At 38.5% G+C, this 72089-nt stretch overlaps 1 long non-coding RNA gene across 1 annotated transcript; it reads left to right on the forward strand.

The window, feature by feature from the left end:
- Window positions 1-404: 404 nt before the first annotated feature.
- Window positions 405-32807, forward strand: LOC140709487 (uncharacterized). Its single transcript, XR_012090011.1, has 3 exons — window positions 405-683; window positions 12517-12604; window positions 27560-32807. It is a non-coding gene; the product is annotated as an uncharacterized lncRNA (long non-coding RNA).
- The last annotated feature ends 39282 nt before the right edge of the window (window positions 32808-72089 follow it).

Genomic DNA, 72089 nt, shown 5'->3' on the forward strand with positions numbered 1-72089 from the left:
CTGGTGCTGGCATAAGAGCGCGTCTGAGCAGCTCACTCGCCACATCTCCCGAGGCAGTGACTTCCGGCAGGCACTGAGTCTGCATCGCGAGAATCTCACACCCGCGAGTGCCCTTTCGAGCCTGCTGGGGAATGCGCTCCCTTTCCCCAAACGGACCTCGGCTCCCCTGTCGACCACCCGTCCAAGAGTCCTGGGTACCCAACGCGACCACGTCTGGCTACTCAACTCACGTTTGGCACCTCACCTCACACCTGGCGCCTCAGGTGTCGCGTGGCGCCTCGGCCAGAGGTCCCACAAGGTGGCGCCGCCTCTCCTTCCCGCTCGAGAGCCCGCAGGCGCCTGTGGCTGGGCCCGCGTGGGCTCCGAACTGCAGACAGTTGCTGAAGCTGGCTGACGGCCGGGACCCCCTGCTTTGCGCAGCCAGGCGTCGAGGAGGCGGCGGCTAGTGCCGCGGTGCGAGCGGGGTGGCCTAGTGGTCCCCGCAGCCTCTGGACCCAGCCATGCTGCTCTGGATGCAGGGCTTCGTGCTGGAGGCGGTGGCCTGCCAGGATGACGATGACTACTTACGCTACGGGATCCTCTTCGAAGACCTGGACAGCAATGGGGACGGCGTGGTGGACATCATTGAGCTTCAGGAGGGGCTGAGAAACTGGAGCTCCGCGTTTGACCCGAACTCCGAGGAGGTGAGACCGGAAGGTGGCATGGGCAGCCTGGGGAGACGTTGGGCAGAGGGTGAAGCAAACCCTGCCCTTTCCAGAGCTGCTTTCAAAGGCCTTTGGAGTAAGGGTGGGGTTCTCCTCTGTGAGCTTCGTCATGCAGAATAATGCGACTCAGGGAAACATGTTCTGGGTCTTCTTAAAATAGCCACTTTCCGGCCACGCGCGGTGTCTCACGCCTGTAATCCCAGCATTTTGGGAGGCCCAGGCGGGTGTATCGCCTGAGGTCAGGAGTTGGAGACCAGCCTGGCCAACATGTTGAAACCCCGTCTCTACTAAACAAATACAAAAATTAGCTGGGCGTGGTGGCGCGCACCTGTAATCCCAGCTACTCCGGAGGCTGAGGCAGGGGAATCGCTTGAACCCGGAAGGCGGAAGTCGCAGTGAGCCGAGATCGCGCCATTGCGCGGTGGCTCAAGCCTGTAATCCCAGCACTTTGGGAGGCCGAGACGGGTGGATCACGAGGTCCGGAGATCGAGACCATCCTGGCTAACCCGGTGAAACCCCGTCTCTACTAAAAAAATACAAAAAACTAGCCGGGCGAGATGGCGGGCGCCTGTAGTCCCAGCTACTCGGGAGGCTGAGGCAGGAGAATGGCGTAAACCCGGGAGGCGGAGCTTGCAGTGAGCTGAGATCCGGCCACTGCACTCCAGCCTGGGTGACAGAGCGAGACTCCGTCTCAAAAAAAAAAAAAAAAAAAAAAAAAAAAAGAAAAAGAAAAAAAAAAAAAAGAAAAGAAAAGAAGAAAAAGAAAAAGAGCCACTTTCCTTGGTGACTAAGACCTCCAGAGGCTTTTGGGGAGATGCGGTTTCTGGTGACTTGTTCAACATTTATGGAATCAGCACACAAACGTCAGGGGCCGTGGTAGCCTTTGTGCAGAAGCAAAGGACCATCTCTTTTCTTAGGGGTTTCTCTGCCCAGCGCAGTGTGCTTCAGGGACGTCTCCAAACGACAGGCACAGGTAAGAGCCCCAGAGCTATTCTCTTTCTGACATCCACACCAAGGTCTAGGGGAAGTCTGACCTTGATCCATGGGTTTACACTTCAGCTGATTGTTTTAGAACCTCACGTAAATTAGGAATACCTTCCTTTCTAGGCCAGTCTTGACTTGATTATTTTTAAACTATTTAGATGGAAGTTTCAGGATATCAAGAAAAAAAATTATTTTATTTCTTCTCTGTCAATGGTTAGCAGTCTTCACATGTAACTCCTGTTGAATTTTAGGAGTTATGTCTGAAGACTGTAAAGCTTTTTTATCGGTGAGTGTTTGAGTGTTTTTTTTTTTTTTTTTTGGTTGTTGGTAGAAGTCCAAACCATCTGGACTCCTCTTTAGTGATGCTGGGCATCTTTTCATGTGCTTAGTAGCCATGAAAAGAAGTCTGTATAACTTCTTTGGAGAAATGTCCAAGTTCTTTGCTCATTTTCAGATTAGGTTATTTGTTGTTGTTGTTGTTGTTAGTTTTCTATATAGTTTGTGTATGAACCCCTTATTATATATCTGATTTGCAAATGTTTACTTCCATTTTATGAGTCTCCTTTTTACTTTTCATGCACAGTTTTGAATTTTCATGAAGTCCAATTTGTCATGTTTTGGTTGCCTGTACCTTTGATATCATATCTAAGAAATCAATGCCAAATCCATTGTCGAGAAGCTTTTGCCGTATGCTGTCTTCTCTAAGAGTTTTATAATTTTAAGAATTGCATATAGGCCATAGATCCATTTTGAATTAATTTTTAATAGGTCCAGTGTCATTCTTTTGCATGCGGATATTCAGTTTTCCCAGCTCCATTTGTTGAAAAAACTATCTTTTCCCTATTGAATGGTCTTTGCACTGTTGTCAAAAATTATTTGACCACATAAGAGTTCATTTCTTGGCTCTCTATTCTATTCTATTCTATTCTATTCTATTCTATTCTACTCTACTCTATTCTATTCCATTGGTGTATATGTCTGTCTTTATGTCAGTAGCACACTATTTTAATCACTCTTGTTTTGTAGTAAGTTTTGAAATCAAAAAGTGTGTCCTCCTGCTTTGTTCTTCTTTTTCAGAATTGTTTTGGCTATTTGGGGTCCCTTGAGATTCCATGTGAATTTTAGTGTGGGTTTTTCTACTTCTTCAAATTCATCATTGGGATTTCGGTAAGGATTGCACTGAATCTGTAAATTGTTTGGGGTAGTATAGACATCTTAAGAATATTAAGTCTTCCAGCCTATGAACGTGGGACATCTTTCCACTTATTTATGTTTTCTTTGTTTCAGAAATGTGTTATAGTTTTCATTGCATAAGTCTTCTACATTTTTGGTTATGTTAATTCCTAAGTGCTTTATTCTTTTGATGCTTTAATGGCATCATTTCCTTAATTTCCTTTTTGGATTAAATGTTGTTATGGTATAGGTATAGAAATGCAACTGATTTTTTTGTGTTGACTTTGCATCTTGCCACTTTGCTGAATTTGTTTATCCTAACATTTGTGTGTGTGTGTGTGCTGGGGGGGGTGGGTGGAGTCTTTAAGATTTTCTATATATAAAGTCATATAATCTGAAAAAGGGATAATTTTACTTCTTGTTTTCCAAATTGGATGCCTCTTATTTCTTTTTCTAACGTAATTGCTCTGACTAGAACTTCCAGTACTACGTTGAATGAAGTGGTGAAAGTGGGCATACTTGCCTATTTCTAATCTTAGAGAAAAGCTTTTAGCCTTCCACTATTGTGTATGATGTTCATTGTAGGTTTTTCACATACGATTTTAATCATATTGAGGATAGTTTTCTTGTATTCCTAGTTTGTTGAGTGCTTTTATCCTGAAAGGATATTGACTTTTATCAAATGCGTTTACTTCATCAATTGCAATGTTTGTGTTTTTTACCATCGTTCTGTTAATGTTATGTATTACACTGATTGATTTTTAAAAATTTCTCCTTGTATTCCAGGAATAAATATCACTTGAGAATGGTGTATAACCTTTTTAATCTAATAAATTCAGTTTGTTATCATTTTTTTGGAGGACTCTTGTATCAGTGTTCATGAGAGATACTGGTCTGTAATTTTCTTTTCTTGTAGTGTCTTTCTATGGCTTTGGTGTTGTGGGTAATGCTGGCCTCATAGGATGAATCAGATTTTAAAATTTTATTTGGAAATGTTTCAGAAGTAGTGGGGTTAGATTTTAAATGGTAGAATTTAGCAGTGAAGCTATCAGATCCTGGGCTTTTTTTTTTTTTTTTAATTGGGAGATTCTTGATTACTGATTCAACCTCCTCATTAGTTATAGACCTATTCAGATTTTCTGTTTCTTCATAATTTAGTATTGGTAGGTTTTGTGTTTCTAGGAATTTTCTATTTCATCTAAGGTATCCATTTGTTGGCATGTAGTTTATAGTACTTTCTTATAATCCTTTTTATATCCATAGAATCAGTAGTTATGTCCCCACTTTCATTTCTGACGTTAGTAATTTGAGTCTTGTTTCTTTCTTTTTTCTTAGTCCATCCACCTATGTTGATCTTTTTGAAGAACTAACTTGTCATTTCGTTATTTTTCTCTATTATATTTCTTTTCTCATTTTCTCTATATCTCTTCTAATCTTTATTTTTTCTGCCTGCTAGTTTTGGATTTAATTTGCTCTTTTTTTTTAGTTCCTTAAGTTGTAAAGTTAGGTTGCTGATTTGAGATCCTTCTTCTTCTTCTTCTTCTTCTTCTTCTTTTTTTTTTTTTTTTTAATGTAAGCATTTATCTCCGTAAACTTCTCTCTTAGTACAACTTTTTGCCGCATCTCGTAAGTTTTGGTGTCTTGTACTTTTGATTCATTTGTCTAAACATATTTTATAATTTTCCTTGTTATTTTTTTCTTTGACCCATTAGTGTTTCAAGAGTGTGTGTTATTTAATTTCTATCCATCAATGAATTTTCCCGTTTTCATTTTGTCATTGATTTCTGGTTTCATTCCACAGTGGTAAGAGAAGATACTTGGCATGATTTCAGTCTTTTCAAATTTATTAAGACTTGTTTTGTGACCCAGAGTATGATCTTTTCTGGAGAACGTCCTGTGTGTCCCTGAGAAGAGTGTGTACTTTTTTTCCTGTTGCATAGTATATTCTGTATAAGCCAGTTAGATCTAGATGGTTTATTGTGTTGTTCAAATTCTGTTTCCTTACTTATCTTCTGTTTGGTCATTCTATTCATTATTCAATGTGGGGGTATTCTTCAACTAATATTGTAGAACTATTTCTCCCTTCTATTCTGTCAATTTTTGCTTCATATGTTTTGATGACCTGTTATCTGCAAAAAAAATTTGTAATTATTGTATCTTCTTGATGTATTGAAGCTTTTATCATTATATAATATCCTTTATCTCATAATTTTTTTTTTTAGTTTAAAGTCTGTTTCTATGTATCTGTGAATTTTCCAAAATTCCTGTTGCTATTTATATCTGGTTTCATGGCATTGTGGTCAAAAGAGATTCGATACTATTTCAGTCTTCTTACATTTGCTGAGGCTTGTTTTGTGCCCTAACATGATCTGTCTTGGAAAATGTTCTATGTGCCCTTGAGAAGAATGTGTATTCTGTTTTTGTTGGATGAAAGGTTTTATATTTGTCTGTTAGGTTCATTTGGTTGAAAATGTTGGTCAAGTCCAATCTTTCCTTACTAATTTTCTGTCTAAATGAGATATCCATTGTTGAAACTGGGGTTTTGAAGCTCTTGAGTATTACCATATTGCAATCTATCTGTCCCTCCAGATCCTATAATTTATAAATTATGGTCTGGTGTTGGGTGAGTACATATTTATAGCTCTTCTGTTCTCTTGATGAATTGAGTCCTTTATCATTATATAGTGTCTTACTTTGTTTCTTTTTAGAAGTTTTTACTTAAAATCTATTTTGTCTTAAACAAGTTTAGCTATCCCTGCTCTCCTTTGTTTTCCAAAATAGTTTCAATTATGTGTGTCCTTAAAAATAAGGAGAGTCTTTTGTCGGCAGCATACAATTAAATTGTTTTTAAGAAAACAAGACTTTTAAAATCCATTTATCACTCTATAGCTTTCTATTAGGTAATTTAACACGTTTACATTCAAGGTAATTTTTGAGAGGTAAGGATTTAATACTGCCATTGTGTTGTTTTCTGCTTGCTTTGTAGATACTTTGTTTTTCTCTCCCTCTCTTGCTATCTCCCTTTATTTGATATTTTTCTGTACTGGAATGCTTTCTATTTTTGTTTTGTCCTTCTACTAAAGATTTCTGATTTGTGGTTACCATGAGGCCTACATAGAGCATCTCGTATTTGTGGTAGCCTATTTCAAGCTGATAACAACTTAACTTTGCACATAGCAATGTACTCTTATGGCCCCTTCCCCATATTTTATGCTTTTGATGTCAGAATCTATGTCATTTTATAATGTGTTTCTTTTGACAATTTATTTTAACTATAGTTATTAATAGTTTTCTTTTAACCCTTGCACCAGGAATAAAATTGCTTGGTCACCATTGCATTCCCAGAATATTCTAAATATGGATCTGTTTTACTTATACCATTTAGGTTAGTGTTTTCATTTGTTTCAATTCATTAAATACCAGCCTTTTGTTTCAGCTTAAAGAACGCTCTTTAGCCATCCTTGCAAAGCAGGTCTCATGGTAATGAACTCCCTTAGCTTTTTTTCTAGGAACGTTTTTATGCCTCATTTCTGAATTACAGTTTTGTGGATAAAGTATTCTTGGTTGTCAGTTTTTTTTTTTCTTTAGCACTTTGAATATATCATCTTTGGCACTTTGAATATATGTCTCCTAGCCTATAGGGTTTCTGCTGAGAAATCCACTGATAGTTGTATTGGCACTCCTTTTTATGTGATGTGTTTCTTATCTTTTGCTGCTCTCAGAATTTTTTGTCTTTGATTTTTGGTGGTTTGATTATTATGTGTCTTGGTGAACTCTTTTTTGAGTTGAATTTGATTGAACATCTCTGTGTTTCCTACACCTGGATATTGGCATCTATCCCTGATTAGGGAAGTCTTTAGCCAATGTATCTTTAAATACGTGTTCTTGTCCTTTATCCTATTATGCAAAGGTTTTTTTGTTTGTTTGTTTGTTTGTTTTTTTAGACAGTCTCGCTCTTTCGCCCAGACCCGAGTGCAGTGGTACAATCTTGGCTCACTGCCAGCTCTGCCTCCCGGGTTCACACTGTTCTCCTGCCTCAGCCTCCCAAGTAGCTGGGACTACAGGCACCCACCACCATGCCCCAGTAATTTTTTTGTATTTTTAGTAGAGACAGGGTTTCGCCATGTTAGCCAGGATGGTCTCGATCTCCTGACCTCATGATCCAGCCGCCTTGGCCTCCCAAAGTGCTGGAATTATAGGTATGAGCCACTGTACCCAGCCAGGTTTGATCTTTTGATGGTGTCCCATAGTTCCTGTAGGTTTTCTTCATTCTTTTTGAGTCCTTTGTCTTCTTGTTCCCCTGACTGGATAATTTCAAATTTTCTATCTGTTGGCCCATTGATTTCATCAGAAGAAAGATCGAGTCTGTTGTTAATAATTTTTACTGAATTTTTCAGTCCAGTGATTGTATTCTTCATCTCTAGAATTTCTACTTGATTCTTTTTAATGTTTTTATTTTATTATTGAGCTTCTTACTTTGTGTATTGTTTTGCCAAATGTCATTAAATGTTATATTTGTATACTCTTGTGTTGATCTTTTAGCGGATTATTTTGAATTCTTTGTCAGTAATTTCATAGACCTTCTTTTCTTTGGGGTCTATCATTGGTACTTTATTAGTTTCTTTTGGAGGTGTTATGATTCCTTGATATTTTGTAATCCTTGTGTTCTTGTATTGTTATCTGCACATTTGCAAGACAGCCCCTCTTCTGTCCTTTAAAGTTGTTTTGAGGCAGGGATAAATCTTCGCTATTTAGTCCAGCCTGTGATTCTGGAAGGACCAGGATGGGAGAAGATTCATTTTTAATGACCCCTGCCCAATTGCCTAGAAGGATTTCCAGGCCTTATGCTAATAATGGAGGCAAGGGGATTCATGTGGGCTGGTCTACTATCACATTCACTAGTTAGAAGGATGCAGGCCCCATGTGAACTGATCTGGTTAACTTCTCTCACTGTATTAGTCTGTTCTCATGCTGCTAATAATGACATACTTGAAAGTTGGTAATTTATAAAGGAAAGTGGTTTAGTGGACTCACAGTTCCACATGGCTGAGGAGGCCTCAGAATCATGGCTGAAGGCAAATGAGGGGCAAAGTCACATCTTACATGGTGGCAGGCAGGAGAGCTTGTGCGGGGAACTCCCATTTATAAAACCATCAGATCTCATGAGACTTATTCACTACCATGAGAACAGTATGGGGGAAACTGCCCTCATGATTCAATTATCACCACCTGGCCCTGCCCCTGACACATGGGGATTATTACAATTCAAGATGAGATTTGGGTGGGGACACAAGCCAAACCATATTAATCACCAAGAAAGCATCTAAACCCCTGCTGTGTTCAGCCGAAATGTCCATGGAATGCTGTTGCAAATATGTGAATGAAGTAATTATTAAATGTAATTTCATCGTTAAGGTTGTTTTTTTGGATAGAGCTTTTTGGGGATTGAGGAAATGGAGGGAAAGGAAGTAACATTTACTGAACTCTCCTACTTGCCATATTTGTTCTACCTATTTTACCTTCTACATCTTATTTTTATCTCACACAATCATCACAGCAGCTACATTTTATAGTTGAGAACTCTAAAGCTTAGGAAGGCTCAATAATTTTGCTTATGTTGGGTATCCCAATGAACCACACCTCTCAGGATTCATGCCCCTTTGTTGCCATGTGCCACATTGAGCTGGGCTTGGCCATTTAGCTTACTTTAGCCCTTGGAACATAAGCAAATCTTGATACAAGTACTTGTACATTGGGGCTTGTCTTCTTGAGTGCTGTCTCTTGAACACCGTAAACCACCAGAAAAAAAGCCTAGCTGACACAGGATTCTTTTGGTGCTTCTTCACCAGCTGGAAACCTTTGTGGCTGATGGCGCCTTTGCCGAAGTTTTGCTTGTGCCCACTGGGCTTGCTCTGCCCACTTGGGCTGGCAGGCTACATTCAGCTTGTGCTGCTGGCCTGGATCCCACACCTGCTGGCTCTGCACTCAGCCCATGACTAGTCCAGGCATGCCGCCTTGAATGCCTTCCACCTTGGGCACCAGTGTCTGGATAAGGGGGATGCAGTAGCACTTGGCAACTCAGAGATGACAGCAATTGCAGAGCCCTAAGATACGTTACAGCCTTTTGCTCGGGGAGTTCTGAGCACTGGCCACCAGGAAAAGTTGCAGCTTGTTTGCGTTACAGCTCATTTGTTCCTGCCATCCACCCACTTTGGCAAATGGGGGCCTGTCACAGCTTGTTTGGTCCCACCACCCTGCTCCAGTCATAGCTCCTGGGGTGACCCAGCCCTGCTGCTGTGGCCTTCCCATCACATAGGGTGGCAGCCCATTGCTGGGGAGAAGGGTTACTGTGTTATAGCTCTGACTTGGGGAATTCTGAGGTCTGGACCCCCAGAAGTATTGTTGCTTTTTGTTCCCATAGTCTGGCAAATGGGAGCATGTCACTGCCTGTAGCTCAGAGAGTTGGCCAGGAATGTATTATAGCCTTTTTTGCTCCTGCTGTTTGGCAGGCTCTGGGTTCTTGTCCCATAACCAAGAAGTATGAGTTTACATGGACACTGGAGAGTCAGCAAGGCAGGGCAGAATTTTATTGAGTGAAAGGAGGAAAGCTGTCAGCAGAGAGGGGACTTGAGGGCGGGTGGCCCTGTGTGTGGGAGTGGACCTGAAAGTGGGTAGTACAACGTGTGGCTGAGTCTGGGGTTTTTAATGAGCTCCGAATGAGGGAGTGCATGCTGACTGGTCCATGGGCAGGCCTGGAAAAAGCACCATTTCATTGGCTAAAAGGCATTGAGGAAGTTCTTGCATTAGTCGTGGACTCTGGTAGCTCACTTTTCAGACTTTAGGCTGTCTTTGGTTTGACGGTTGGGTTTCAGCGGGGACTTGCTCATTTCTGCCTGGGAATTCGTCTGTCTCCTGCTGCTATCATAGCTACCCAGGGGGAGAGATCACCTGGAGACAGCTACCCACTGAGTCCTTAACTGTTCTGTATTCTCATCTGAGGTGACAGACATGTGATTGAAGTAATCTTGGCCAGCTGCAGTTGAACCAATAGTTGATTAAATTTACATGAATGACCAAGACCAGATCAGAAAAGGAACCAACCAACTGAACCAACAAGTTTAACCAAACTGAGATTGCATATTCATAACTAAATATAGTCTTTGTAAGCCACTACATTTTGGGGTGGTTTGTAACTTAGCAATAGATCACTGGTACAGGAATGGAATATTTTACATTTCTCCCTAGAATTACATTGTTAGAATGGTTGCAGTCCTCACCTCCATCTCTCTAAATACTGTTATCCCATTCAATTCATTTCAATTCCGTCTTCTCAGTGAAAGCTTACTGCATATAATTAAAGACAACACTGAATGTCCCTTTAAGCCCATAGACCTTGATTATGTTCTGGATTGGATTACCTATTTTTTTTCCTACATATTTGCCTGAATTCTAGGTTCTTTTAGGTAAGGATTACTTCATATATTTTAGTCAATTAAGCAAACAGTATTCAAGCATTATATATGAGCTAGTGCACTAGGAACTGTGTTAACAAAAGTCTTCAGAAACACAGTTTTGGGTGGAGTAATAAAAGACGTATATAGCTATACACAAGGTAGACTATGATCATTGCTATAAAAGTGATACAAGAAGAACTTAATTATGTCCAGGCACAATTAAGATTTGTACTGGGTTAATATATAAACAGAAATGAAAATAAACGATTTCTTGAGCGGAGACAATAGCTTGAACAAAGGCATAGTTGGGAAATTACCAGAGAAGGTCAGAGCTGATTAAATGACATTTCCAGTTTGTCCCTGACTTACTATTTTTTTGGAACATTTCATTGATATATAACATATACTGCAAAATACATAAATTATAAATGTAAGCTCCATGAATTTTCACAAGGCAAACTTGCAGCATGAAAATAGCATCTAGACTAAGAAGTAGATTATTACAAGCATCTAGAGACATTCCTTTTTTACCCACTCCAAATCACTACCCCTGCTCTGCAGGTACCTACTGTCCTGATTTCTGATTCCATATGTAAGTTTTCAATACATCTTAGTTAAATAAATATGTGTACCTTGCTCATACTGTACCTATTATTAAAATGCTTTTTGTTTCTTTGGTGGTCTCTTGTTTATCCTTTATAGTATCTCGTTTGTGACTCTTATTTACTCCTTAATTTACCCTCCCTTTGCATTTTATTCCTAGCTCTTCTATTAACAAACATTTAGCAGTAGTTATTTTTAAAGTAATTGGTGCATCTATACAAATTGGTAAACTCCTTTGGGGTGTTTATTAATTTTTGGATTCCTTCACATTTAGCATAGTGATTTGCATAGTAGGTTTTCAAATTTTAAAAATTATTAAATTGAATTGAAGAGTATAATATTTGAAGATTATAATGGTATATAAGGCAGAGGATCCTGCCTCCCCTGTTGAAGAAACTTTGATTTCTAGGTTAAGTAGTTGACCAGTAAACTACATTCTATGGAGCTTGAAATACTGGAGGCCCTTGAGTCATTGCAAAGAGTCTGAGATTCTGCAGATGAATAACGGGCTTTGTCTATTGACCAAATAAGTAACATCTGATACATATATGTGTGTGTGTAAAGGTATGCATAGGCAGCTGTAGTTCATAAATACAAATTAAAAGTGTCACTAAATTTATAGTAACTTTTTGACATTATGTATTTTTCAACTAGGAGACACTAAAGGTAATTTATTTTTACATTAAAATATTGTCCTTATATTTAAAAATATTGGATATCCTCAACTACTTGCTTTATGCAAGGGAGGAATCAAAGTTTCTTTGGCCTTGGAGAGTGATAGGATTAGATCTGTGTTTTAGAATTTGAGGAGAATATGCAATACTTAATTTTCCCTTCACAACGTCCAGCATTGTGAGTGAAATGCCTAGTAAGCTTATATTAAATATATTCATTGATTTGAGTTATTTAACATAGTATATGATGTGTTAAAACATATACTATGATTTAATATATGAATCATATAGATTTGATTTATATATTATAATATAACATATCATATATCATAATATATACATCATATACATCATATTATGTGTTAAATTATGAGTTTGGTGTTGTATTTTAAGTCAATTGTTTCTTTGAAAGCTTACCTTATAAAATATTGACTGGCCTTATTTCAGGCCCATGGATCAAATCTTCAGAATTGACTTTTTCAGTTCTTTTCAAGTCAAGAATATCTTATAGACCTACAATTCTATTGGAAATGCCTGGGGCCAAATATGGTTTGAAATTTAAAATTTGGATTTTAGAAAAGTAATGCAGTACATATATGATATGGGGACTGTGGGGCACCACCATGTAGTTATAAGTATGAATGCTTCTGCAGTGAAACGTGAATATTCACACTAAATTAGATAAATAATTGACTAAAATTAACCTAATGTCTGTTTAAGGTAGATTTTGCCACCAAATGAACTTTGGTACCAATATTCCAAAAAGTTTGTTAGGCTTTGACATGTGGATATGGGATTATAGGTCAAAACATATGGGCCTTATAGGTCAAAACCATATGGGCCTTTAAAGCCTTTTACATTGTAAGTATATTTGCCTTATTGTCTTTTCAGATACTTTAACTTGACATTTTTTCATTTTTCAAGGAGTAATAGATGCTTCAGAAATAATTGCTGCTTTGAAATCTCTGGATATGCATATTTCTGAAGTCCAGGCAAAAACAATTCTGAGCAGGTCAGTCCTTGTCTTTATTTTTAATAACTTTTTCTTGTGTTTTATACTTGATGTTAGGAACTAATTGCTGTAAATGTGGCATTTCACCCCTTATTCTATAACTTGGTAAACAAACCTGCTTGTGTGTTTGCTCAATTCTATCTTACTTGAAATCTATCCCTTTAAGAGCAGCCTGCAATGTCATTCCCTAGGTTGACCATTTAAGCCACAGAAACCAAATGAAATTACACATACTACCAGTGTAATGGTTTTTCAAACTGTTCTTAAAGGGGCCTCTGTGTATTTGTGGGAGGAGGGAAGGAGAGCCAGATCAGAATGAGTTTCTGGCTTCCAACTATTGCTTGAACCAAACAGTTCTGCCTTCATTTGTTTTATGTCTTAAACTTTCAGGAAGATTTCTTTTGAAGAAGGGATTCCATGGTTGAAACCATTAGTCTTTTATATAAAGGGACAGAGACAATTTATCCTAAGGAGAAATTTTAAAAGAGCATGAGGGAGGGGGAAGTAGAGGAAGGTGGAGTTGAAAAGAAAACCTTATGTTTTCTGGATGCTTTTATTCACGCTTAATCTGCCATTGTCTCTTGTACCTGCAAAGCACAAAAGCTTGATAGTAGTATGCTGGTTCTCAAACTTCCTTGGGCTTGAGAGTAAAAACTGTGAAGTGAGCACTTTGGTTAACTCTAGGATCATCTGGAGGTGGTATATGGGTTTTCAAACCCTCTTTCAGCTAACTCATCCCTTAAGTTACAACAGTTTGGATTTGCCCATAATGCTGCCAAGTGTCTAGTGCTTCATATGCCCTCTGCATAGAATAGATTCTGACTGGGTTAGAATGATATGTTTAATGATATCTGTGACTTTAAACAGCCTCAAGTGTGATATTCTAGTTTTTAACAAGGATGCAAGATGTGTTTATACCTTGAGAAGAACCAGATAAATTGTGGTGTGGGAAGTGGAAGAGACAGAAGCTATGATTGCCATGTAAGATACTACTTGAAAGATAATACTGTGAATTCTGGTGGTTTTATTTCTGTCTTTCCAACCCTTAGACCTTTGATCAAGTAGTTTTTCTGTTCTTGCTGGAATGCTGTTGGTAGTGATGGGCATTCTCTTTCCTGATCTTAAAGGGAATACCATTAAAAGTGGTTTATCATCTTCGTCATGTTAAGAAAGTTGCCTTCTATTTTTTTTATTATTATTATTATTATACTTTGAGTTCTAGGGTACACGTGCATAACCTGTAGGTTTGTTACATAGGTATACTTGTGCCATGGTGGTGTGCTGCACCCATCAACTCGTCAGCACCCATCAACTCGTCATTTACATCAGGTATAACTCCCCATGCAATCCCTCCCCCCTCCCCCCTCCCCATAATAGGCCCTGGTGTGTGATGTTCCCCTTTCCGAGTCCAAGTGATCTCATTGTTCAGTTCCCACCTATGAGTGAGAACATGCAGTGTTTGGTTTTCTGTTCTTGCGATAGTTTGCTGAGAATGATGGTTTCCAGCTGCATCCATGTCCCTACAAAGGACACAAACTCATCCTTTTTTATGGCTCTATAGTATTCCATGGTGTATATGTGCCACATTTTCTTCATCCAGTCTGTCACTGATGGACATTTGGGTTGATTCCAAGTCTTTGCTATTGTGAATAGTGCCGCAATAAACATAGGTGTGCATATGTCTTTTGTCAAGAGACTTTTAAAAATTACACATGGGTTTAGATTTGTGAGGTGATCATATATATCTTTCTTTAATCTGTTAATGTGGTGAATTAACTTACAGATTTTTCTCTTTGTTGATTCATCCTTATATTCTTAGGATAAACACAACTTAAAAATATTGTGGTGGATTCGATTTGCTAAAATTTCATTCATAGCTTTTACATTTATGTTCATGGCTAAAATTGTCTTGTTCTTTTCTTTCTCTACTGTCCTAATCTGATTTTGTTTCTTAGATTACAATGACCTCATGGAGCGAGTTGTGGAGTAGTCTCTCTTTTTATATTCTCTGTAAGAGATTGAATGTAATTGGATTGATTGTAATACGATTTACAGTATTTATAGGGTTTTCTTTTTTTCTTTTTCCTTTCTTTTCTATAAATTTTTCTCAACTTTTTTCTTATTTTTTTTTTAGTGGTTTGTATTTATATACTTTGTTTCTTGTTAGTAGTTAGGCTTGAAATTTTACTATATGAGTTTAATTTAAAGGCTGAAGTTAAACAAAATCTTTATACCCTCTTCAAACAGTAGAGTTTAGAACACATTTAGCTCCAGTTACCCCTCTCCTAATTTATATGCAGTTTTATTCTCTTTTTAAACTGAACAAATAGGTATTGTAATTATTATTTTATAGAGAAAATTTGATTGATGTTTTTATATTTAGAGTCTTATTTACTCACCATTCTTCCTTGCATCACACACTACTCATCCAGGATAATTTTTCTTCATGAACTGCATCCTTTGGAAATTCTTTTAGTGGAAATATATTAGTACTTAACTCTTAGTTGTTGAGCATCTGAAAGCATGTCTATTTCACTTTTGTTCTGGAAAGAGAGTTTTGCTCGATACACAGTTTTAGTTTGACAATTATTTTTACTCAGAACTTTGAGATATTATTCTACTGCTTTTAGATTACACTACTAGATGGAAGATTGGGCTAGTCTTTATATTGATCCTTGGTAGGGAATTTGTCCCTTCTCTCTGGTGTTCTCTTATGATCTTCTTTTTGTCTTTTGGGTTCTGTAGCTTTTTATCTAGTTAATAGGCCTGTCTTGCTTTCTTTTTATTAATTTTACTTCCTCAGTGTTAATGTTGTACTTCTTGAAACTATGAGTTTATGTCTTATGACAGTTTAAAAAAATTCTCAATCTTTATATTTTAAAATACAGTTTCCTCTTCATTTTCTTTGCCTTTTTAAAATATTTTCTACTTTTTTCTTTTTCTGTGCAGCATTCTGGGTAAGTCCTTTAAATATATCTTCAATTCCCCTCTTCATCTATCTCTTTTCTTCACTTAACCATTCTACTGAGTTTATTAATAATTTTTTACTTATAGAAGTTTATGTCATTTGGTTCTTTTTCAGATATGTTTGATAATTCCTTATAGTTTATTATTTCTTGATTGTTTTATGATTCTATCTTTTATGTCTTAACATGAAATATATCCTGTTAATCTGTATCTTATATCTGACAGAGTATTTTGGCTGTTGCTGTGGACAAAATCTAATTACATACTATTACAAGAGGTATATTTTTAAGTAAATGGAAGTGTTAGAAGAAAAGGATGGAGAAAGCAAAACATTACAAAAATAAAAAGGGGTATTTTGTAATGATTAGGGATTTTATTTACCCAGAAGATAGAATTCTAAATTTGTATAGGTTTAATAATATAGCCCAAATTTATAAATCAAGAATTAACAAACGTACAAGGAAGAATAGATAAGTAGTCAATGATTATAGTAAGAGAGTTTAACTCAGATTTCTCAGCATTTAATAGAACAAGTGGATAGCAAATGCCATTAAAGATTAAATATAGCAATACCATCACCAACCGTTACCTAGAAAACATTCATAGAATATTGCACTCGAAAACTGAAGAATATGTGTCTCTTAAAGCACACGTAGGACATTGATAAGATTTGCCCATACAGTGGGTCATAAAGGAAATGTGAAATATTTTAATAAAGAACTGGAATCATACAGAATATGTTCTCTATTCGTAAGTAATTAAACAAGAAATAAGCTTTCTTAAAATAAAAAATAGGATTTTTTAAAAAAAGAAGTAACAGATAGGTCAAGTTTGATAGAAACTTGGGAGTTTTGTCAATCTATGGATTTTTTTCATTGATATGACAAATGGTATTTTATAAGCCATTACTCACAAAATTATATGTTGCTATACTGTTTTTGTAAAATTTGAAATACACTGCTGAATCATACTCTGATTAATTATGAATTACTGATAGCAACGATTTATTCAAAATTTATTTATAGAACTTCTATAAACATCAGTCATAGCTGTAGCTACAAAAGATGCAGTTGTGAACATGCCAAAGTCCCCACTTGAGGGTTTTAGGCTAGTAGATAGTTCCAGATGATTACAATGTAGTGTCATAAGGCAAAGCAGATTGAAGCGGTACACATTGCCCACAGGTGAATTTTGTAGGGACTATTTAGTTTACCTGAAAATGTCTTTATATAACCTTCATTTTTGAAGGTTATTTTTATTGCAGTTGCATTCTAGGTTGAATTTTTTTTTTTTTTCCAGCACATTGAAGTTATCACTAAAGATATCTACTATTGGCCAGGTGCAGTGGCTCACGCCTGTAATCCCAGCACTTTGGGAGGCCGAGGCAGGTGGATCACCTGAGGTCAGGAGTTCGAAACCAACCTGGCCAACATGGTGAAACCCTGTCTCTACTAAAAACACAAAAATTAGCTGGGTGTGGTGGCAGTTGCCTGTAATCTCAGCTACTCAGGAGGCTGAGGCAGGATAATTACTTGAACCTGTGAGGCGGAGGTTACAGTGAGCCTAGATCGTGCCACTGCACTCTACCTTGGGCTTGGCGACAAGAGCCAAACTCCGTCTCAAAAAACAAACAAACAACAACAACAACAACAACAAAGATGTCTGCTATCAAGAGCTGACTCTGATGTCAGTAGTTGCTTTTTTTTAGTTCCCCCTGTATGTAATGTTTCTTGCCCTCACTTCCAACTTTGCTTTCTTTTTTGAACTCCAGTATTGCTCAGCTACTGAATTTCTACAAACTCACAGTTCTTCAGTAGCTATTTTTGTCAGGCCGATGGAGTCAAGTGTAGCTTAGTATTCGGCCAAAGATTCAAGGTTACCCGTATAGTTTCTGGAACACCATCCAAAATTTGACCTGAAAATTCCTGCCCTCTCAGCAACCCTGAGCTCCAATCTTTGTTTATTCTACCCACCTGTTCTTTATTTAGGCTCCTACTTGTCTATGCTACTATTTGAAGTGTCCCCAGCCAAAAACGAGAATCAATGGAGAGCTCAACTTCTCGGTTTCCTTGTCTCAAGTATCACAACCCTGTCCTGTTTGTAGACCGATGCCTGAAAACAGTTGTTTCATATATTGTGTCCAGTTTCAGATTGGTTTACAGTGGCAATCTAAGTTCTATAGCCACTGTTTTGTCTTGGCTAGAACTGGAAATTGTACTAATCTTTTTGTTGGCAGAATGGAATTTGTTTTTTAGAATTTGTATTTACAATAATGCTACCTAAAAAGCATTTCACTAATTCCATCTTTTAGTCAGACAATGAAACAACTTAAAAAAATTGAGATGCTTAAAAATTGAGTAAATCCTAAATTTTCCATGGTAAAAAGTGAGTTTTTAAATTAATAAAAGGTTGTTTTAAAGTTGATTAAAAAGCTATAAATAGGGAGAAAAGGATCAGAAGTAAAAATAATACTTGAAGAGCCAAAAGATATGAAATTACCCTTCAATCAGTTTTATTCACTTTTCATCCATTTGTTCATTGATTCAACAGATATTTATGGAAGGCTAAGTGTTGGAGATACACAGATGACTTGGTCTTTCCCTTCAAAATATCATAGGAAAATATGGGAGAAATACATACAAGTAAATAATTAAAAAGCAATATGGAATAAAATCCACTAGAGGGGCATTCTGCCAATTACCTGATCAGCACTCCTTGAAGCTATCAGGGTTATCAAAAACAAGGAAAGAGAAACTGTCATAGCCAGGAGAGCCTAAGGAGACGTGATGACTAAATAGAATGTGCCATTTCAGCTGGGATCCTGAAACAAAGAGAGGACATTAGTTAAAAACGAATAAACTCTGAATATAAAGCATGGACTTTAGTGAATAATAATGTAGCAATTAATAATAATGGTTCATTAATTATAACAAATATACCATAATAATGTGAAATGTTACCAATGGGGAAACTGAGTGTGGGGATATATGGGACTCTCTGTATTATCATCTCAATTTTTCTGAAAATCTAAAATTGCTTAAAAAATAAAGTCTATTTAAATATCAATATGAAAATACAGTAATTTCATGAAGTCCAAAGGAGTGGCTCCAACAAAAAATATTTTAAGAAGTATTTATTTTTATAGTGGTGCCAACTTTGATATAAATGTTGCAAGCACTATTTTCTTTTTTAAAAAATTTCAGCATGGATACTGATGGGTCAATGACAGTAGACTGGGATGAATGGAAGTACTACTTTTTACTGCATCCTGCAACAAATATCACTGAAATTATTCATTTCTGGAAGCGTTCTACTGTAAGATTACTTTGTATTTTACTTTGTTTTTATTTTGTTCTAAATGTCATAGCTGTTATGAGAATATAACCCCTACAATCCTTGCAGCCTCAGGGGCTAAACTTACAATATTTCCCCCCAATAGTGTTCTGCTAATTTAACGAGGGGTATTAGTATTACGTGTATAAACATAGCAACCAGTTTCTTTGTTTGCCAAAATCTAGAACTTAACATTATAATCTACCTGTTGAAAGTGCCTACTTTATGTTAAGAATTAATTTCCGGGGGCGGAGCAAGATGGCCGAATAGGAACAGCTCCAGTCTCCAACTCCCAGCGCGAGCGACACAGAAGACCGGTGATCTCTGCATTTTCAACTGAGGTACTGGGTTCATCTCACTGGGGAGTGCCAGACGATCGGTGCTGGTCAGCTGCTGCAGCCCGACCAGCGAGAGCTGAAGCAGGGCAAGGCATTGCCTCACCTGGAAAGCGCAAGGGGGAAGGGAATCCCTTTTCCTAGCCAGGGGAACTGAGACACACAACACCTGGAAAATCGGGTAACTCCCACCCCAATACTGCGCTTTAAGCAAACAGGCACACCAGGAGATCATATCCCACACCTGGCCGAGAGGGTCCCACACCCACGGAGCCTCCCTCATTGCTAGCACAGCAGTCTGTGATCTACCGGCAAGGCAGCAGCGAGGCTGGGGGAGGGGCGCCCGCCATTGCTGAGGCTTAAGTAGGTAAACAAAGCTGCTGGGAAGCTCTAACTGGGTGGAGCTCACAGCAGCTCAAGGAAACCTGCCTGTCTCTGTAGACTCCACCTCTGGGGACAGGGCACAGTAAACAATAACAAACGCAGCAGCTCTGCAGACGCAAATGACTCTGTCTGACAGCTTTGAAGAGAGCAGTGGATCTCCCAACACGGAGGTTGAGATCTGAGAAGGGACAGACTCCCTGCTCAAGTGGGTCCCTGACCCCTGAGTAGCCTAACTGGGAGACATCCCCCACTAGGGGCAGTCTGACACCCCACACCTCACAGGGTGGAGTACACCCCTGAGAGGAAGCTTCCAAAGCAAGAATCAGACAGGTACACTCGCTGTTCAGCAATATTCTATCTTCTGCAGCCTCTGCTGCTGATACCCAGGCAAACAGTGTCTGGAGTGGACCTCAAGCAATCTCCTACAGCTACAACCACAGCTGAGGATCCTGACTGTTAGAAGGAAAACTATCAAACAGGAAGGACACCTACACCAAACCCCCATCAGTACATCACCATCATCAAAGACCAGAGGCAGATAAAACCACAAAGATGGGGAAAAAGCAGGGCAGAAAAGCTGGAAATTCAAAAAATAAGAGCGCATCTCCCCCGGCAAAGGAGCACAGCTCATCGCCAGCAACGGATCAAAGCTGGATGGAGAATGACTTCGACGAGATGAGAGAAGAAGGCTTCAGTCCATCAAATTTCTCAGAGCTAAAGGAGGAATTACGTACCCAGCGCAAAGAAACTAAAAATCTTGAAAAAAAAGTGGAAGAATTGATGGCTAGAGTAATTAATGCAGAGAAGCTCACAAACGAAATGAAAGAGACGAAAACCATGGCACGAGAAATACGTGACAAATGCACAAGCTTCAGTAACCGACTCGATCAACTGGAAGAAAGAATGTCAGCGATTGAGGATCAAATGAATGAAATGAAGCGAGAAGAGAAACCAAAAGAAAAAAGAAGAAAAAGAAATGAACAAAGCCTGCAAGAAGTATGGGATTATGTAAAAAGACCAAATCTACGTCTGATTGGGGTGCCTGAAAGTGAGGGGGAAAATGGAACCAAGTTGGAAAACACTCTTCAGGATATCATCCAGGAGAACTTCCCCAACCTAGTAGGGCAGGCCAACATTCAAATCCAGGAAATACAGAGAACGCCACAAAGATACTCCTCGAGAAGAGCAACTCCAAGACACATAATTGCCAGGTTCACCAAAGTTGAAATGAAGGAAAAAATCTTAAGGGCAGCCAGAGAGAAAGGTCGGGTTACCCACAAAGGGAAGCCCATCAGACTAACAGCAGATCTCTCGGCAGAAACTCTTCAAGCCAGAAGAGAGTGGGGGCCAATATTCAACATTCTTAAAGAAAAGAATTTTCAACCCAGAATTTTATATCCAGCCAAACTAAGTTTCATAAGTGAAGGAGAAATAAAATCCTTTACAGATAAGCAAATGCTTAGAGATTTTGTCACCACTAGGCCTGCCTTACAAGAGACCCTGAAGGAAGCACTAAACATGGAAAGGAACAACCGGTACCAGCCATTGCAAAAACATGCCAAAATGTAAAGACCATCAAGGCTAGGAAGAAACTGCATCAACTAACGAGCAAAATAACCAGTTAATATCATAATGGCAGGATCAAGTTCACACATAACAATCTTAACCTTAAATGTAAATGGACTAAATGCTCCAAATAAAAGACACAGACTGGCAAACTGGATAAAGAGTCAAGACCCATCAGTCTGCTGTATTCAGGAGACCCATCTCACACGCAGAGACATACATAGGCTCAAAATAAAGGGATGGAGGAAGATTTACCAAGCAAATGGAGAACAAAAAAAAGCGGGGGTTGCAATACTAGTCTCTGATAAAACAGACTTTAAACCATCAAAGATCAAAAGAGACAAGGCCATTACATAATGGTAAAGGGATCAATTCAACAGGAAGAGATAACTATCCTAAATATATATGCACCCAATACAGGAGCACCCAGATTCATAAAGCAAGTCCTTAGAGACTTACAAAGAGACTTAGACTCCCATACAATAATAATGGGAGACTTTAACACTCCACTGTCAACATTAGACAGATCAACGAGACAGAAAGTTAACAAGGATATCCAGGAATTGAACTCATCTCTGCAGCAAGCAGACCTAATAGACATCTATAGAACTCTCCACCCCAAATCAACAGAATATACATTCTTCTCAGCACCACATCGTACTTACTCCAAAATTGACCACGTAATTGGAAGTAAAGCACTCCTCAGCAAATGTACAAGAACAGAAATTATGACAAACTGTCTCTCAGACCACAGTGCAATCAAATTAGAACTCAGTACTAAGAAACTCAATCAAAACCGCTCAACTACATGGAAACTGAACAACCTGCTCCTGAATGACTACTGGGTACATAACGAAATGAAGGCAGAAATAAAGATGTTCTTTGAAACCAATGAGAACAAAGATACAACATACCAGAATCTCTGGGACACATTTAAAGCAGTGTGTAGAGGGAAATTTATAGCACTAAATGCCCACAAGAGAAAGCAGGAAAGATCTAAAATTGACACTCTAACATCGCAATTAAAAGAACTAGAGAAGCAAGAGCAAACACATTCGAAAGCTAGCAGAAGGCAAGAAATAACTAAGATCAGAGCAGAACTGAAGGAGATAGAGACACAAAAAACCCTCCAAAAAATCAATGAATCCAGGAGTTGGTTTTTTGAAAAGATCAACAAAATTGACAGACCACTAGCAAGACTAATAAAGAAGAAAAGAGAGAAGAATCAAATCGACGCAATTAAAAATGATAAAGGGGATATCACCACCGACCCCACAGAAATACAAACTACCATCAGAGAATACTATAAACACCTCTACGCAAATAAACTGGAAAATCTAGAAGAAATGGATAATTTCCTGGACACTTACACTCTTCCAAGACTAAACCAGGAAGAAGTTGAATCCCTGAATAGACCAATAGTAGGCTCTGAAATTGAGGCAATAATTAATAGCCTACCAACCAAAAAAAGTCCAGGACCAGATGGATTCACAGCTGAATTCTACCAGAGGTACAAGGAGGAGCTGGTACCATTCCTTCTGAAACTATTCCAATCAATAGAAAAAGAGGGAATCCTCCCTAACTCATTTTATGAGGCCAACATCATCCTGATACCAAAGCCTGGCAGAGACACAACAAAAAAAGAGAATTTTAGACCAATATCCCTGATGAACATCGATGCAAAAATCCTCAATAAAATACTGGCAAACCGGATTCAGCAGCACATCAAAAAGCTTATCCACCATGATCAAGTGGGCTTCATCCCTGGGATGCAAGGCTGGTTCAACATTCGCAAATCAATAAACATAATCCAGCATATAAACAGAACCAAAGACAAGAACCACATCATTATCTCAATAGATGCAGAAAAGGCTTTTGACAAAATTCAACAGCCCTTCATGCTAAAAACGCTCAATAAATTTGGTATTGATGGAACGTACCTCAAAATAATAAGAGCTATTTATGACAAACCCACAGCCAATATCATACTGAATGGGCAAAAACTGGAAAAATTCCCTTTGAAAACTGGCACAAGACAGGGATGCCCTCTCTCACCACTCCTATTCAACATAGTGTTGGAAGTTCTGGCTAGGGCAATCAGGCAAGAGAAAGAAATCAAGGGGATTCAGTTAGGAAAAGAAGAAGTCAAATTGTCCCTGTTTGCAGACGACATGATTGTATATTTAGAAAACCCCATTGTCTCAGCCCAAAATCTCCTTAAGCTGATAAGCAACTTCAGCAAAGTCTCAGGATACAAAATTAATGTGCAAAAATCACAAGCATTCTTATACACCAGTGACAGTCAAACAGAGAGCCAAATCAGGAATGAACTTCCATTCACAATTGCTTCAAAGAGAATAAAATACCTAGGAATCCAACTTACAAGGGATGTAAAGGACCTCTTCAAGGAGAACTACAAACCACTGCTCAGTGAAATAAAAGAGGACACAAACAAATGGAAGAACATACCATGCTCATGGATAGGAAGAATCAATATCGTGAAAATGGCCATACTGCCCAAGGTAATTTATAGATTCAATGCCATCCCCATCAAGCTACCAATGAGCTTCTTCACAGAATTGGAAAAAACTGCTTTAAAGTTCATATGGAACCAAAAAAGAGCCCGCATCTCCAAGACAATCCTAAGTCAAAAGAACAAAGCTGGAGGCATCACGCTACCTGACTTCAAACTATACTACAAGGCTACAGTAACCAAAACAGCATGGTACTGGTACCAAAACAGAGATATAGACCAATGGAACAGAACAGAGTCCTCAGAAATAATACCACACATCTACAGCCATCTGATCTTTGACAAATCTGAGAGAAACAAGAAATGGGGAAAGGATTCCCTATTTAATAAATGGTGCTGGGAAAACTGGCTAGCCATAAGTAGAAAGCTGAAACTGGATCCTTTCCTTACTCCTTATACGAAAATTAATTCAAGATGGATTAGAGACTTAAATGTTAGACCTAATACCATAAAAATCCTAGAGGAAAACCTAGGTAGTACCATTCAGGACATAGGCATGGGCAAAGACTTCATGTCTAAAACACCAAAAGCAACGGCAGCAAAAGCCAAAATTGACAAATGGGATCTCATTAAACTAAAGAGCTTCTGCACAGCAAAAGAAACTACCATCAGAGTGAACAGGCAACCTACAGAATGGGAGAAAATTTTTGCAATCTACTCATCTGACAAAGGGCTAATATCCAGAACCTACAAAGAACTCAAACAAATTTACAAGAAAAAAACAAACAACCCCATCAAAAAGTGGGCAAAGGATATGAACAGACATTTCTCAAAAGAAGACATTCATACAGCCAACAGACACATGAAAAAATGCTCATCATCACTGGCCATCAGAGAAATGCAAATCAAAACCACAATGAGATACCATCTCACACCAGTTAGAATGGCAATCATTCAAAAGTCAGGAAACAACAGGTGCTGGAGAGGATGTGGAGAAATAGGAACACTTTTACAGTGTTGGTGGGAGTGTAAACTAGTTCAACCATTATGGAAAACAGTATGGCGATTCCTCAAGGATCTAGAACTAGATGTACCATATGACCCAGTCATCCCATTACTGGGTATATACCCAAAGGATTATAAATTATGCTGCTATAAAGACACATGCACACGTATGTTTATTGCAGCACTATTCACAATAGCAAAGACTTGGAATCAACCCAAATGTCCATCAGTGACAGATTGGATTAAGAAAATGTGGCACATATACACCATGGAATACTATGCAGCCATAAAATAGGATGAGTTTGTGTCCTTTGTAGGGACATGGATGCAGCTGGAAACCATCATTCTCAGCAAACTATCACAAGAACAGAAAACCAAACACCGCATGTTCTCACTCATAGGCGGGAACTGAACAATGAGATTACTTGGACTCGGGAAGGGGAACATCACACACCGGGGCCTATCATGGGGAGGGGGGAGGGGGGAGGGATTGCATTGGGAGTTATACCTGATGTAAATGACGAGTTGATGGGTGCAGCACACCAACATGGCACAAGTATACATATGTAGCAAACCTGCACGTTGTGCACATGTACCCTACAACTTGAAGTTTAATAATAATAAATAAATTAAAAAAAAAAAAAAAAAAGACGTAAACTTAATTTCTACTCAAAGCAAGTTTGAATTTGAAACTAGGGCTTCCGTTGTTCCAAAGTTGGACTGTCACTGCCTCAGGCATGTGTCCTGAAGGGCTTGTGTCTCTGCCGTACTCAGGGTAAAGTTAAGATGGAGAGCAGCAAGGCAGGTTTCCTTCAATTCTAGGTTCCCCCAAGAATTTTCTCCACTTTAAGAGACTGCATTGAATATATTCTTGTTCTGCTTTTGTGTTTGGGCTTTGGAATGATGTGATGAGGGTCAATGATTCCCACCCCCAAGTTGACCAGAGTAAGAAACACTTGGGAAGGTTAGTGCAAATACAAGTCCAGTGTCCTCCTTGCAGGGATTCTGATTCAGTGCGCTCAGGTGGGGCCTGGAATGTGTTTGTTAACATGACTCAGATGTGCAGTCTGTTTGGGGGACCCTCTGATACCATGGACCTTACAGTTGATGGGATGATTCTGTTTTGCTGATGAAGAAACCAAAGCACAGAGAGTCTGTAACTCACCCAAGTTCCTTTTACTGTAAGTACTGGAGCCAGATCTCAGGTAGAGTCTCCCTCCCACAAACCCAATTCCAAATTTTCCAATTCAGTTGTGTGGGTTCTTTACAAGTAAGTGTTTCTCTCCCCTGTACCTCATTTCTGCATCCCCGCCTCAAAATTTTTTTTAAATTTAATTTGTTTCATCTAATACATTTCCTCTCAACATGCTGTCAGCAACCTATTCTGAAAACTCACTATGTGACACCCCTCTTTTTGAGACAGGGTCTCATTCTGTTACTCAGGCTGAAGTGCAATGGTCAGTACTGCTCACTGCTACCTCAGACTCTTGGGCTCAAGTGATCCTCCTGTCTGAACTTCCCAGTTAGCTGGAACTCTATGCACACATCACCATTCTGGCTAATTTTTAAAAATTTTTTGTAGAGATGAGGTCTTGCTATGTTGCTCAGGCTGCTCTCCAACTTCTGGCCTCAAACAATTCTCCCACCTAGGCCTCCAAAAGTGCTGGGATTACAGGAGTGAGCCATTGATCCTGGCCCTAAAAAGCTTTTTAAGAAAAAAAAAAAAAAAAAAAAAAAGCAGGGCATGGAGATGTGGAAAGATACCTCTGTGTATTACTGTTGTTATTATTATTACTTCCAAAGTATAATTCATATATCACAAAATTCACCATTTTTATGCATATCATTCAGCATCTTTTACTATATACCCAAGGTTTTGCAGCCATCACCACTACCTAATTTCAGAATACTTTCGTAATGCCGGAAAGCATGCCTGTACTTACTGACAGCCACTCTCCAATTCCCCCATTTTTGCAGTCCCTGTGAAACACTAATCTACCTTCTCTGTATATAGATACACTTGTTCTGGGCATTTCCTGTATATGGAATAATGCAACATCACCTTTTGCATCTGCATCTCTTACTTATCACAATGTTCTCAAGGTTCATCCTTGCTGTAGCATGCATCAGTACTTCAATCCTTTTTGTGGCCAAATGATATTCCATTTTATAGTTATACCACATTTTGTTTACCTGTTCATCAACTGATGGTGGTTTGGAACGTTTCCACTTTTTCACTATTATGAATAATGCTGCTATGAACATTTTTGTACATGTTTTTTAGTGAATATCTGATTTTAATTTTCTTGGTTATATACCTAGGAGTGCAACTGCTGTATCATATATGACTTTATGTTTAAGTTTTTGAGGAACTGACAGACTGTTTTCCAATCTCAGTGGCTACAGCATTTTACATTCCCACTAATAATATATGAGAATTCCATTTCCACTATGACTTTCCAAACATATGTTGTGTTTTTTTAAAGTCACCCTTGTGGGTCTGATATGGTATCTCATTTTGATTTAAGTTTACATTTTCCTAATGAGGAAAAGCATTGAACATCTCTGCATGTGCTTGTTGGCCATTTGTATGTATCTTTTACAGAAATGTCTTTTGAAACATTTTTCCCATTTTTAAATTGGGTCATTTGTCTTTTTGCTCACTTATGCGAGTTCTTTATATACTCTAGATACTAGACCCTTGTTAGGTATATGATTTGCAAATAGTTCTCCCATTATATGGATTATATTTTCACTTAGAAATGTGTAATCTAGAGTCACAAAGATTTGTACTTATGTTTTCTTCAAGATATCGCTTTTAAACCCATGAGAACTCTTCTGGGTTTTAGTGGAGGACGGACATTGTTTATTTATGCCTCTTGTCTGTTACAGATATTTCTCTTGATTGGTATTCATACGACCACCGCCCCTCCATGGAGCATCCAATGGCTTGGAACAGAGCTCTGGGGACTGGCATCCTTCCACTGACTTTGACGCTGATGAGAGCCCTGAACATGTGATTCTGTTGGCCTTAACCTGACCCACATGCATGTATTCCTCAGACATCTAGAGCTGAAGTCGAGAGCCTCTGTGGGAACACTTGGCAGCCTATGCTATTCTAAGGCTGGAGCAGACTTCATTAGTCTATTCCAGGCAGACAGGACTGCAGGGGGTCCAGCCCCTACAAACCCCTCTGTCTGGAATAGACTGCATTCATCTCTGGTGTTAAGAAGCAGACCTGTTTCAGGGGTTGGGGAAGGTTGTTCGATATGAAGTGGGTCCTCTCTTAATTTTTTTTACTGTATGTGTGACTTCTTCCTAGAAAGAATGGAAGAATATTTATGTTAGAACATTTTATCAATTCTTTGTCAATTGTTGTTTGTCTGCAATTTTAGAGTAGATAAAGGAGAGCTCAATGTAAATATACTCTTAATACTTAATTATGGTTGATGTCCACTGCCTGTGATCATATTTACTTCTATATACTCTCTGTTACTTAGGAATTGTCCTGCTCCTGATGAGAAAACAGACTTAGAAGGATTACAAAATTACTAGGCCACAAATGTTGTGAGGAGAAGAATAAGAATTAGAAACTAGTTTCTTTTGGCCTTCGAAGCTAACCTTATACCATTAGATCGAACTGAATGACAGTACTTTTACTAAAGCAAGTCTCAGAGTTTGTGGTTCTGCATTGTTTTTCCAAGGAAACAGTGTGTCGCTTTAATATTATTTCAAACTTTTAAATGTCAAATTCTATCTTTTAATAAAACTTTTTTTGTGTTTGTTCTCTTTCATTGTTTTTGTTTTGTTTTGTTTTTTCTCAAGGGATCCCTATTATTTATCTGCTCAATATTTGTTACCTATCTTCTGTCAATTTTTACTTTTTTGAGTGTTTGTTATCTGTCACTTTGTTCTATGCTACTAGCTATTCGCTAAGGTGTAATTTGCATGGAATAAACTACAAAAACCTAAGGGTACAGATTAATGACTTTAATATAATTGTACATTGTATAATAACATCCAGATCAAGAGAGGCAACACTTTTATTCTATGCCAGAGAGTTCTGACATGCTCCTTGCCAGTCAATACTCATCCTCAAATGAAGAATATATTCTAAATCTTGTTACTATCTTAGTCCCTTTGTCCCTTTGTGTTGGTATAAAGGAATACCAGAGGCTGGGTCATTTATAAAGAAAAGAGGTATATTTCGCTCATAGTTCTGTAGGCTGCACAAGAAGAATGGCACCAACAACTGTTCCTCATGAGGGCCTGAAGCTGCTTTCCCCTGCAGCAGAAGATGAAAGGGAACCAGTGTGTGCAAGGATCATATGGTGAGAGAGGAAGCAAAGAGAGAGGAAAAGCGCAAGGCTCTTTTTAATAACCAGCTCTTGTGGGAACTAATAGAGTGAGAATTCACTCACTACCTTCTCCCAGGGAGGGGGTTAATCTATTCATGGGGGATCCACTCCCATGACCCAAACACCTCCCATTAAGCCCCACCTCCAACATTGGGGATCCAATTTCAACATGAGATTGGGAGGGGACAAATATCGAAACTATAGCAGCCACATCGGATTAATTTTGCTGATTTTTTTGCTTCATAACAATGAAATCATTTCAGTATCTGCTCTTATTTTGACTTCTCTTAATCAGTTGGATATATATGCTACTAATTTGTTTGTGTTTTTCTTTCATTTTGTTTTGGCCTAGAAATATCCTATTTAATGTATAATTATCACACAGTTTGATATCCATTTTTGTGATGGTAGACAGGTTTACTTGTTGGCTACTATGCATAAGTAACTGAAAATATTCTTGTACACTTCTTTCTGTGAAGATACATACTCGTTTTTCCTGGGTATTGATAGCTAGGGATGGAATTGCTTGGTGAAAGGCTGAAAATGGACACAGAGTTTTGCAAAAAAGTTATATTATTTTACATTTCTCTGAAAAATATAGGCTATTTCCAGTTGCTTTACATTCCCACACACTTAATATTTTCAGTCTTTTAAGTTTTAGCCATTCTACCAGGTGTGTATTGATATCATCTATTTTGGTTTTCACATGCCTATTGTTCATTAAGACATCTTATGTAAAGCACATTTTCAAATTTTTCCACTCATTGATATACTGGGCTGTTTGTTGTTTTCTTTGTGATCTGTTGGAGTTATTTACACATTTTGAACGAGTCCATTGTTTCATATATGTACATGTGAAGCATTGAAGTTGAGAGCCTCTCTGAGAATGCTTGGCAGCCCATGCTATTCTAAGGCCAGAGTGGACTTCCTCAGCCCATGCCAGAGAGGGGACCATAGGGGTTGGACCTAGTCAAGACTAATTATATACATATATATATGAAATATATATTTATTTGCAACATGCATATATGTTGCAAATCATTATTCTTGGCCACCAGATAGCTTTTGTCTTATTAAACACTAACCTATAATAAGCAGAAGCTTTTCAAAAATGAAGTACATTTAATTGATTTATTATTGTGGTCAGTGCTACAGTTTAAGAAATATTTTCTGGTCTAAGAAATATTTTCCTATGTCAAGTTCACGAAAATATTTTGTATTTTTTCCTTTAGAAAGTTTCTAATTCTAACTTTCACATCTTAGGTTAATTTCAATGTATGGTAGAAAGTGGTGGTTACTGTTAAATTTTTAAAACAACAAATATTATTTCACTCAGAAACTTTCTATTGAAAAGTCTCTCATTTCCCCAGTGAAGGGCATTGGTGTCTTTATTTCTAAAAAGTTTAAATAACTGTACATAGCGAGCATATTGTTTGAATCTGTACTTTTCTACTTTGATATATTTATGAATAGTTACACATTTCCCATAGCTTTTAAATTATTGTAGCTCTAAAATGAGTTCTGAAATCTAGCAGAGTAATTTCTCCAACTTTTTCAAGACCAACTTGCCTATTCCAGATTATTTGATTTTGATATACATTTTAAAATTAGCATTTACATTTCTCTAAAACTTCTACTAGAATTCTTTGTCAGAATTATGTTGACGTGATATATTCACAAAATTGAGTCTTCCAGTCCATGAACGTGATATATATTTCTCTATTTAGTCTTCTTTAATTTCTATCACCAATAGCTTTTAGGGGCTTTGTATCTGCTTCATTATATGTATTCTTAAGCATGTAATTATTTTCGATATTAATCTCCATTATGTTTTATTGAATTTCATTTTCTATCTGGTAATTGCTAGTATGGAGAAATTAAGATGATTAAATCAATGTTATAAAGGTATAAATTAAGTACAATAGACTACAACACTTTAAAACATATAATTAAATGCATATTTACAAATGTATACACAAATGGGACAACTGCTATAATCATGATATGGGAATTTCCATAAGTCCAAAGTTTCTTGTAACCCTTTGCAGTTCATCACTCTTTCAACCCTCAGCCCCAAGGAGCCAGTGTCACTTTAGGTCAGTTTGCGTTTTTAACCATTTTATGTAAATGAAATTATACTTGTGTTCTTTTGTGTCTGCCTTCTTTCATGAATCATGTTAATTTTAAAATCCATCCATATGAGTATTTTCATCAACAGTTAATACCTCATAATTGCTGAGTAGTATTCCTTTGTGTGGTTACACCATGTTTGTTTATACATTCACTTGTTATTTGACATTTGTGTCATTCCAGGTTTGGGCTATTATGAATAAAGTATCATAAGCATCCACATACAAATCATTGTGCAGACATAGTATGTAAATTCCTAGGAATGGAACTGAGAGACAGGACTAGCTGGATTTCCTAGGCCAACTAAGAACCCCGAAGTATAGTTGGAAAGGTGACCACATCCACCTTTAAACACGGGGCTTGCAACTTAGCTCACGCCTTGCCAATCAGGTAGTAGAGAGAGCTCACTAAAGTGCTAATTAGGCAAAAACAGGAGGTAAAGAAATAGCCAATCATCTATTGCCTGAGAGCACAGTGGGAGGGACAGTGATCGGGATATAAACCCAGGCGTTTGAGCCAGCAACAGCTACCCACTTTGGATCCCCTCTTTTTGTAGGGAGCTGTGTTTTCACTCTATTAAATCTTGCAACTGCACAATCTCCTGGGCCGTGTTTGTTACAGCTCGAGCTGAGCTTTCGCTTGCCATCCACCACTGATGTTTGCCACCATCACAGACCCAACGCCAACTTCCATCCCTCTGGATCTGGCAGGGTGTCCGCTTTGCTCCTGATCCAGGGAGGAGCCCATTGCCGCTCCCTATCAGGCTAAAGGCTTGCCATTGTTCCTGCATGGCTAAGGGCCAGGGTTCATTCATCCTAATGGAGCTGAACACTAGTCACTGGGTTCCATAGTTCTCTTCCATGACCTACACTTCTAGTAGAGCTATAACACTCACCGCATCCATTCCTTGGAATCAGTGAGGCCAAGAACCCCAGGTCAGAGAACACAAGGTTTGCCAGCATCTTAGAAGCAGCCCGCCACCATCTTGGGAGCTCTGGGAGCAAGGACCCCCCAAAATGCGCCAGGTGCCATAACAGAAAGACTGTCCATCTGATTTGTATGTGTTTAAACTGAGAAGAAACTGTTAGCCAGATTTTCAAAGGAGTCAGACCATTTTTCATTCCCACAAGTATAAGACTTCCAAGTGCTTTAGATCCTCACCAACATGTTGTATTTTCAGCCTTTTTATCGTTCTCGTGGATATGTAATGGTATCTCAGCACTGTATTGGTTGATCTCACAGATGACTAAAGAGTTGAGCATCTTTTACTGTGCTAATTGACTATTCATGTATCTTCTTTTCTGAAGTATCTATTCAAGCCTTTTGCCAAATCGTTCCTTTGTGCTGTTTATCTTATCAGACTGCATTATATATATGCCATTAAAAAAAATCCTTTGTTGATATAGGGGGGCGGAGCAAGATGGCCGAATAGGAACAGCTCCAGTCTCCAACTCCCAGCGGGAGCGACAAAGAGGACCGGTGATTTCTGCATTTTCAACTGAGGTACTGGGTTCATCTCACTAGGGAGTGCTGGACAATCGGTGCTGGTCAGCTGTTGCAGCCCGACCAGCGAGAGCTGAAGCAGGGCGAGGCATCGCCTCACCTGGGAAGCACAAGGGGGAAGGGAATCCCTTTTCCTAGCCAGGGGAACTGAGACACACAACACCTAGAAAATCGGGTAACCCCCACCCCAATACTGCACTTTAAGCAAACAGGCACACCAGGAGATTATATCCCACACCTGGCCGGGAGGGTCCCACGCCCACAGAGCCTCCCTCATTGCTAGCACAGCAGTCTGCGATCTACCGGCAAGGCAGCAGCAAGGCTGGGGGAGGGGCGCCCACCATTGCTGAGGCTTAAGTAGGTAAACAAAGCCACTGGGAAGCTCGAACTGGGTGGAGCTCACAGCAGCTCAAGGAAACCTGCCTGTCTCTGTAGACTCCAACTCTGGGGACAGGGCACAGTAAACAATAACAAACGCAGCAGAAACCTCTGCAGACGCAAACTACTCTGTCTGACAGCTTTGAAGAGAGCAGTGGATCTCCCAACACGGAGGTTGAGATCTGAGAAGGGACAGACTGCCTGCTCAAGTGGGTCCCTGACCCCTGAGTAGCCTAACTGGGAGACATCCCCCACTAGGGGCAGTCTGACACCCCACACCTCACAGGGTGGAGTACACCCCTGAGAGGAAGCTTCCAAAGCAAGAATCAGACAGGTACACTCGCTGTCCAGCAATATTCTATCTTCTGCAGCCTCTGCTGCTGATACGCAGGCAAACAGGGTCTGGAGTGGACCTCAAGAAATCTCCAACAGACCTACAGCTGAGGGTCCTGACTGTTAGAAGGAAAACTATCAAACAGGAAAGACACCTACACCAAAACCCCATCAGTACATCACCATCGTCAAAGACCAGAGGCAGATAAAACCACAAAGATGGGGAAAAAGCAGGGCAGAAAAGCTGGAAATTCAAAAAATAAGAGTGCATCTCCCCTGGCAAAGGAGCGCAGCTCATCGCCAGCAATGGATCAAAGCTGGACGGAGAATGACTTTGACGAGATGACAGAAGAAGGCGTCAGTCCATCAAACTTCTCAGAGCTAAAGGAGGAATTACGTACCCAGCACAAAGAAACTAAAAATCTTGAAAAAAAAGTGGAAGAATTGATGGCTAGAGTAATTAATGCAGAGAAGGTCATAAACAAAATGAAAGAGATGAAAACCATGACACGAGAAATATGTGACAAATGCACAAGCTTCAGTAACCGACTCAATCAACTGGAAGAAAGAGTATCAGCGACTGAGGATCAAATGAATGAAATGAAACAAGAAGAGAAACCAAAAGAAAAAAGAAGAAAAAGAAATGAACAAAGCCTGCAAGAAGTATGGGATTATGTAAAAAGACCAAATCTATGTCTGATTAGGGTGCCTGAAAGTGAGGGGGAAAATGGAACCAAGTTGGAAAACACTCTTCAGGATATCATCCAGGAGAACTTCCCCAACCTAGTAGGGCAGGCCAACATTCAAATTCAGGAAATACAGAAAACACCACAAAGATACTCCCCGAGAACAGCAACTCCAAGACACATAATTGCCAGATTCACCAAAGTTGAAATGAAGGAAAAAATCTTAAGGGCAGCCAGAGAGAAAGGTCGGGTTACCCACAAAGGGAAGCCCATCAGACTAACAGCAGATCTCTCGGCAGAAACTCTACAAGCCAGAAGAGAGTGGGGGCCAATATTCAACATTCTTAAAGAAAAGAATTTTCAACCCAGAATTTCATATCCAGCCAAACTAAGTTTCATAAGTGAAGGAGAAATAAAATCCTTTACAGATAAGCAAATGCTTAGAGATTTTGTCACCACTAGGCCTGCCTTACAAGAGACCCTGAAGGAAGAACTAAACATGGAAAGGAACAACCGGTACCAGCCATTGCAAAAACATGCCAAAATGTAAAGACCATCAAGGCTAGGAAGAAACTGCATCAACTAACGAGCAAAATAACCAGTTAATATCATAATGGCAGGATCAAGTTCACACATAACAATACTAACCTTAAATGTAAATGGACTAAATGCTACAATTAAAAGATACAGACTGGCAAACTGGATAAAGAGTCAAGACCCATCAGTCTGCTGTATTCAGGAGACCCATCTCACACGCAGAGACATACCTAGGCTCAAAATAAAGGGATGGAGGAAGATTTACCAAGCAAATGGAGAACACAAAAAAGCAGGGGTTGCAATCCTAGTCTCTGATAAAACAGACTTTAAACCATCAAAGATCAAAAGAGACAAAGAAGGCCATTACATAATGGTAAAGGGATCAATTCAACAAGAAGAGCTAACGCTCTTAAATATATATGCACCCAGCACAGGAGCACCAAGATTCATAAAGCAAGTCCTTAGAGACCTACGAAGAGACTTAGACTCCCATACAATAATAATGGGAGACTTCAACACTCCACTGTCAACATTAGACAGATCAACGAGACAGAAAGTTGCCTCACAAGGATATCCAGGAATTGAACTCATCTCTGCAGCAAGCAGACCTAATAGACATTTATAGAACTCTCCACCCCAAATCAACAGAATATACATTCTTCTCAGCACCACATTGCACTAACTCCAAAATTGACCTCATAATTGGAAGTAAAGCACTCCTCAGCAAATGTACAAGAACAGAAATTATAACAAACTGTCTCTCAGACCACAGTGCAATCAAATTAGAACTCAGGACTAAGAAACTCAAAACCGCTCAACTACATGGAAACTGAACAACCTGCTCCTGAATGACTACTGGGTACATAACAAAATGAAGGCAGAAATAAAGATGTTCTTTGAAACCAATGAGAGCAAAGATACAACATACCAGAATCTCTGAGACGCATTTAAAGCAGTGTGTAGAGGGAAATTTATAGCACTAAATGCCCACAAGAGAAAGCAGGAAAGATCTAAAATTGACACTCTAACATCACAATTAAAAGAACTAGAGAAGCAAGAGCAAACACATTCGAAAGCTAGCAGAAGGCAAGAAATAACTAAGATCAGAGCAGAACTGAAGGAGATAGAGACACAAAAAACCCTCCAAAAAATCAATGAATCCAGGAGGTGGTTTTTTGAAAAGATCAACAAAATTGACAGACCACTAGCAAGACTAATAAAGAAGAAAAGAGAGAAGAATCAAATAGATGCAATAAAAAATGATAAAGGGGATATCACCACCGACCCCACAGAAATACAAACTACCATCAGAGAATACTATAAACACCTCTACGCAAATAAACTGGAAAATCTAGAAGAAATGGATAATTTCCTGGACACTTACACTCTTCCAAGACTAAACCAGGAAGAAGTTGAATCCCTGAGTAGACCAATAGCAGGCTCTGAAATTGAGGCAATAATTAATATCCTACCAACCAAAAAAAGTCCAAGACCAGATGGATTCACAGCTGAATTCTACCAGAGGTACAAGGAGGAGCTGGTACCATTCCTTCTGAAACTATTCCAATCAATAGAAAAAGAGGGAATCCTCCCTAACTCATTTTATGAGGCCAACATCATCCTGATACCAAAGCCTGGCAGAGACACAACAAAAAAAGAGAATTTTAGACCAATATCCCTGATGAACATCGATGCAAAAATCCTCAATAAAATACTGGCAAACCGGATTCAGCAGCACATCAAAAAGCTTATCCACCATGATCAAGTGGGCTTCATCCCTGGGATGCAAGGCTGGTTCAACATTCGCAAATCAATAAACATAATCCAGCATATAAACAGAACCAAAGACAAGAACCACATCATTATCTCAATAGATGCAGAAAAGGCTTTTGACAAAATTCAACAGCCCTTCATGCTAAAAACGCTCAATAAATTTGGTATTGATGGAACGTACCTCAAAATAATAAGAGCTATTTATGACAAACCCACAGCCAATATCATACTGAATGGGCAAAAACTGGAAAAATTCCCTTTGAAAACTGGCACAAGACAGGGATGCCCTCTCTCACCACTCCTATTTAACATAGTGTTGGAAGTTCTGGCTAGGGCAATCAGGCAAGAGAAAGAAATCAAGGATATTCAGTTAGGAAAAGAAGAAGTCAAATTGTCCCTGTTTGCAGACGACATGATTGTATATTTAGAAAACCCCATTGTCTCAGTCTAAAATCTCCTTAAGCTGATAAGCAACTTCAGCAAAGTCTCAGGATACAAAATTAATGTGCAAAAATCACAAGCATTCTTATACACCAGTAACAGACAAACAGAGAGCCAAATCAGGAATGAACTTCCATTCACAATTGCTTCAAAGAGAATAAAATACCTAGGAATCCAACTTACAAGGGATGTAAAGGACCTCTTCAAGGAGAACTACAAACCACTGCTCAGTGAAATAAAAGAGGACGCAAACAAATGGAAGAACATACCATGCTCATGGATAGGAAGAATCAATATCGTGAAAATGGCCATACTGCCCAAGGTTATTTATAGATTCAATGCCATCCCCATCAAGCTACCAATGAGTTTCTTCACAGAATTGGAAAAAACTGCTTTAAAGTTCATATGGAACCAAAAAAGAGCCCGCATCTCCAAGACAATCCTAAGTCAAAAGAACAAAGCTGGAGGCATCACGCTACCTGACTTCAAACTATACTATAAGGCTACAGTAACCAAAACAGCATGGTACTGGTACCAAAACAGAGATATAGACCAATGGAACAGAACAGAGTCCTCAGAAATAATACCACACATCTACAGCCATCTGATCTTTGACAAACCTGAGAGAAACAAGAAATGGGGAAAGGATTCCCTATTTAATAAATGGTGCTGGGAAAATTAGCCATAAGAAGAAAGCTGAAACTGGATCCTTTCCTTACTCCTTATACGAAAATTAATTCAAGATGGATTAGAGACTTAAATGTTAGACCTAATACCATAAAAATCCTAGAGGAAAACCTAGGTAGTACCATTCAGGACATAGGCATGGGCAAAGACTTCCATGTCTAAAACACCAAAAGCAATGGCAACAAAAGCCAAAATTGACAAATGAGATCTCATTAAACTAAAGAGCTTCTGCACAGCAAAAGAAACTACCATCAGAGTGAACAGGCAACCTACAGAATGGGAGAAAATTTTTGCAATCTACTCATCTGACAAAGGGCTAATATCCAGAACCTACAAAGAACTCAAACAAATTTACAAGAAAAAAACAAAGAACCCTATCAAAAAGTGGGCAAAGGATATGAACAGACATTTCTCAAAAGAAGACATTCATACAGCCAACAGACACATGCAAAAATGCTCATCATCACTCACCATCAGAGAAATGCAAATCAAAACCACAATGAGATACCATCTCACACCAGTTAGAATGGCGATCTTTAAAAAATCAGGAAACAACAGGTGCTGGAGAGGATGTGGAGAAACAGGAACACTTTTACACTGTTGGTGGGACTGTAAACTAGTTCAACCATTATGGAAAACAGTATGGCGATTCCTCAAGGATCTAGAACTAGATGTACCATATGACCCAGCCATCCCATTACTGGGTATATACCCAAAGGATTATAAATCATGCTGCTATAAAGACACATGCACACGTATGTTTATTGCAGCACTATTCACAATAGCAAAGACTTGGAATCAACCCAAATGTCCATCAGTGACAGACTGGATGAAGAAAATGTGGCACATATACACCATGGAATACTATGCAGCCATAAAAAAGGATGAGTTTGTGTCCTTTGTAGGGACATGGATGCAGCTGGAAACCATCATTCTTAGCACACTATCGCAAGAACAGAAAACCAAACACCGCATGTTCTCACTCATAGGTGGGAACTGAATGATGAGATCACTTGGACTCGGGAAGGGGAACATCACATACCGGGGCTTATCATGGGGAGGGGGGAGGGGGGAGGTATGGCATTGGGAGTTATACCTGATGTAAATGACGATTTGATGGGTACTGATGAGTTGATGGGTGCAGCACACCAACATGGCACAAGTATACATATGTAACAAACCTGCACGTTATGCACATGTACTCTAGAACTTAAAGTATAATAATAAAAAAAAATCCTTTGTTGCAGATAAATATAGTATCTCCTATATTGTGGCTTCTTTTTAAGTTCTCTTAATGTTCCCTATTTTGGAGGTAAAGATAGATAATCATAAAAAGGTGATTATGTATACACATATAACTATATTTGTGTCTAAGAATCATTAGTCTAACATATATGAAAGGATCTATTTCTGAATTCTCTCTTCTCTTCCATTAATATATGTTCTATTTTTTTCAATAATACACTTGATCTTTATTTCCATAGCTGTGTAGTAAATCTGGAAATAGGTATTCTTTCACCATTGTTCTTTTATAATGTTCCTTTTTTATTATACCTGATCATTGACATTTCCATATAAATGGTAGCATCAGATTGTAAATTTCTACCAAAATGCTTGTAGAATTTTTACTAGAATTGCATTGGATCCCAGAGATCAAATTTGGGAAAAATTGACTTTTTAACTACAACAAGTCTTCTGATCCTTGACAACATTTACATCCCAACTAATTTAGTTCTTTTATAATTTCTTAAAGCAATGTTTTGTAGTTTTCAGCATACTGGCCTTACATCAATTTTGTTGAATTTATTTCTATGCACATCTTGTATGTAGATGTTACTTTAAATGAAATTGTATTTTTATTTCACTTTCCAAATGCTCATTGATTATATACAAAAATACAACTTTTATATTGAACTTATATTCTGCAACATTGCAAACTCACTTATTAATTTTTATAGACTTTTGTAGATTTCTAGGATTGTGTACATACACAATCATTATCTGTTAATACAGACAGATTCAGTTCTTCCTTTTCAATCTTTTCAATGTTAATTTACTTTTTCTTACTTCATTGCATTGTTTAAGATCACTAATCTAATGCTGAAAAAGGAAGGCCTGTAATCTCAGAACTTTGGCAGGTCAAGGGAGGCAGATTCCTTGAACTCAGGACTTCAAGACCAGCGTGGGAAACATGGTGAAACCCCATCTCTAAAAAAACAAAAAAATTAGCCATGCATGGCAACATGTGCTTGTAGTCTGTTACTTGGGAGGCTGAGTTACAAGGATGGTTTGAGCCCAGGAGACAGAGGTTGAAGTTAGCCGAGATTTTGCCTCTGCACTCTAGTCTGGGTGACAGGACCGGACCCTGTCTCAAAAAAAAAAAAAAAAAAAAAAAGATAGTGAATATATCTACCTACTTCCAAAGTGTCCTTGTGTACCTAGTAATTCCTCCCTCACCTTTCTCCCCCAACCTCAGACAACCATTGGTTGACTTTCTGTTATAATAGATCAATTTAAATTTTCTCAAGTTTTCTCTAAATAGAATCATATACTATGTATACGTATTTGGTTTATACATTTATATATTTTGGTATTTTTGTATATCTTTTTCACTCAGAATAATTATTTTGATTTGTAGCCATGTTTTCATGTGTATTAATAGATCAATCCACTATACTGCTGAGTAATGTAATATTCCATGTGATGTATATATCATGATTTATTTTATTCATTCATCTGTTAATGGGATTGGATGGCTTCTGGTTTTAAAACTAAAGCTTCTATCAACAAAGTTGTATGGAGATAGCTTTTCTTTTCATTTGGGTGAAATAGCAGTATCATATGGTAGGTACAGGTTGAGTATTTTAAGATGCTGCCACAGTTTTATAATGTGCTTGTAACATTTCACAACTTCATCAGCAGTGCATGAGTGTTTTAGTTCCCGTACATCTTCGCCAACACTTGGAATGGTGATTCTTTCAACTTTAGCCATTTTACTTGGTTTACATTTGCATTTCCTAATGACTAATGATGATGAATACCTTGTCATGTTGTTATGTGCCTTCCATATATCTTCTTTGCTGAAGTACCTTTACAAATATTTTATTCATTTGAAAATCTGATTGTTTGTCTCTTTATTAATAAACTTTGAGAGTTCCCTTAGTGTTGTACACAGAGGTCCTTTATCAGATATGCGATTTCCAAATATTTTCTCCCTAAGTGTGGCTTGTCTTTTCATTCTCTTACCAACGTCTTTGAAGAGCAAATTTTAAAAGTGTTGAAGTGTAATTTATTGTTTTGTTCTTTTACCAGTTCTTAGGCTGAATGCTTCCAGCTCTTGCCCATTCAGTATGATGCTGACTGTGGGTTGGTCATAAATAGTTCTTATTATTTTGAGATATGTTCCTTTAGTGCCTAGTGTGTTGGGAGTTTTCACATGAAGTGATGTTGAATTTTATCAAAGGTCTTTTCTGCATCTATTGAGAGAGTCATGTTGTTTTTGGTTTTAGTTCTCTTTATATAATGAATCACATAACATACACTTTTTGCATACCTTTTGCATCTGGTAACTCTCCATGTCTGCCCACTTTGTGGGAGGGGCCCTTTGGAGCAACAAACGAGGAGGATTCAATGTTAGAAACACAGAGACTCGTGGACTAAAAGCCCTGGACTCTGAGAGTGAGCAGTGTCCCTGGTGTAGACCAAGAACTCTCAGCACCAAGGCTCCAGACACTCAAGAGGATGTAAGGGTCAATCTCTTGGTGAGCAGCTAGGTCCCTGGAACTTTCACCTAGGTCTCAATGGGCATATGGGAAGCTTTTCTTTGGACAGGCCCTAGCCAGGTGACCCAGGTGCTGGCTGCATCCTAGGTAATCCACTGAGGACCATAGGATGGCACCAATACTAATGCTGGTCTCTTTGGTCATTTTAAGTGTTGCTTTTACTTCCCAATAGGCTGGCTTTAGTGCAGAACCCTCATAGGAAGCCACCACCACATGGAAAGGAGGAAAAGACCACAACAGAGTAGGTGAGCCTGGGGCCACACTAACCTTCCACTCTGAACATTCAGCTAGGTCTAAATGGAGAAGCTGGGTAGTTTCCTTAGAACCTGCCCTGGCCTGAGCCCCCTGCTACCCCCAGCTCCTAGGACGATGGGGATCCTTGTCCACTTGCTCCCTCCCCACCCCAAGGGGACACAAGAAAGTAGCATGGTCTTTCCCCTTGGAAGTCCCTTGCAGAGGAGCAGGGCAACTGGAATATTCAAGTTCCTGGGAGACTAGGGGCCAGTTGTTAGCCAGGGACCAAAAGTACTGGTGATTCCTTCCTATTGGCTACATATCTGAGCTTGACCTAATGCTTGTGCTGCCCTGGCCTCAGGGTTTGTCTGTGGAGGCTCCACCCTACAGCTGGAACCATCTTGCTTGGTCTCCTCAAATCAGGTCGTGACAACGCAGAAATGTAATTGTGATTCTCCTGCTGGCATAAAACATTCCTTCAGCTTCTGTGTGTGTGAAAGGAAGAGGAGGTGACAGGGCATGGGGGAGGGGGAGCAGAAAGAGGAGGGGGTGTGGTGACAAACAGCCTGAAGGACAGAATGAAGAGGAGAGGAGGAGTGGGGAGGCAGGATGAGGAGGACTAGGAGAGGAAGAGGACCAGAGCCTGAATACCAAAGAATCCATATTCTCAGCCCCAGAAAGGCAACCCTGTCTCTCTGGAACTCCACTAACCTCATCCTGGGCACGCATGCACACACACACACACACGCGCACACACACACACACACACACACACACAGAGTTCTTTGATCCTCCAGCCTCCTTTCTTCCTATAAGATCAGCCTCTCACACTTCCTCCCATTCCTCATCCTAGGGATTCTTCTTTTTGCCACTGGGTCTTCCAGGGCTCTTTCAGGTTCTTCACCTGCAGCCAAACCCTTGCCTTGTGGCTCTAGAGAGTCCAGAGCAGTGAAAGCTCTCAGGAAAAGAAAGTGCAGGGCACATGAGGTCACAGGGTCACCCTGCAGAATCTGAGTGCCATTGTCCAAGGTCAGATGTCAAACTTTTCCCAAAGAAAATCTAAGAAGATCCTTGGTTCAGGTCATTTTTTCTTGTGGACAGTTAAGCTATGAAACCATTATGACCAATTCTCTTTCTAAAGCCAAAGGTCAGCCTTAACGAGGGTAGAGTAGGTGTGGATACAGATTACAGAAACTGAGCATTGAGCAAACTTGGGCAGCTCCCACAAAGGCCCAGGGAGGAGCTACCTAGGCCACTGTCTAAGAAACCTTCTGTATTAGCGAGCTCAGGCCGCCATCACAAAATATCATCAACAGGGTGCTTCAAAAAGCAGAAATGTACTATTTCACAGTTCTGGATTCTAAACATTCAAGATCAAGATTGGATTCCACTGAGAGCTCTCTTCCCTGCTTGCAGATGCACACAGACTCTCTGTGTCCCCACATGGCCTTCTCTCACTGTGTGAGATTTGTGGGAGGAGGAGTGGGGTGAACAAGCTCCCTGAGTTTCCTCCTAGAAGGACACTAATCCTATCAGATCAATGCCCCATGTTTATGACTTCACTAATCTTAATCACTTCCTTAAAGGCCTTGGCACTATATAAGTCCCACTGAGGTTAGGGCTTCAACATGTACATTTTGGAAGGCCGTAAACCTTCAGTTCTGGCTCCTCCTCAACCTGCTCCCCACATTTAGATGTCAGCAGCTCCCAGCTCTGAGGGAGCCTCACAGGCACTGGATACTCAGGTTGTTCTTCTCCCCCACAGTTTCTTCTCCTCTCTCTGATTCAGATCCCTCTGCAGTGGCACTTGCATGGTCTTTCTTTATGTTTTCCCCCTTCCTTGCATTCTCTTCTTTCTGTTTTCTTTCTAGGTAGTTCTATACATGTAATATTAGGCATTTGTCAAGTGAAGAGACCACCTCATAATTTTTGCATTAATAAATACAAGTCTGAATTTATTGCTTCTTAAAGGGAGAGAGCTATGCTGATCATTCAGTCTCTCTGAGCAGAGTAGACTTAGAATTTGTGGAAAGTGTGGGGTTCAGAGACTGGTTGAGGGCACAGACCTCAGTGAGCTGGTGTTGACTGGTTGGCACTCAGAGCTGCTCATTGGACAGAGTTGCTTTCAACTGGCTTACTTTCAGAAGTCAGGGGCAAGCACTGACTGAAGGGCTTGCAGAAATATATTTACTGAGGTGAGTGGCTGTGGTAGGCAGAATAAACTCCCCTAAATGGTTGCTGCAACCTCTATAATTAAGAGGAATTGGATTTCACTCTCCTACTTGGTAAAATAAAGAAAAAAATAAAACAGACAAAATACATGAAAAGAACATTTTCAAAATTGTGGACATCAGGCAAAACAGGACAGGACTGTAATCCCTAAAGAAGGGCCCCAAACAAGTGAGCCCTATAATTGCTCTAACTTACTACCTTTAGAGGGTTTCCAAGTTAGGCACAGGAAGGGCAAAGTGAAGAGGAGCTCAGTGAGCCTTTTGAGTCAAGGACACTGAGCTGAGAGTCCAGGGAAGCCAAGATAGCATAAAGTCCATAGAGTAGCAGGATGCAGCGAACCGCGGAAAGTAAATCAGAAAGAACTGCAGAACGGGACCCAGCATGCAGCACAGTGCTGATCCATATGAGGATGCCACTCAGGTTCAGAGGAAAAATCATTTCAAAAGATTAGAGAGAACAGTGCCTGGAACTCATACGGAGCTAGAATCATGCCTATTTCCCAAAGATGACTGAAAAAAAGGCCTCATAATTCACAAGGCATAGAGTAGAGATCTCAGGAAAATTTTTGTCTCAGTAGTAAGAACTAATTACCCCTAGACTGAGCACTGCTGTGGACCTCTTGAAACAAATCATAAAAGCAAGACCTGAAATGATCAAACTGTTTGACAGCAACTTGACTGCCTCCCTGAACAAAACTCAAAGTTATAGGGACACAAAAATACGCAGCAACCAACAAAGTAAAATTCACAGTGTTTGGTTTTCTATCAAACTTTTGAGCCACACTAAAACAGGGAAATGACCACAATGAAGGGACAAATCAATCATATTAAACTGACTCAGAGCTAACACAGGTGTTAGAATTACCAGAAAAGATCATTAAATCAGTTTTTATAACTGTATTCCATACATCCCCCAAATTAAGTAGATGAAAAAAAAAAGTTATAAAAAGATTCAAGCTAACATTAAGAAATTAAAACTGGGGCTTGGTGCTGTGGCTCATGCTTGCAATTCCATCACTTTGGGAGGCCTATGCAGGAGGATCACTTGAGCCCAGGAGTTCAAGAGCAGCCTGGGAAACAAAGTAAGACCCCATCTCTACAAAAGCTAAAAAGAAATAAAGATATAAAAACTGTGATATCTGAGAGGAAGTGTCCTGCCAGGGATTAACAGGAAATTAGAAAATGAAGAAAAAATATTGTAAATGTTAAGGCATAGCAAAGAAAAGTAACCAAAAAGAAATACTGAGAAAAAAAATAAAGGGAAAAGCATCAATGAGTTGTGGAACAATTCAGCTGACCTCATACACAGGTGACTAGAGTCCATCAAAGGCAAACACAGTGATGGCAGAAAAACTCTTGAAAGAAATAATAATCCAGAACTCACCAAGCGAGGTAAGGTGTGGTGGCACAGGCCTGTGGTCCCAGCTATTCAAAAGGTTGAGGCAGGAGGATCAGGTAAGCCCACGAGTTTGAGAACAGCCTGGGCAAGGTAGCAAGATCCTGTCCCAAAGGGGGAGACAACCCCCCAAAAAACAAAAATCTAATCTTACCAAATGTAATAAGAACTATAAATCCACAGATCTACAAAGTCAATATACTCAATCACTAGAAATATGAAGAAATGACACCAAGGCATATCATAAATTGTTCAATGATGATGAAAAAACTCTTAAAAGAAGGCAGAGGAAAAACACACCTTATCTACACTGGAACAAAGATATTATAAGGATGACATCAGATCTGTCACCAGCAACAATGCACATAAGAACACAGAGGAGTCACAGCTTTAAACACTCAAAGACTAAAATTGCCCACATAGAATTCTATACACTGCAAAATTAGCTTTCAAAAAACAAAGGTGAAATAAAGGTACATTCAAAAATATAAAATGTGAAAATTCATCACCAGCAGACCTGTGCTCCAAAAATGTTAAAGGACATCCTTCCTACAGAAGGAAAAAGGTATGAGATGGAAATCTGGGTGTCCACAAAACAATGTCAAGCACTAGAAATGGTAACATGTGAAAAAATATACACATTTCATTTTCTTATTAGTTAAAACTCTTTAAAAGAAAATTGAGGCCCTGTGCAGTGACTTATGCTGATAATCCCAGCACTTTGGGAGCCTGAAGCAGGTGGCTTGCTTGAGGACAGGAATTCGAGACCAGCCTGGGCAACATGGCGAATCCCTGTCTCTACTAAAAATACAAAAATTACACTGACATGGTGGTGTGCACCTGTAGTTCCAGATACTTGGATGAGGTACAAGAATCCTTTGAACCCAGGAGCCAGAGGTTGCAGTGAGTTGAGATTGCACCACTGCACTCCATTCTGGGAAACAGAGCAAGACTCATCCAAAAAAAAAAAAAAAAAGGAAAAGAAAAAGAAAATCAATTGTATAAACAATAATAGCAATAGATTGTGCAACTTTTTAATTTTTAAAAAAATTTTATTTTTTTATTTCAATAGGTTTTTGGGGAACAGATGATGTTTGGTTAAATGGACAAGTTCTTTAATAATTACTTCCAAGCTTGTGGTGCACTCATAAACTGAGCAGTGTACACTGTATCCAATGTGCAATCTTTTATCCCTCACCACTTCTCATCCTTTCCTCCGAGTACCCAAAGTCCATTATATCATTATTTTGCCTTTCTGTCCTCATAGCGTAGCTCCCACTTATAAGTGGGAACATACTATATTTGGTTTTCCATTCCTGAGTTACTTCACTCAGAAAAAATGCCTCCAACCCCATCCAGGTTGCTGCAAATGCCTTTATTTCATTCCTTTTGTGGCTGAATAGTATTCCATGGTGTGTGTGTGTGTGTGTGTGTGTGTGTGTATCACATTTTCTTTATCCACTCATTGATGGACATTTGGGCTGGTTCCATATCTTTGCAATAAGCAAATTATGCCACTATAAACATACATGTGCAAGTGTCTTTTTTATATAATGACTTCTTTTCCTCTGGGCAGATACTCAGTAGTGGGATTCCTGGATCAAATGATAGATCTACTTTTAATTCATTAAAGAATCTCCATACTGTTTTCCCTACTGGCTGAACTACTTTACATTCCCACTAACAGTGTAAAAGTGTTCCCTTTTCACCACATCCAGGCCAACATCCATTACTTTTTGACTTTTTAATTGTGGCCATGCTTGCAGGAGTAAGGTGGTATTGCATTGTGGTTTTGATTTGCATTTTCCTGATATTTAGTGATGTTGAGCAATTTTCACATTTGTTAGCTATTTGTACACATATTTTGAGAATTGTCTATTCATGTCCTTAGCCCACTTTTTGATGGGATTGTTTTTTTTTTTCTTGCTGATTTGAGTTCCTTGTAGATTCCTAAAATTCATATGGAGCCATAAAGAGCCCACCTAGCCAAAGCAAGATGAAGCAAAACAAAAACAAATCAGGCATTACATTATCTGACTTCAAACTACACTAAAAGGTCTTCGTCACCAAAACAGCATGGTACTGGTATAAATATAGGCACATAGTCCAATGAAACAGAATAGAGAACTCAGAAACAAAGCCAAATACTTATAGCAACTGACCTTTGACAAAACAAACAAAAACATAAAATGGGGAAAAGACACCGAATTCAACAAGTGGTGCTGAGAAAATTGGCAAGCCACATGTAGAAGAATAAAACTGGATCCTCATCTCTCACCTTACACAAAAATCAGCTCAAGATGGATAAAAGACTTAAATCTAAGACCTAAAACCATAAAAATTCGATAAGATAATATCAGAAAAACCCTTCTAGACAATGGCTTAGGCAAAGACTTCATGACCAAGGACCCGAAAGCAAATGCAACAGAGCCAAAGATAAATAGATGGGATTTAATTAAACTAAAAAGCTTCTGCACAGCAAAATAAACAGCAGAGTAAAGAGACAACTCACAAAGTGGGAGAAAATCTTCACAAACTATGCATCTGACAAAGGACTAACAACCAGAATCTACAAGGAACTCAAACAAATCAGCAAGAAAAAACAAATAATTCCATCAGAAAGTGGGCTAAGCAACATTCAAATTCAGGAAATACAGATAACATCACTAAAATACTCCTCAAGAAGTGCAACCCCAAGACACATAATCATCAGATTCTCCAAGGTTGAAATGAAGGAAAAAATATCAAGTGCAGCCAGAGAGAAAGGTCGGGTTACCCACAAAGGAAAGCCCACCAGACTAACAGTGGATCTCTTTGCAGAAACCCTACAAGCCAGAAGAGAGTGGGGGCCAATATTCAACATTCTTAGAGAAAAGGATTTTCAACCCAGAAGTTCATATCCAGCCAAGCTAAGTTTCATAAGTGAAGAAATAAAATCCTTTCCCAACAAGCAAATGCTGAGGGATCTTGTCACCATCAGGCCTGCCTTACAAGAGCTCCTGAAGGAAGCACTAAATATGGAAAGGAGAAACCATTACCAGCCACTGTGAAAACACACCAAAATATAAAGACCAATGACACTATGAAGAAACTGCATCAACTAATGTGCAAAATAACCAGCTAGCATCATGATGACAGAATAAAATTCACACATAACAATATTAACCTTAAATGTAAATGGGCTAAATGCCCCAATTAAAAGATGCAGATTGGCAAATCAGATAAAGAGTCAAGACCCATCGGTGTGCTGTATTCAGGAGACCCATTTCATGTGCAAAGACACCCATAGGCTCAAAACAAAAAAAAGGGGGTGGGGGGATGGAAGAATATTTACAAAGCAAATGGAAAGCAAAAGAAAGCAGGGGTTGAAATTCTAGTCTCTGATAAAATAGACTTTAAACGAACAAAGATCAAAAAAGAAAAAGAAGGGCATTACATAATGGTAAAGGGATCTATTCACCAGGAAGAGCTAACTATCCTAAATATATATGCATCCAATACAGGAGCACCCAGATTCATAAAACAAGTTCTTAGAGATCTACAAAGAGACTTACACTCCCACACAATAATAGTGAGAGAATTTAACACCCCACTCTCAATATTAGACAGATCAGTGAGACAGAAAATGAATAAGGATATTCAGCACTTGAACTCAGCTCTGGACTAAGTGGACCCAATAGACATCTACAGAACTCTCCACCCCAAAACCACAGAATATACACTCTTCTCAGCAGCACATAGCACTTATTCTAAAATTGACCATATAATTGAAAGTAAAACACTCCTCAGCAAATGCAAAAGAACAGTAATTATAAAAGTCTCTCAGACCACAGTGTAATCAAATTAGAACTCAAGATTAAGAAGCCAACTCAAAACAGCAAAACCACATGGAAACTGAACAACCTGCTCCTGAATGACTACCAGGTAAATAACAAAATTTAAGACAAAAATAGTGTTCTTTGAAACCAATGAGAACAAAGAGACAATGTACCAGAATCTCTGAAACACAGTTAAAGCAGTGTTTAGTGGGAAATTTATAGCACTAAATGCCCACACAAGACAGCAGAAAAGATCTAAAATCGATGCCCTAACATCACAATTAAAAGAACTTGAGAAGAGCAAACAAATTTAAAAGCTAGCAGAGGACAAGAAATAATTAAGACCAGAGCAGAACTGAAGAAGATAGAGACACGAAAGGCCCTTCAAAAAATCAGTGAATCCAGGAGCTATTTTTTTGAGATTAACAAAGTAGACTGCTAGCCAGACTAATAAAGAAAATAGAGAAGATTCAAATAGACATAACAAAAAATGGTAAAGGGGATATCACCACTGATCCCACATGAAATACAAACTACTATCAGAGAATACTATAAACACCTCTATGCAAATAAACCAGAAAGTCTAGAAGAAATGGATAAATTTCTGGATACATAAACACCCCACTCAAGACTAAACCAGAAAGAAGTCAAATCCCTGAATAGACCAATAACAAGTTCTCAAATTGAGGCATAATAGCCTACCAACAAAAAAAAGTCCAGGACCAGACAGACTCATGCCAAATACTACCAGAGGTACAAAGAGGAGCTGGTACTATTCCTTCTGAAACTATTCCATACAATAGAAAAAGAGGGACTCCTCCCTAACTCATTTTATGAGGCCAGCATCATCCTGATAGCAAAACCTGGCAGAGACACAACAAAAAAAGAAAATTTCAGGCCAATATCCCTGATGAACAAAAATCCTCAATAAAATACTGGCAAACCAAATCCAGCAGCACATAAATAAGCTTATCCACCACGATCAAATCAGCTTCATCCTGGGATGCAAGGCTGGTTCAACATAGGCAAATCAATAAATGTAATCCTTCACATAAACAGAACCAATGACAAAAGCTGCATTGCTACATTATTATCTCAATAGATGCAGAAAAGGCCTTCAATAAAATTCAACACCCCTTCATGCTAAAAACTCTCAATAAACTAGGTATTGATGGAACCTATCTCAAAATAATATCATACTGAGTGGGCAAAAGCTGGAAGCATTCCATTTGAAAACCAGCACAAGACAAGGGTACCTTCTCTCACCATTCCTATTCAACATAGTATTGGAAGTTCTGGGCAGGGCAATCAGCAAGAGAAAGAAATAAAGGGTATTCGAATAGGAAGACAGGAAGTCAAGTTGTCTGTTTGCAGATGACATGATTGTATATTTAGAAAACTGCATCATCTCAGCCCCAAAACTCCTTAAGCTGATAGGCAACTTCAACAAAGTCTTGGGATAAAAAATCAATGTGCAAAAATCACAAGCATTCTTATACACCAATAATAGACAAGCAGAGAGCCAAATCATGCATTAACTCTCATTCACAATTGCTACAAAGAAAATAAAATGTCTAAGAATACAACTTATAAGGGACTTGAAGGACCTCTTCAAGGAGAACTACAAACCACTGCTTAAGGAAATAAGAGAGGACACAAACAAATGGAAAAACATTCCAGGTTCATGGAGAGGAAGAATCAATGTTATGAACATGGTCACACTGCCCAAAGTAATTTATAGATTCAATGCTATTCCCATCAAGCTACCATTGACTTTCTTCACATAATTATAAAAAACGACTTTAAATTTTATATGGAACCAAAAAAAGAGCCCGTATAGCCAAGACAATCCTAAGCAAAAAGAACAAAGCTGGAGGTATCACGCTACGTGACTTAACACAAGGCTACAATAAGCAAAACAGCATGGTACTAGTACCAAAACAGATGTATAGACCAATGGAACAGAATAGAGGCCTCATAAATAACACCATACATATACAACCATCTGATCTTCGACAAACCTGACAAAACAAGCAATGAGGAAAGGATTCACTATTTAATAAATGGTACTGGGAAAACTGGCTAGCCATATGCAGAAAACAGAAACTGGACCCTTTCCTTACATGTCATACAAAAATTAACTCAAGATTGATTAAATACTTCAACCTGAAACCTAAAACCATAAAAACCCTAAAAGAAAACCTACACAACACCATTTAGGACATTGGCATAGGCAAAGTCCTAATGACTAAAACACCAAAAGCAATGGCAACAAAAGCCAAAATTGACAAATGGGATATAATTAAACTTAAAAGCTTCTGTTCAGCAAACAAACAAACAAACAAACAAAAAAACTATCATCAGAGTGAATAGGCAACCTACAGAATGTGAGAACATTTTTGCAATCTATCCATCTGACAAAGGTCTAATATCCAGAATCTACAAGGAACTTAAACAAATTTACAAGAAAACAAACAAACAACCCCATCAAAAAGTGGCCGAAGGATATGAACAGACACTTGTCAAAAGAAGACATTTATACGGCCAACAAACATATGAAAAGCTCATCATCACTGGTTATTAAAGAAATGCAAATCAGGCCGGAGGCAGTGGCTCATGCCTGTAATCTGAGCACTTTGGGAGGCCGAGGCGGGCAGATCACGAGGTCAAGAGATCGAGACCATCCTGGCCAACATGGTGAAACTCCATCTCTACTAAAAAAAATACAAAAAATTAGCCGGGCATGGAGGCGGGTGCCTGTAGTCCCAGCTTATTCGGGAGGCTGAGGCATGAGAATGGCGTAAACCCGGGAGGCGGAGCTTGCAGTGAGCTGAGATCTCGCCACTGCACTCCAGCCTGGTGACAGAGCGAGACTCCATCGAAAACAAAGAAAAGAAAAGAAAAAGAAATGCAAATCAAAGCTACAATGAAAGACAATCTCATGTTAGTTAGAATGGCGATTATTAAAAAGTCAGGAAACAACAGATGCTGGCAAGAATGTGGAAAAATAGGAACGCTTTTACACTGTTGGTGGGAGTGTAAATTAGTTCAAGCATTGTGGAAGACAGTGTGGCGATTCCTCAAGGATCTGGAATCAGAAATACCATTTGACCCAGCAATCCCATTACTGGGTATATACCCAAAAGATTATAAATCATTCTACTATGAAGACACATTGACATGTATGTTTATTGCAGCACTATTTACAATAGCAAAGACTTGGAACCCACCCAGATGTCCATCAATGATAGATTAGATAAAGAAAATGTGGCACATATACATCATGGAATACTACACAGCCATAAAAAAGAATGAGTGCATGTCCTTTACAGGGACATGGATGAAGCTGGAAACCATCATTCTAAGCAAACTAATGCAGGAACAGAAAACTGAACACTGCATGTTCTCACTCATAAGTAGGAGTTGAACAATGAGAACACATGGACACAGGGAGAGGAACATCACACACCAGGTCCTGACAGGGGGTTGGGGGCAAGTGGAGGGAGAGCATTAGGACAAATACCTAATGCATGCAGGGCTTAAAATCTAGATTATGGGTTGATAAGTGCAGCAAACCACCAGGGCACATACCTATGTAACAAACCTGCTTGTTCAGCACATGCATCCCAGAACTTAAAAGTAAAATTTTTTAAAAAGTGGGCCAAGGACATGAATAGACAATTCTCAAAAGAAAATAAACAAATGACCAGGAAACATATACAAAAATGCTCTCAACATCACTAATTATCAGGGAAATGCAAACCAAAACCACAATGTGATACAACCTTACTCCTGTAAGAATGGCCATAATTTAAAAAATCAAAAAGCTATACACGTTGGCTTGAATTTGGTGAAAAGTGATCACTTTCACACTATTGATGGGAATGTAAACGAGTACAACCATTATGGAAAACAGTGTGGAGATCCTTTAAAGAACGAAAAGTAGATCTACCATTTGATCCAGCAACCCCACTACTGGGTGTTTAGCCAGAGGAAAAGATGTCATTATATGAAAAAGACACTTTCACACTCATGTTTATAGTAGCACAATTTTCAATTGCAAAAATAGGGAACCAACTCAAATACCCATCAATCAACAAGTATATAAAGAAAGTGTGGTTTATGTATACCATGGGATACTACTCAGCCATAAAAATGAACAAAATAATGGCATTCACAGCAACCTGGATAGAGTTGGAGACTATTATTCTAAGTGAAGTAACTCAGTAATGGAAAACCAAACATCTTTACTTCTCACTCATAAGTTGGAGCTAAGCTATGAGGATGCAAAGGCATGTGAATAATAAAATGAACTTTGGGGACTCCAGGGAAAGGGAAAGGAAGAGGGAGGGATAAAAGACTACACATTGGGTACAATGCTCGTGTGATGGGTGCACCACAGTCCTGGAAATCACCACTAAATAACTTCTCCCTGTAACCAAACACCTCCTGTTCCCCAAAAGTTATTGAAATAAAATAATTTTAAAAAGGGGAAATTAGAAATTGTTTTGAACTGAAGGAAGGTGAAAACATATGAAAATGGAGAAGGGGATTTATAGCATTAAAAGTCTATACTTATAAAGCCTGTATTTATAAAAACCCATAAAAATTTTAAAATGATTTCAAATCAGTGATTTCTGCTTCTACCACAAGAACCTGGAAGAGTAAATTAATCTTAAAGTAAGAAGAAAGTAAATTACAAAGATAAAGGTGGAAATCAATGAAATAGTATTGTGGGTAGGGAGTATATTCTCATTTTGTACTATTAGCATATAGCAAAAGTTCATAGCAGTTTTTCTCTCTGGTGCCTTCTGTTAACCAAAAGGTTGCTGGGTCAGACCATACAAGACACAAATCTCCTCAAATCCCACCAAAGATTTTTGAGCAGCTTTTGCTTCGAGCAACCCCCTCATTCTGCAGCTCTCACTTCTTCCCTATGATTTTTTCCTTTTGTCACCCAAAATGTCTGCAAAGCTTCTTCCAACAAACTGACTCTCCCCAGACCTTTATATGGTACAACTGGTCTCCTTGCACTACCTGAGAGGTAGAGGCTGTCTTCATTTATCACATCTATTATCTGGATTCTGTGGGAGCTTGCAGGGCCAGAGACTGAAGGCCCAGGAACCCCTTTCTCAAGCATGTGACATCGGAGTCACCATCTGCTCTAAGTAACCATCTGCTGTTGACTCAGATTGTTGCACCTCAACATGCAGTGATCGTCACAGGATCACAGGACACCCAACCCCTTGATTTAGCACTTTCCTGTCCTTAATTTCATATCAGATTTGTATATAATGAAATGGACCCATTGTAAATATGTGACTCAATTTATATAGAGTGTCTCACCCAGTACCATAATACGCTTTTAGAACATTACCTTTACCTTCCCAATTTTTTCCAGTGCTGTTGTAGCGAATCCTACTCTCTTCTGCAGCCCCAACAAAACAATCCATTTTCTGCCTACAAATGTCATCTTTTCTGGACATATTACATAAATGGCATCAGACCATAGACAGTCTTTTGTGACTGGCATCTTTCATTTAGCATAGTGTTTTAAGATTCATCCATGCTGTAGCATGTATCAGATTTCTCTGCTTGTTAATTGCTGACTAGAATTCCATTGTGCAGATAATACCACATTTTATTTATTCATATAACAGCGACAGACATTTGTTTCCAGGTTTTGCTATCATTAATAACACTGCAATGAACATTTCAGCACGAGTTTTTGGTAGACCTATGTTCTTATTTCTCTCAGATTTCTAAGTGTGAAATAGCTGGGTTATATGGTAAACTTACGTTTAACTTTTTTTTCTTTTTTTTTTTTTTTGAGACGGAGTCTCACTCTGTCACCCAGGCTGGAGTGCAGTGGCACAATCTCGGCTCACTGCAAGCTCCGTCTCCCAGGTTCACGCCATTCTCCTGCCTCAGCCTCCTGAGTAGCTGGGACTACAGGCGCCTGCCACCATGCCCGGCTAATTTTTTGTATTTTTTATTTTTTTGGTACAGACAGGGTTTCACCGTGTTGGCCAGGATGGTCTCGATCTCCTGACCTCATGATCCACCTGTCTCGGCCTCTCAGAGTGCTGGGATTACAGGCCTGAGTCATGGTGCCCCGCCGATTAACTTCTTAAAAAGCTGCCAGAGTGGATTTCAAAGTAGTTCTATCATTTTACGTTTTACCAGCAATATAGGAAGGTTCCAGTTCTCCGCCTTCTCAGCAAATTTGCTGTTCTTTTTTTTTTTTTTATTTTAGCTACACTAGTGAGTGTAAAATGGTATCTTATGTTGTTTTTACTTGCATTTTCCACTGACTAATGATATTCAGCACCTTTTCATGTGGCAATTACCCGTATATATGCCTTTAGAAAAACACAGCATTGGACTAATGGTTTTATTTCATGTAGTCACTGCATTATTTAATTCTCTTCTTCATTTTTGTATTTTGTTTTTAATATTTGTTATGTATTACTTCTCAAAAGTTCTAAGGATCTTCCATTGCTGATTATGCTAAAATTTAAGAGTGATTAAGGGGAACTGATTAAAAAATAAAGTAAAATTTTAACATTCCTTTGATCATTCATCACTACATGTTATGGCTTAGTCTTTTTCTTATGTGGACTTATTTTTAATAGACAATATATCTTCTCTTGAGTAACCTTTACTTTTCCAAATCAACATTATGCAAAATTATATATACATATACACCATATGTACACACATATATACATATATACACACATGGATATATGTGTGCGTTTCATCTGATGCATGATGGAAGACAGTAGCAACATTAGTTTTGTACAGAGTTTTCAATTTAGAGAAAAAATGCGTCACATGGGTTCAAATTTTATGTTTCCTTTTCAACTTTTATTTTCGGTTCAGGCAGTACATGTGCAGGTTTGTTACATGAGTAAATTGTGTGTCACTGTGGTTTGGTATACAAATGTTTTTGTCACCTAATTAGTGAGAATAGTATTTGATAGGTATTTTTTCTACCCCCACCCTCCACCTTCCTCCTACCCTCCACTCTCAAGTAGACTCTGGTCTACATTTTCCTTTGTTTCCATGTGTACTCAATGTTTAGCTCCCACTTATAAGTGAGAATGTGTGGTATTTGGTTTCCTGTTCCTGCATTGATTTGCTTAGGACCTTCATTTACGTTGCCGCAAAGGATATATTTATGTCTTTAAAAAATGGCACAGTATGTTGTGGCTGCATAGTAGTCCATGGTGTATATGTATCACATTTTCTTTACCCAGCCCACCACTGATGGGCATCTAGGCTGATTCCATTTCCTGCTATTGTGAATAGTGCTGTGATGAACATTTGAGTGCGTTTGTCTTTTTGGTAAAATAATTTATATTACTATGAGTATACACCTAGTGATGAGATTGCTGGTTTGAATGGTAGTTCTATTTTAAGTTGCTGGAGAAATCTCCAAACTAATTTACACAGTGGCTGAACTAAGTTATATTCCTACTAGCAGTGTATAGGTATTCAATTTTCTCTGCAATCTCGCCAACATTTGTTATTTTCTGACTTTTAATAATTGCCATTCTGACTGGTATGAGATGGTAACTCATTGTGGATTTGATTTGCATTTCTTTGATGATTACTGATGTTAAGAATTTTTTTTCATATGCTTGTGGGCTACATATATGTCTTCTTTTGGGAAGTATTTGTTCACCTTGTTTGCCCAGTTTTTAATGGGGTTGTTGGTTTTTTGCTTGTTAAGTTCCTTATAGATCTTGTTTTATGAATCTGGGTTCTCCACTGCTGGGTGCATGTATATTTATGATAGTTAAGTCTTCTTGTTGAATTGAACCCTTTATCATGGTGTAATGCCCTTCTTTGTCCTTTTAGATCACTATTGGTTTAAAATCTGTTTTGCCTGAAATAAGAATTACAAGCCTTATTTTTTCTCCTCTTTGCTTGATAGATTGTCTTCCATCTCTTTACTTTGAGCCTATCAGTGTCACTGCATATGAGATGGTTCTCTTGAAGACAGCATACAGTTGAGTCTTGCTTCTTTATATTCAACTTGCCACACTGTGTCTTTTAAGTGGGGCATTTAGTCCATTTACATTCAAGGATAGTATCGATAGGTGAGGATTTGGTCCTGTCATCATGTTGTTAGCTGGCTATCATGTAGACTTCATTATATAGTTGTTTTATAGTGTCAGTGGGCTATGTACTTAAGCGTGTTTTTGTGGTGGCAAGTAACATGTGTTTGCTTCCACATTTAACACTTCCCTAAAGACATCTTGTAATGCAGGTTTAGTGGTAATGAATTTCCTTAACATTTTCATGTCTGAAAAGGATTTTACTTCTCCTTCACTGTGAAGCTTACTTTGGATGAATATGAAATTATTAACTGGAATTTCTTTCCTAAAGCATGTTGAATATAGACCCCCAAATTTCTTCTGGCTTGCAAGGTTTCTCCTGAAAGATGCACTGTTAGCCTGAGGAGTCCCCGCTTTGTACATGACCCAAAACTTCTCTCCAGTTGCTTTAAGATTTTTAAATTTTACATTAACGTTGTAGAATCTGATGATTATGTGTCTTTGGGAAGGTCATCATGTATAGTATTTCACAGGGGTTATCTGAATTTCCTGAATTTGCATGTCGAGTTCTCTAGAGAACCTGGGGGAAATGTTTGTAGACAATATCCTCAAATGTATTTTCCAGGTTTCTTGCTCTCTCTCCAATTCTTTCAGGAATGCCAATGAGTTGTATGTAGGTTTAGTTTCCTTACAGAATTCCATATTTTTCAGGAATTTTGTTCATTTAAAAAATTCTTATATTTTTACTTTTGTGTGACTGTATTCATTTGAAGCAATGTTCTTTGAGCTCTGAGATTCTTTCCCCAGCTTGGTCTATTCTGTTATCAGTGCTTCCAATTGTATTCTGAAATTCCTGTATTGAATTTTTCATTTCCATAAGTTCAGTTTGGTTCTCTTTTAAAATGACTGTTTCATCTTTCAACTCTTCAATTGTTTTACTGGTTTCCTTGGATTGTGATTCAACCTTCTGTTGCATCTTGATGAGATTCCTTGTCTTCCAAATTCCAATCATATCATGATTTCATTTCAGTTATTTCAGTCTGGTTAAGGACCACTGCTGATGAGCTAGTATGGATGCTTGGAGGTAAGAAGAAACTCTGGCTTTTAGAGTCACCAGAGTTCTTCACTGTTTTTTTCTCATCTGTGTGAGCAGATCTTCCTTTGATCTTTGAAAAAATTATTCAAGATATATTACAGAGATATGCTATTTGTCAATAGCATTTTTTGCAGGTCATTCCCAGGATAACCACAGGAAATTCTCACTGACCAATGTTACCTGATGAAAACTGTATGACAGTTGGGTTTTAGAGAACTAATATTATGCAATTTTGGATAACATAGAGCTAAACTTGTTTTCATAGAGCTAAATTATCCAATTTTATTGTGTGTGATTTCTAGATGATATAAAGTCTTGCTCTCTTTAAAAGACAGTTTTCTTTTTTGGGGGGTGGGGGTAGGGGGGACAGAGTCTTGCTCTGTCACCCAGGCTGGAGTGCAATGGCATGATCTTGGCTCACTGCAACCTCTGCCTCCCGGGTTCAAGCAATTCTTCTGCCTCAGCCTCCCTAGTAGCTGAGACTACAGGCATGAACCACCATGCCTGGCTAACTTTTTTTATTACATGATCCTAGAGGCAGACACGTATGTACAGCTTTTCTAAATGCATAAATAGACTCCTGTTTCTCTTCAGACCAGTGGAGTTGACCAACTTTCATAGTTTTCAATATGTCATCTCATTTTTTCCCTAGAGAATGGATGATTTAACTATGTAATTAAAAAAAAAAGACAAACAAAACCAGGGGGGAAATGCAGCTTTGAGCTCTACAATATTGAGGCTTATTCTTTGTGGTCAAAAATTCTGAGGTTATGGGGGATCTTATGAAGGTACATGACAGATGAGAGTTATCTTGAGACACTTTATCTCAAAGGTAAGATAGCAAACACAGCATAATTTTAGAACACCTTTGTTTTCAATAAATTTGCTCACTGTTTTTCTTCTCGCTTACTTTTGGGATCCTATACTTCCTTCTGATGGCTGTTTCTCTTCTTCTGTGGGTAGGACTGTTCCCACTCACAGCAATTTCCAGGGCCCGTAGAGCTGAGGAAATAGTTGTCTGGTAGTGGGGCTGATTCATTTCATTTAGGAGCTGCCCTACTGCTGCCATGTCCTACTGGGACCTCTTTGATCATCTGACCTCTTTAAATCATTATTTCACTTCAGCTCATCTGTGTGGATTGGGAGAGAGTTGATAAGATGCATAATGCAACTCTTCCTCATTTCTCCTAAAACAGGAGGCGGTATCTGCAATCTTTAGGAAAACCTTCTTCATCTGAGCTCTGAGAACCTCCAACATGGAAAGAAGAAGAAATAAACTTAGGCTGAAGTGCAAGACCTGAAAGAAACAAACTTAGGCTGAACTGCAAAAGCTGAAAGAAACCTACTCTGGGCCCTCCAGGCAGGACCCCTTCCCTGGAAAAAGAAAGCTTCTAGTTAGGTGCCGCTAAGGACAAAAGTTAAAAAGTTTGACTCATTCTCTTGTGTTTGAGTTTTTGAGTATATCTTTACTTTCACTACAAATAAGACTTTTATAGTATCCAATTCACATAATGATGTTCCAAAACACTAGATATTAATACTTTTGCCTTGTTGGGCCCCTCCATCTATCAAAGAGTAAGATATATATCCCATTGTGCTGTTACAAAGAGAATGTATTATGACTGTATGTTAAAAGATTTTCTTTAATCCAAAACAACATGATTTTTCTTCTGATTTTAGAATAAATGAAAACATTACTGTTTGAGCCTACTATGTAGGGTCCTATGACCCCCAGTCTTAGCTGATCCAGGCTGAAACCACAAAACACCATGAACTCAGTAATTTATAAACAGTAGAAATTAATTGTTCTCAGTTCTAGCATCTGGAAAGAACACGATGGAGGCACTGGCCAATTTGGTGTCCAGGGAGGGCTCTTTTCCTAAATCACAGATGTCACCTCTCTCTTACGATACAAGGCACAAGACAGCTCTCTGAGGCCTGTTTTATGAGGACCCTAATCCCATCTATGAGGACTGTTTTTATAATCGATAACTCCCAAAAGCTCCTACTTCCTAATACCATTACCTTTGGGGTAAAGATTTCGATATAAGTATGTGGGGGAGTGATATGGTTAGGCTTTGTGTCCCCACCCAAATCTCATCTTGAATTGTAATCCCCATAATCCCCAGGTGTCAAGGGAGAGACCAGGTAGAGGCAGTTGAATCATGGGGGCAGTTTCCCTTATGCTGTTGTCATGATAGTGAGTTCTCATGAGATCTGATGGTTTTATAAGGGGCTCTTCCCCATTGGCTTAGCACTTCTCCTTCCTGACACCTTGTGAAGAAGGTGCATTGCTTCCCCTTCACCTTCTGCCTTGATTGTAAGTTTCCAGAGGCCTCCCCAGCCATGCTGAACTGTGAGTCAATTAAACCTCTTTCCTTTATAAATTACCCAGTCTTGGGCAGTTCTTTATAGCAGTATGAAAATAAACTAATAGAGAAAGACACAAACTTTCAGTCCATAGCAGGCCCTGTGTGTCCTCCCAGGATGCAGAAGAAAGGGAACAGAATGAGCAGACACAATATGGGAGAAATACGAGGAGAGCTGAGGAGAGGGAGGAGGGAGAGCTGAATAATATGATTCTCTTCCCTGGCCCCAGAATGGCTGCCTCTTCCTCTGTAATACCTCCTGATCCTATTCTGTGCCCACATGTCCTGCCCTGGTCTCTCATCCTCCATTGTCCGTACTTCCCCCTAAAATAGCCTCTCACCCCTCCTCCTTGTTCCCTGATAGCAGGTCTTTCCAGGCTTAGGCTGTGAAGTTCCACATCAGGAGCAGGACTGTTCCCTCCCACTGCCCACCTCCCCAGGCCTTCATTTATCAACCCCTTATCTTGTGGTTCTGCGGAGTCTACAGTACAAGAATCTCCAAAATGAAATGGAAGTGCAAACCAGGCCTCCTCATGGAGGGGTGGAGTCTCTCTGCTGAATCTGAATCCAGCTGTCCCAGGTCATTCTAGATGACAATTTGGAAAATATCCAGCATGAGTGGAGCAGAGAGGATGTACACAGAAAAGATAGTGATTAGAATTTTGACATTTAACTCCAAATCATGTATACTGATTTGTTTTACTTTGTTCGTGTACATTATATAATCTGCATACTTTGCTTTAGAAATGTTTTACCTAAAAAAGGCTTGTATTGTGGTTACTATGACCCTAGAATTCCACTGCTTGTTTTATAACCCAGAGACAGGTGCGCTCCTGTGCCCCAGGACACCTTTCAAGAACAACCATAGCCACATTGTGCCGCAGACTGGAAACACCCACAAACTTGAAACAACCCAAAGGCCCATCATTGAGTGTGGGGATGAACAGATTGTGGTATATTTTATTAGCAATGAAAATGCATGAATCTGTGATGACTGCTAAATCCATAGTTTTAATCATAAAAGAATTAAACAGGAACAAGAGGTGTGACAGATGTCTTAGGGAAGAACAGACAGCCCAGGAGTGGAAAATCTAAGATTCTACACAAAATATACTGCAGAAGAGGGCCTGACATAGAGAAGAAACTATTGTGAACACGTTGAAAATTGAATACGACACCAGTGGAGAAAGGCAGAAAGAATGCTCAGAAAACGCTGGGGGATAGAACTCTGAGAGGGCAGATTCACAAAGTGCCCACAATGTAATACTTCTAAAAGTGAGTGTATCATCTTGGAAGGTGATTATTGTGTTTCTTAGTCATAGTAACCCATAAAAAACCCCGTGGAAGCCCACAGCTCCTAAGCGAGACTGAGTTCTGAGAACCAGACAAGATATGGCAATACAAAGGCAGCTGTTTTAAGCTGTTAACCTGAGCTATGAAGCTTGGAAAACTACCCTGCCTTCTTCCACTTACTCCACTGAAACTTTTAATTCTGATTCAGAAATTTCCATTTCATTCTTCTATGATTAACAAAAAGGAATATGCTCAGCATTTAAATTAAGGTATTATGAGAAAAAAAAACACAATAGCACCAACTTTTTTATAATTGAAAACTTACCTGCACAAAAATACCTGCTACAGATATATGAAAATTGTAACCTAACATTTCTGCATATCTTTTTATTAATAATTTTTTATTTCAATAGCTTTTGGGGTACAAGTAATTTCTGATTACATGGATGAACTGTATAGTGGTGAAGTCTGAGATTTTTGTGCACCCACCACCTGAGAAATGTACATGGTGCCCAATATGTAGTTTGTTATCTCTCAACCCCTCCCATCCTTCCCCATCTGAGTCTCCAAAGTCCATTATATCACTCTGTATGCCTTTGTGTACCCATAGCTTAACTCCCATTTATAAGTGAGAAAATACAGTATTTGGTTTTCCACATCAGGAGCAGGACTGTTCCTTCCCACTGTCCACCTCCCCAGGCCTTCATTTATCAACCCCTTATCTTGTGGTTCTGTGAGTTCCTGAGTTACTTCACTTAGAATAATAGCCTCCAGCTCCATCCAAGTTCTTGCAAAGGACATTATTTCATTCTTATTTTATGGCTGAGTAGTATTCCATGGTGTATGTATACCATATTTTCTTTATCCATTCATTGGTTGATGGGCACTCAGGTTGGTTCCATACTTTGTGAATTGTGCTGCAATAAACATTCGTATGCAGGTGTCTTTTTGATAAATGGACTTCTTTTCCTTTGGGTGGATACCCAGTAGTGGGGTTGCTGGATGAAATGATAGATCTCCTTTTAGCTCTTTAAGAAATCTCCATACTGTTTTCCATTGAGGTTGCACTACTTTACATTCCCACCAGCAGTGTCTAAGCATTCCCTTATTACCACATCCATGCCAACATCTATTGTCTTTTGACTTTTTATAAAGCCCATTCTTGCAGGAGTAAGGTGGTATCTCATTGAGGTTTTAATTTGCATTTCCCTGATAATTAGTGATCTGGAACATTTTTAATATGTTTGTTAGCTATTTGTATATCTTCTTTTGAGAAATGTGTATTCATATAATTTGCCCATTTTATGATGGGATTATTTGTTTTTTCTCGATGATTTGAGTTCCTTGTAGATGCTAGATATTAGTCCTTTGTCAGATGCATAATCTGCAAATATTTTCTCCCATTCTGTAGGTTGTTTACTCTGCTGATTATTCCCTTTGCTGCACAGAAGTTTTCTAGTTTAATTAGGTTCCATTTATTTATTTAGGTCCCATTTACTTATTTTTGTTTTAATTGCATTTGCTTTTGGGGTCTTAGTCATGAATTTTTTGCCTACAGCAATGTCCAGAAGTTTTTTTCCTAGGTTGTCTTCCATAATTTTTATCATTTCACATCTTAAAGTCTTTGTCCATTTTGAGTTGATTTTTATATAAGGTGAGAGATAGGCTCTGCCCTTATAAATGGATTAATGCCATTATCACAGGAGAGGGATCCTTATAAAAGAGGGTGTTTGGCTTGCTTCTTTCCCTCTCTCTCACCCACCAGTGTGATGCCTTTGCCATGTTATAACATAGCAAGACGACCCTCAGCAGAGACAGTCCTTCAGCCTTGGACTTCCCAGCCTTCAGAATCATAAGCCAAGTAAATTTCTGTTCTTACAAATTACAAGGCTGGGCGTGGGGGCTCATGCCTGTAATCCCAACACTTTGGGAGGCCAAGGTGGGCGAATCACAAGGTCTGGAGTTTGAGACAAGCCTGGCCAATATGGTGAAACCCCGTCTCTACTAAAAATACAAAAATTAGCCAGGCGTGGTGGCATGCACCTGTAGTCCCAGCTACTGGGGAGGCTGAGACAGGAGAATCTCTTGAACCTGGGAGGTGGAGGTTACAGTGACCCAAGATCATACCACTGCACTCCAGCCTGGGTGACACAGCGAGACTCCATCTCAAAAATAAATAAATAAATAAATAAATAAATAGCACAGTCTGTGGTATTCTGCTATAACAGCAAAAAAAAAAAAAAAAAAAAAAAAAAAAAGACTACGACAAGAACTCATGGTTGCTTTTTGAGTTCTGCAAAGGTTTATAACCCTCCATTAGCATGTTATGACTAATATAGTATGACTTTTTCAGTTGCTTTTTCTAAAATAAATGGGTTAATAAACTAACTTTTAAAATATGCAGTCTGAGCAGAGTGGGAGTATCAAAACATTCAGCAGTGCCTTCAGAAACACAGGTTCTGCCTGAAACTAGGCAAGTGGGCACTCTACTACCGCACTCTAGAGATCTGAGGGCTTACTGTTTTGCTTCTGTGGACTGCAAATAAATTCCTGAAAGGATTCTGTACTTGTCCAGAGAGTTTTTTATCTTTCTGGATGAGATGCAGAGATTTCTTGGAGTCAGAATTTCAATAGGCACTTAATCCTAACCATCTCCCAGATGACATCTGCTATGGTCTTCTTTATATTTAATTCCCAGCCAAAAATCTTAATCATATCCTATAACATTCTACTACACTCTTCTGGCGGTTTCTGGGTTAATGTAGCTCAAGTTCCACAATTCTTTCCACTCTCCTACTTTAGGTCTCAGGTCCTCTTCCCTTGTATGCAAGGTTCCTAACTCTTCCCACCTTAATTGGGATGGGCCTGAGTGAAACAGAGTAACCCAGGGGCCATGAGACAGAATTTTACTAATTTGTATCACAGGCCTGCAAGGTAACCCATGGGGAGGCTGATCTTTAAACTGTGCTCTCTGAGAAACCATGCAGAAATGTGCCTCTGTGTTAAACTCAACTCCTGACACCGCAGTCCTTAAAAATATTATCCAGTTATTTTCTTCTCTGATGCTTAGAAAGAACTGCTGGTATTTCTTCATGATTCATTCTAGATTCAAGTCTCAGTGTTCATGTTACATTGTGATAACCATTTTTACATAAATGTTATCTCTCAAGCATTCTCAGTATTTAAGAGCAAGAAGAGTATCAGTCAGGCTTGGACTAAAAGAGTACTGAGAGGCTACACACTGAGGACATGGGCTAAATCATCATTTTTAAAGTTTTTACAAAATATCCAAGTCACAGCCAAGATTATGGCTGACAGCAGGCTCTTATACAAAATGAAGGCCCTGAAGGTAAGAAATGAGCACAATCCTTCATAAAGCAGGAAATATTAGAAGATTTGCTTAGGGCACTTACCTCTCTGAACTCAGTTTCTTCATTTGAAAATCAGGATAATAATCTCAACCTTCTAGTAGAGTTGATAGAATTAAGCAAGAGAACCTTTAAAAGTGCTTTGAAAGGGTACCTGGCACATATTAGGCACTTAATAAAATAAATTTTAATTTTCTAATTTTAAAAAAGACAGATTAGACTTTGACCTCGGATACAATAATCAAAAAGTCTAGACCTCTACCTACTCTACCTACTCTAAAGAGAAGTCTTTACTTAGAAGCCAGCATATTCTAACTAGACCTATGGTAATAATGTCTGAATTGATCTCCTTGGCTCTACTATCTCCTTTTTTTTTTTTTTTTTTTTTTTTTTTACTAGATGGATTCTTGCTCTGCTGCCCAGGCTGGAGTGCAGTGACACAATCATAGCTTGCTACAGCCTCTAACTATTGGGCTCAAGTGATTCTCCTGCCTCAGCCTCCCAGGTAGCTGGGACTCCACACATGTGCCACCATGCTAATTTTTTATATTTCTTTTGCAGAGGCAGAGTCTCACTTTGTTGGCCAGGCTGGTCATAAACTCCTAGCCTCATGTGATCCTCCCATCTAAGCCTCTTAAAGCATTTGGTCTACAGGTGTGAGCCACCACACTTGGCCCTATCTCTTCTTTCAATGGTTTCATTCTATTGCCAAAATTATCTTTTTACACTAGAGAATGTTATTAGCATATATAATAGAAAGCCCCTGTTGCCAACCTGCCAACCTACTACAAGGCAGTAGCCTTGTAGCTCACTATATCTTCCTATATACTATACATTTTCAAATGACCAGGTTACTTGCAATCTTCCCGATGTTCCATGAACTCCATTTTCATGTTACTGTTCAAGTTGTTTCATGAACTTGGAATGCTTTATAAAAGTCTATCTGTACAACTACCGCCATTAGTGAAATTTCTTACACACCTATTCCCAGGGTTCACATGAGATTTGCCTTTCTCTCTTCTGTTGATTTGTGGCTTCATTTAGCTCAAGTTTCACAATTCTTTCCACTCTCCTACTTTAGTTCTCAGCTCCTCTCCCCTTGTATGCAAGTTTCCCAACTCTTCCCACCTTAACTGGGATGGGCCTAAGTAAAATATTCCTCAAAAGTATCTTCTTCTCTTTGTTCTAATTCCACATCACTCTTCCTATTAACTATTAGGTTTCCAAGGTAGTTTGACACTAGGAAAACAGTGTGCCTTGGAGAAGGGATGAAAGTTCTCTGGTTAATGGAAAGTATTAAGCACCACTGTGAATTTTAATGGGTTTGCTTTGTGATCTATATCTCAATCCTGTGAGCAATTTTTGTTAATCTAGCACCAAAAAACTGATCATTTTAAGGAAATTAATAAGGTCAAACTTTTGGACCATCAAGGCTAAAAATCAAAGCCTGGACTTCAGTCGGTTGAGCCAGGCGTCCTTCATTTGAGGCCTGTTCGTGTCCAATCAACCCATTACCACCATCTCTCCACACAATTATTTAATCCCAGGAAAGAATATAATTTTTTTAAATAAAAGTGAAGAGAAGATATTTAGGGTATCAAAGGGTTGACTTAATCAACTCTTAAGTTGAAGTAAGAATTGCTTCAACAACTATGAGATAATGGTTTTAATATATAAAATTCTTCCACTCGAATGTTTTCAACCAGAAGATAAATAAAATTTGTCCAGTGTTGGATTTGTTATCAATGCCAACTTCCTTATATAAGCTGACAATATCAAGAATCAAAATGAACCAACAGTATTCACATTTACAAATAAAAAGGCCCAGAGATGTAAGATAGATGTTATCATTATTCCATCTAAAATGTGATAGAAGGAATTAGAAAATAATTTTCCATTTTGCTTAAGTAAAAGAAACAGACTCCGAATTATTTGCTATAACATCAATTTTAAATGCACTGATTTTTCTTTTAGTGTATAAAGCTTTTTCAAGCTCAGCTTTTTAAAAATAAGTTTTCAAATATAAAAACGTTTTCAAAGTTAAACTCCTATTACTGACCAAATGTTTTATGTTACTCTATGGTGTATTCAAATCAAATCAAGAACAAATTTTAAGTTAGGATTCAAGGGAGAGTAGTAGAAAATGTAAATAGTATTTTTTGGCTATTAAAGATTTTAAATTATTAAAGAACTTTATAAAAATTATTATTTAATTTATATATTTTGTAATAATGAAAAAATATTTTAACAATTATCTGACATTTCTTTCCTCTTAGGACAAGATAACATCTCTTTATAATCCAGGTATTATCTTACAATTAAGTGATTACGGCAATGACAACAATTTGATATATCACTTCTAGGTTAATCCAAAAAGTGACTTCACTTTTTCATAGGCCACACAGCCAACGCCTACTGCAGGAAGCACCTTTATGATGTTTGGGGTGAAACCCCTGTAAAATCCCAATTTTCCTTCTTTGGTATATATTTCTTGAATGAGCCGAATCATAGAAGTTGTTTTTCCTTTTTCCACTAGGGCTATAAATTGGAAAAAAAAAAGCATAATTCAATATTAAATATTTATAAATTAAGAAAATCCAATGATAAATGAGAATTTACAGAGATTGAAATTACTTCAGAATATACCTCTCTCCCTACCTGTAGAATGTCTTGTGCTGTTCAATATGGTACCCAATGGATACATGTGGCTATTTATATTTAAATTAATTAAAATTAAATAAAACTAAGAATTCATTGCCTCAGTTGCGCTGGCAACAATCCCAAGTATTCACTTGGGAATAGTGACTATCATACTGAATAGCACAAATATAAAATATTTCCATCATCACAGAAAATTCTATTAAACAACACTTGAAAGTCTTTCATGAGGGACCTCAAAGGAGTATTTGGAATTGGATTTGACACAAATAGAGAGAGGAAAGGATGGGCGATGGGATGGATGGAGAGATATTCCACCTGGAGAATATAAATCAAAACCAAAAATCTAACTAAAAAGACAAGAAGAAAGAGAATGTTAAAGAATATCACTTAACACATGAACTATAAACAGTTTAGTCAAGAAGATAACAATAGGATTGTGTGGGGTTTTTTTCCTTCTTGAAAAGTGATAAAGATATTTTCTTAAAAACTAAATTCCTAACATTTTACTGAGACAAACAATACAGATATCCTCCCTTTTCTTAATAGCTCTTCCTTAAGTAAATTGGAAAAAAAATTGAGTTCCATTCCACAAATGTATTAAGTTCCAGTTGCAGAATATGATGATAATAGTGGAACTAAGGTAAAATTACATGATCATATGGAATAACTGTTTATTTGAAAAAAAGCATCATCTTTTCTATTGTTCTGCATGGTACTTTCTAATTGTAAACTCCTTAAAGAGATCATTAGTAACTGAAGAAAATGTGGAGAGTTCCAAACAATACTTTGAGAGGAAATAAAATCTAAAAAGCACAAAAAGCTAAAGCTGACTAAAGTCAGTAAAATAATAAATTTGGGATTCTTGCTTATCAATTCTACAGTTTTGTTTTTGAAGTAATTAATTTATACTCATTTAAAACATAATTTTAAACTTACTATTCATTCATTAAAGAAAAGAAACTCACCTGAAGCCTGCATGTGAGTTCTAATAAGGTTCACAGGGAAACTGGCTAACTGACCGCAAGTATTAGACAACGTACTACATCCCACCAAAATCATTATCCCAGGATTCACAGAGTTTCCTGAATAATTTTCTAGCCAATAATTCTTCAAAATCTGGCAGAGAAGAGAGTAGTAAATATATTACTGCGCAACTACTATGCAACAGAAAACAAAACCTACTACTATGCAACTCTAAGTGGAATAAAGTTTTAGTAAGGTGGGGGCTTCTCTGTAGTCTTTTTTTTTTTTTTTTTTTTTTTGAGACAGAGTCTTGCTCTGTCCCCCAGGCTGGTGTGCTGGAGTGCAGTGGTGCAATCTCACCTCATTGTGAGCTCTGCCTCCCGGGTTCATGCCTTTCTCCTGCCTCAGCCTCCTGAGTAGCTGGGACTATAGGCGCCCGCCACCACACCTGGCTAAATTTGTTGTATTTTTAGTAGAGACGGGGTTTCACTGTGTTAGCCAGGATGGTCTCTATCTCCTGAACTTATGATCCGCCTTCCTCGGCCTCCCAAAGTGCTGAGATTACAGGCGTGAGCCACCGCACCCGGCCTCTATCCCTGTAGTCTTATCAGGGACAGGTTGCACTAATGTTTTCAAACCAACATATTCATACTGCCTCAGTTTGAGTTCCCCTATGTTTTGTTTTGGGTTTTGGTGTTTTTTTGTTTGTTTGCTTTGCTTGTTCTTCGGTTCGTAATTATATTCAAACAAAAACCTGGAGATTCTCACAGGGATCAACAGACTATTGTAGAGAGGAAGACTGCACAATCCACTCTAGGTTAACAAAATCACATTTTCTCAACTTTTAAGAGTCCTCTGTCCCTATTTTCTTTTCGTTGAATAAAAGTGACTGGAAGAAATTAAGAAATATTGAGTTTAAAACATCAGTAAGTGCTTCCAGTACTGTTCATTTATTAAAGGACAGCAACTTTACCATTATCCACTGCAGTGATTACTACAAAATGTGTAATTTGATGCTTTTGAAAAAATAAATTTTGAAATGTTTTTACTCAGTATGCACTTACTACAGTCATGTAACAATACAAAGAGAAATGTGTAATGGCATCTGGCAAATGTGTAAAGCAGAAGATACTGAACCATAGAAATCAAAGAATGACGACAGCCCAACACAAACAGCAGCAACAAATTTATTGTAATAGGATCATAGATGCAAGAAAACAAAAAAGAAAATAAATGCATGCTATAATATTCAATACTTTAAACACCTACAAAAATGTAAGTGTACTTTTAAAAGTGCTAAAGGAAGTTATCTGTCTTTCACATGATGATGACACCACTTGCCAAAAATACCACTGGGCTTATATCTAGAGAACTGCCCTTCCTGTGTTGAGAATGAATTTATTCTAATCACACACCTTCACCTGGTTCTTATGACAAAATGGTATATATACTGCTAAGATGCGCTTCCTGAAACAGATGTATGGCCATAGAAATAAAATGATCAGCTGAAAGGGGAGTAAGCTGGCATCTTGCCTATGCATTACACTATCAGCTTTTTTGTCCTATCTCCATCCTGCCTTTCTTCCTCAGGCCGCAATTACTCCTGTCCTCCATTCTCATTTTTACAACTGTGTGATGATATCTCAACTTTCACAATCTTACTTATACAACAGATTTTTCCAGGCAGTTAAAAAACCTGAATCCTAGGCCTCTCCTCAGGATAATTTTTTAAAATTTTTAAATCTATTTATTTATTTTGAGACCAAGTTATGAGACTGGCCAATTTTTGTATTTTTGGTCAAGATGGGATTTCACTGTGTTACCAAGGCTGATCTCAAACTCCTGGGCTCAAGGGATCCAACCCCCTCAACCTCCCGAAGTGCTGGAATTACATGCCTGAGCCACCGCACTCGGTCTCCTCGGGATAATTAAATGAGAATATCTCAGGATATGGCCCAAGAATCCTATTTTTTTGGCCAGGCACGGTGGCTCACGCCTGTAATCCCAGCACTTCGGGAGGCCAAGGCGGGTGGATCACAAGGTCAGGAGATCAAGACCATCCTGGCTAACACAGTGAAACCCTGTCTCTACTAAAAATGCAAAAAAATAGCCGGGCGTGGTGGCGGGCACCTGTAGTCCCAGCTACTCGGGAGGCTGAGACAGGAGAATGGTGTGAACCCGGGAGGCGGAGCTTGCAGTGAGCCGAGATCACGCCACTGCACTCCAGCCTGGGTGACAGAGCAAGACTCCATCTCAAAAAAACAAACAAACCAAAAAACCCCATATTTTTAAAATATCCATATGTAGGTGATTCTGATATGCATCCAGGATTGAGAATCACTGTTTTATCAGAACTTAAAATTATTATTACCAAAAATTGATTCACAAAAAAACACCAAATAAAAGTATTACTGGAATACCAGATATGTAACATATAAAATGAAAAATCAGATAAAACCATTCAATTCTCTCTTGGTCAGAAGCTGTTTTAATGAAAAGTCATTTATAACCATATTTCTACAATAAAAATTGTTGTGCCATATTTTCAAATCTAACATATAACGTCATATTATGAGAACAAACTCACCTCATAAACAGCAAGATCTATGCCTGCATAAGGTACAATGCCTAGCAAGTTAGGAGTATAACCTTTGAAAAATGATCTGACACCTTCTTGTTTTAGAAGCTTCTTGCCACAATCAATAATCCCTGAATACTCTCCAGTTTTACCTATAGCCAGTCTGGTCTTTAGTACCTAAATGTAAAAGAATATAATAAAGATACATTGATCAGATTCACCCATCGTATCTAGCAATCCAGGGATTTGCATTATCTCATGATGTTTATAAATCAGAGAAATCATAAAAGAAAGCAATCATAAACATGATTGTAACTTCTCAATAACTGGCTCTTACTTATGAACAACTGATACAGTACAGAGATATTTTAAAATTATTCAAGCAGGAAAATAAAATCAATCCCGGTGCCTTTGAGTGATATATCCATGCAAATTCCTTTAATGTGCTGAAAGGCAACATGTTCTGAAATAAATTCATTATTGCTTCAGAATAAAGAAAGCCAAATTTCAAGGGAAAACATATATGGTCATGTTAAACTAAAGAACCAGCGTGAATAAAACATTCTACATATGCTTAAAGTACATACTCTGGTAACTATTGTAACAGTGAGGCCCATAAACTGCAATTTTATATGACTTGGGCTCATTCTATGCTCATAAAGAATTGAAATCCCAGAAGCTATAAGGATAATAGTAGGCCCTGGTAGGCTGTATATGATCAATATTCCTACACACAATTTA

This window comes from Chlorocebus sabaeus, chromosome 20 (genome assembly GCF_047675955.1).
Source record: "Chlorocebus sabaeus isolate Y175 chromosome 20, mChlSab1.0.hap1, whole genome shotgun sequence".
In the NCBI taxonomy this organism is placed as follows: Eukaryota; Metazoa; Chordata; class Mammalia; order Primates; family Cercopithecidae; genus Chlorocebus; species Chlorocebus sabaeus.